We start from the raw sequence: 70,100 nt of genomic DNA on the forward strand, positions 1-70,100 counted from the left end.
GAAGTGGGGATTGAACTCAGGGCCTTGCGTGTGCTAGGCGGGTGCCCTGCCACTGAACTACATCCCCAGTCGATTTTATCTTTTCTTTTGAGACAGGGTCTAACTAAATTGCCCAGACTGGCCTTGAATTTGGATTACAGACGTGGTCCACCACATGGGGCTTCTTAACAGTTTTTATTCCCCCATGAAAAATCTTGGTCACCCCTACCCTGTCTCATATCTGCTTCCTAGAAAGCATAACTGGCACAGCTAGACACCCTCTCATTTGAAACTGCTAAGGTTTAATACTAGTGAGATGTTTTCTCCCCGTTTGGTAATGGGGATTGGACCCAGGGTCCTGTACCTGCTAGGCAAGAGCTCTACCACTGACCTAGATTCGGAGCACTTTTAATTTTATTTTTGAAATAGAGTCTTCCTAAATTGCCTAGATTGACCTTGAAGTTGTGATCCTCCTACCTCAGCCTCCCGAGCAGCTGGGATTGCTGGGGTATGTCATCAAACATAGGGTATTTAGCATTTGTGAGGTCCTGAGTTCAATCCCCAGTATCCAAAAAGAAGAGAAACAGAGAAACCATTTTGCAGGAAAGAGGTCCTGGGAATTGAGCCCACAGCCTCTATCTCTGGGTTACAACCTCAGTCTCATTCTGTTTGTTAAGTAGGGGAATATTGGTCAATGCCCTTTATTGTTAAACTCTTTTTTTCTCTGCCCTCTTTTCCGATCTCTGCTGAAATTACATCTCCACTTGGCCCTTTCTCCTTTATAAAAAGGAGAAGCTCAACTTCCTACCAGGTTGCTTAACCTTCATTAATCCACTTTCGGTCCCAGCTGACCCAGAGAAGATGAGGTTATGAGAGTTCTCACCCTCTCAGGAAGACCGTGACCCTAAACTTCTTCTCTCTGTTGCTGCTTCAAGGATCTCTGCAGCATCATTTACCCTCTCTATACTGTGACCCACTGACCCAGTAACTCTCAGGGCAAGATGGCTAATGGCCTATGTTCAACCGTATCTGTTTTTATCAACACCATGGATCAGCCAGTTCATCTACACAAAAGGGTGGTTTCAGCTACAAATTATGCACAGATGGTTGAACCTCTTTTGTGCAGCTAAAATTGAGACAGGGTGCTTCCAAATGAAAGGCAATCATTTGGTGAATGATATTTACTGATGTGTGGATGTGGATATGTATTGTGTGTTGACTAGCAGTGCTGGTGTCTGTTCACAAGTATGAACTTCAGGATATTTCCACATCTATAAATAAAGATGAGTAAATGTTAGCATAGCATATCATAAGTGGAAAATTCTTTTCCAGTTTAAATTTCAAATAGTTTAAATGGGCATTAATCAATAACATTAATTATTCTTTTAGTACTATCGCAGGATAGTTTCTTTGTGAGGACCAGTGATCTAAACAAGACATAGCAAGCTGGCACATAGGAAAATTAGCTAAAGAAAATGTAGGCCTCAGCATTTGAGGGAGAAACTTGCCTTAGAATCTTCCTTTTGTTGCCCTTCTCCAAGATAGGATTATTCAGTTTTTCTTGATACAGTTAAAATGGATAAGATTTGTTGCTGATTATCTTCGATTCTTTATTATTGAATAATAACATGCTTCTCCCAATGTTAACTGATTATTCTCAGCTTATGGCAAGAGAAAGGGGAACAAGAGAGCACAGAGCCAAAAGGTCTTCTGGTCTAGACCCCACATTTAAAAAGGACTATGAATTTAGGCTCTTGGTGTTGCCTCCAAAGAAGGTTTCACAAAGAAACTTGGACAGGATTGAAAGAAAACACCCTCCCTGACCAAATTTAAAATTGAGATCCATGACTAAAATGAATTACCCTAGTATACCTAGAATTTTAAAACTTGTCTTTTAGCTAATCTCCTCATTGGCACAACTATTCTGTATAGTAATTTTTTCTGTTAGTGGCATTAATTTGTTAAAATATAAACATTTAAAACATTACAATTGAACTGAGGATGTAGCCTAGTGATAGAATGCTTGCCTAGGAAGTGCAAGGCCCTAGGTTTGCTCCTCAGCACTAAAGAAAGAAAGAAAGAAAGAAAGAAAGAAAGAAAGAAAGAAAGAAAGAAAGACAACGAATGGACGAAAGAAATAAATAAATCACAATTTTAAACTTATTTTAACATTTAAAAAAAAAAACATTAAGACTTCAGCAGCTTAGGAGACCCTGTCTTAAAATAGAAAATAAAAAGGAAAGAGAATGTATAGTTCAGTGGTAAAATGTCCCTGAGTTCAATCTCTAGTTTCATAAAAGAAAATTAAAAAAAGAAATTAATATATGTTAATATATGAGGAACCTTAGCTTTTGAAAATCCCTAAATCCTCAACTTTTAGTGCAAATATTTCCACGAGCATATTTGTATAAGACTAAGGAGCTACAGTATTTAAAAAAAATCTAGAAAGAAAAAAATAGTAGACAAGTCGTACATTCCAAATGAAAGCTCAGTGCACACTGCCCCCTCCCTCCTTTATACTGAATTTGAAGGACTCCAAAGCTAATGTGGTAGCACATACCTATAATCCCAGTTACTTGGGAAGCTGAGGAAAGAGGACTACAAATTCAAGGCCAGCCTAGGCAACTTAGCAAGACCCTGTCTCGATATAAAATTCAAAAATTTTTAAAGGGCTGGGGAAATAGTTCAAGGGTAAAGCATCACACATACAAAAAAAAATGTGTCGGGGTAATCTTTCGACCTTACTATTCCAACATGTTAATACATATGTAAAATATGCAAAATTTGCACCTTTAAAGCATATTTTATGCTTTCTTAGTTTGAAGTCACTAGCTTGCTTTGGTAGATTTTTAGAAATTGCATGTGTGTAAAGTTCTGAATGTTCAGCTGGAGTAAACTGTATGATGATGATGACCAGGTTTTCTTGGATACCAAGGCCGAGGGTCCTGAAATAAAACCCAGTGTATACAGATTCTTTGAGAGTTGTGTGTTACAGATGTCTTAAAAGAGAAAGAATTGACAGACCAATAGAAAAATCCATTATCATGAGGTAGAAAGGAAGGTTACTTCTGGGTGACAGGCCAACAGAGGTCATTATTTGAATAATAAATAGCCTGCAAATGTCCCAAGCAGGAAGTTCTTCCTCCTGTCTGCCCCATTCCTGAAAGTGCATCGTAGTTACTAAGACAAATTCAGTAGTGTCAGAGATAATCATTTCGGTACCTGTTAATGACTGAAATGTGAAGCCTGCTGCCCGGTTGGGCTGGGGAAGTCCTATTTTTGAGACCAGTAAGAACTAGTCTGACCAAGGGCATTTAGAGAAGAGGAGAGACTAAGATACAAAGGACACCAAAGGTAAAAGGAGGTTTTGGGTCTGAATTCCATCCCGACTCCAGGATTGGTGTATCACTAATGGACATGAGAGCTTAAACAAAAGCACAGTGACAGGAGAAAGGCTCAGATCATCAGCCTGCCCTGGGCAGCACAGAGTAAAGCTAAAATACAGTCTATTGAGTAATGATAGCACAGGTTTTAACCATCTCGGATTCGACAACATACAAGTGAAAGGAAAATTTTTTTAAAAATCTGTGATTCTGCCAGGCCTGGTGGCAGAGGCCTAAAATCCAGCATCTCGGGAAGCTGAGGCAGGAGGATGGCCAGTTGAAGGACAGTCTCAGCAACAGGCTTCTTAGCAAGAACCTTCAGCAACTTAGCCAGACTCTGCCTCAATATTAAAAAAAAAAAAAAAAAAAAAAAAACCAGACTGGGGATGTAGCTCAGTGGTAAAGCATCCCTGGGTTCAATTCCCAGTACCAAAATAAATAAATAGAAAAAATAACAATAAAAGTGTAACGCTATTCCCAGGAACAGATGTAACAATGTTCACTAACAAAGACTTCCTCTTTAATCTTGGATCATTTGGATACACAGGTAACTAATGATTTATTTCATGGTGATTAGAAATATATTTAAAAGGAAACTCCTGTGAACAGTTCCTGATGTCTTTCTATCTCTGTATCACATTTGAAGATGTCCCGCTTGGTAGGAGTCTCTCAGACTGGATATATGTGGTACATACGTAGTCTCAAGTATCCCTCTCAGAAACAGCACGGGTTGGAGATATTAGTCCCATTTTACAGAGAGGGAAACTCGCCTCAAAGAGGGATATCAAGTCATTTGACCAACTTTGGGAACATTGGGATTTAGATCCACCTGACCCTAAAAATTCTATTTCTACACTATCATTCTGTGTCATTATTACTGTGACTTTAATCACTGCTTGACAATTAACCTGACTCTCCTTTTCTTTAAGAGGAACCACCCAGCTTTGAACTTTGGGATTACCTTTGACTCTTCGGATCAATCTTTCTACCAATACTTATTGAGTACCTACTAAGAGCTAAGCTTTGGAGTTAAAGAATGAATTAAATAGCTTTTGCCCTCAGAGAGAACATAGTTTATACATAGAATCGGTTGCCAAATATTGTAGGGTTTATTGTATACCGTCCTTATCTTTCTTTTCTCTCTTTCCCTGGTGTAGGTGCTTGCTACCTGTTCTTTTCCTTATAACCAGTCTCTGTTATTTATCAGGATCACAAAGAAACTACTTGTAAGGTTAAGAATTCAAAACAGTGATGGTGAGACACTCAGAAAATAGCAACAGTGGGTTGCCATGGCTACACCTAGGGCCAAAGAGTCCCCACGTCTGTAGGAAGCCATTATCATGCAGAGCTCTCATGGCGGTAGGAGTCAGCTCAGAAACCCATGTCTTTCTCTCCCTACCCTCAGATCTGCTGGCCTCTCCCTCTGCTTGAAATTAGTCAGATGCCAGCTGGCCAAGGGGCCTCAGGAGTCAGCCTTCTTGTGCAGATAAGTGGAAAATGGATCAGATAGGGGTAGATGGAGAATAACCAGCTCTCTGTTTACTCATGTACTCAGCAAACACATAGTGAGTAGGCACACAGTCTGGTACAGACATGGCGGCTACCCCCAGGAGCAGAGCTGATCTCCTCCTTCCCTTCACGGAACTCAGTTTCATGGAAGCCACTGAAGGAAGCTAAGTAAAATTAATGAACCCGACTCACACATGAATGTAATTAATGCCACTGAATTTGTACGCTTAAAATAATTTAACTCACAAATTTTATGACGTGTATTTTATCATAAAAAATATTAATGACTACAGAGTTTGTAAGAAAGCAAGAGAGTGTGGCATTGTGGTAATCAAAGGAAAAGAAAGTTTGCAGGAGAACAATAAGAATGTTAAGAAAATCTGGGTGCAGTGGTGCACATCTGTAATCCTACTGACTCAGGAGGCCGAGGTAGGAGGATCACATGTTCCAGCCCAGCCTTGGCAACTTAGTGAGACCCTGTTGCAAAACATAAAATTAAAAGAATATCTAAAATGTCTGGGGATGCAACTCAGTGGACTGGGTTTAGTCCCCAGTACTTGCGGGGGAGGTTTAAGAAAGGTGAACAATGACCTTAGAACTGGCCAGTGGAAAGAAGGTAGTAGAAGCCAGGCACAGTAGGTTGAAGAGTGAGTGAAAGAGGAGACAACCTGACTGAGTATGGCTAAGTTTGTGAAGTCGAGGAAGGAGAGAAGGTGGTGAGTGGCTAGAGGAGGCTAACAAGTGGGATCTTTCTTTTGCAGGAGGGGACAGTGAATATGTTCCATTGTGACAGATTAGAGTAGCTGTCCTGGGAGGCCCAGGGTTCTCAGGGTGGGGCAGTGACAGACCCAGTCAGGGACTAGGAAGTGTGAAGCACTGCTGCGCGTTCACACTCTTGTCTCTAGGAATTACGATTCCAATACTGTCCCTCCCTTCGAACCCTCCAGTTGAAGCATAGACTCAATTTTGATTTAAAAACCTTCCCCAATAAGTCCCTAAGGTACATATAGGCTAAGCCTGTATTAAAAGACTTATCTACTAGGGCCCTAAAATAGCACTTTAGACTCATCTCACATCCTTCTCCATCTCCTTCTGCTCCACAGTATACATACACAGAATTGAGCCAAATTGGACCACAGATGTCTTTGTTGCTTTCCTACCTCTGTGTCACTGCTTACATAATTTGCTCCTGAGGAATATCCTGAGACATAAATCACTCCTTTACCTTATATACACAATGGAATATTACTCAGCCATAAAGAAGAATGGAATTATGGCATTTGCAGGTAAATGGATGGAACTGAAGACTATCGTGCTAAGTGAAATAAGCCAATTCCCCAAAACCAAAGGCCAAATGTTTTCTCTGATATGTGGATGTTAACACACAATGGGGTATGAATAGAAGTTCATTGAATTAGACAAAGGGGAATGAAAGAAAGGGAAGGGGAATGGGAACAGGAAAGAGTGGAATGAATGGGACATAACTTTCCTGTCTGTATGTGAACGCACAACCAGTGTAGCTCCATACCATGCACAAACACAAGAACAGGAAGTTATACTCCATGTATGTATAATATGTCAAAATACACTTCAGTGTCATGTATAAGTAAAAAGAACAAATAAAAATGCAAAAGAAAAATTTAATCACTCCTTTATTAGTGTTCCAATGGTACTTAATACACTTCTCTATTATAGCTTTTGTCACATTTTATCATAATTTTTTGTTTGCATTGAGAGGGTGTCTGTTGTGCTCATCTACCCAGCATCCCTTCCTTTGGCAGTATGTCCTCCTGCAGTTAGAGAATTGCCCCTCCTTCACTCATTTTAGTACTGCTGTGGGTCCAAATAGGGCTCTAGGACTCTGACTATAATTGTGGGCACATGATGTCAATTAACATCTTTACTCAGGGTCAGATACACAGAAAATGAAAAGATCTTTCTTTCTTTCTTTCTTTCTCTTTCTTTCTTTCTTTCTTTCTTTCTTTCTTTCTTTCTTTCTTTCTTTCTTTCTTTCTTTCTTTTTTTTTCGTACTGAGAATCCAACCCAAGAGTTCTCTACACTGAATTACACCTCCAGTTCTTTTTTTTTCAGAGGGAGGTGATTCCAGAGATCGAACTCAGGGGCATTTGACCACTGAGCCACATCCCCAGCCCTATTTTGTATTTTATTTAGAGACAGGGTCTCACTGAGTCGCATGGTGCCTTGCTTTTGCTGAATCTGGCTTTGAACTCACGATCCTCCTTCCTCAGCCGACTGAGCCACTGGGATTACAGGCATGTGCCACCATACCCAGAGCGTGTTCTCTCTCTCTCTCTCTTTCTCTCTTTCTCTCTCTCTCTCTCTCTCTCTCTCTCTCTCTCTCTTTGTTTTATGTTTTATTTTGAGATAGGATCTTAATAAGTTGTCCAGGCTGGCCTTGAACTTGCAATCCTCTTGCTTCAGCTTCCAGAGTTGCTGGGATTACACAGGCATGTACCACCACATCCGGCTAAAGATCTCTTTCTTTGAGTCTATTAACTGAAATGAGGAAAGTCAAGAGTTGTCTGTGGCCAGTTTCAACACCATGATGACTACTTCTCCTTCTTCTCCTTCTCCTTCTTCTTCTTCTTCTTCTTTTTTCCCTTCAGTTCTGGGATTTGAACCCAGAGATCCTCTCCTCAGAGCTACATCCTCAATCCTTTTCATTTTGTATTTTGAAACTGAGTCTAGCTAAATTGAGGCTACCCTCATACTTGGAATCTTCCTGCTTCAGCCTCCTGGGTTGCTGGGATTTCCTCCACCGTCATGTGGAGGGAGCCTAGGAAAACAGAGGGAGACCCAAGTGGGACCACATCATTTGACTTCCCAGATCCACTTATGCCTGACAGTGCATCCCCTCCTGGACTTTTCAACTGCATGAGCCAATCAGGTGTCTCTGTTGCTTAAAGCCAGCAGGAGATGGTTTTGCTTACCTGTCCCCAAAAGGGTCTGGATGAATACATGTGGTGTCTCCCTACTGGTCTCCAAGTCTGCTACTAGAGGTGGAGACAGGTCCATCACCTGGTATGATGAGGGCTCAATAATGTTAAATAACTTGAAATCCTAACACTCATTCCAGATACGATTTAAATTTAACGTATTTTATGGAACTCATTTAGGAATTAGAATTATTCCCAGGACCTGAAGCAAATACTATGACTTATGACTTCTGGTGGCACTTTATAGGCTCTGCATGTTCCTTCTCTCTCTCTCTCTCTCTCTCTCTCTCTCTCTCTCTCTCTCTCTCTCTCTCTCTCTCTCTCTCTCCCTCCATATATATATAGATAGATATAGATATAGATATATCTATAATGATTGAACCCAGGCCCCACACATACTAAGCATGCACTCTACTGCCAAGTTCCATTCCCAGCCCCTACTTCTTTTTTTTTTGCGGTACTGGGGATCGAACTCAGGGCCTTGTGCTTGCGAGGCAAGCACTCTACCAGCTGAGCTATATCCCCAGCCCCCTACTTCTTATTTTAAGTGTTCTTGGCCCTTTCTCCCTGTCAGATGATAAGTTGGATGCAGGGCTTAAGTCTGCATAGTAGTTGTCCAATAAGTTAACTGTTCTAAATCGGTCTCCTCTTTGCCAGTTGTTGTGCAGAAGACAAAAAGAAGGGGAGGCGAGACGCAGTTTCTGCTCCTGAAGTGCTTGCAGCACATGATTAACAAGTGATGTTGTGACTTGCCATGGCCTGAACAGGAAATGAAAAATAGAGAAGAAAAATGTAACACGTATACTTTATGGATATAAAGCTCTAGACTGAAAGCAACAGATATTTTTAATCAGAAGTATCAAAAGAATGCAGAACAAGATCAGAAACATTTATAAATAGATCAGGAACCAAAGAGACAGGAAACATAAAACCACTCGTAAAGTCAGACACATTTCACTGAACATAACTTAGTAACCGTAGGACTCACTAAATCCTCTTTTCAATGTCTTCAAACTTCTTTCCAACTGAATCAGGGCAGGTTAATCTGACCTGGATGTGTGTCTAACCCTGGGCAAACACAATGGCTGTAAAATGCTCTGCTTCCCCAGAGAACACTCAGTGAGGCTTCCGGTGTCCCATGTTAGACATGGTAGGAGGACTCTTTTTAACTCTGAGGCCCCCAAGACTTTCCCACACAGAAATGTACACTCTGCAGATGCTCTGGGAATATCTGTTGAATAAATGGCAAATAAAATCTTCCTCCCCGGTGTGTGATTATATCCAACTTCCTCACATCCTTTCCTCTTCAGCACACTTCAGGGGTTTAGAGTCCAGCCCTTGACAGCCAAATCGAAGCAGAAGTTTGCCCAAGATTCAAAAATCTTAATCTAGCCTTTGGACTGCTTGGGGGAATCAGGCTAAAAGCATCTGGGAAAAACACGCCAGAAGTCATTATGTCATCTCAGCAGTAAAACGCTGGGTGTCTCCAGTCACCTGAAAGCTTTCCTATGGCAGCGGAGATAGAGTCAGACCGGTTGGTTGACTTTTGGGAAGGATGTCGCTGAAACACAGCCTTATCAAGGTGAGGTACCAAACGTTCAGATCACAAACTTGTTGAGATCACAAATTTGGTGACAAACTTGACAAACTTGTCAAGATCACACACTTCCTGAGACTAGTTTTCTCTGGGGGTGATCAAGCACTGCAAAACTGAGTCACACCCCCCCAAAACTCTTCCCAAAGGGCCAGAAATTCAACAAGTTCCATCCTTCTATCCTAGTGAAATAAATAAATACAGAAACTTTATGTACAAAAAGGTGAGGGCATTTTTTATTTAATTTTGCTTATTATGCTCTTTTACATAGTCTGAAGTTTTTTACAATAAGCGTGTTCTACTTTGAGACTAAAACATGCTTTTTTTTTTTTAGTGCTAGGAATTGAACCCAGGAGTGTTCTACCACTGAGCTACATCCCCAGTCCTTTTATTTTATTTTGAGACAGGGACTCACTAAATTGCCAAGCCTGGCCTTGAACTTGTGATCCTCCTGCCACAGCCTCTCCAGTAGCTGGGATTATAGTGTTGCATCACCATGCCCATCTTAAAATATGCTTTTTAAAAATTATTGCAGTAAATAATGCATCTGGGATACCAGTTTTTGGTTCTGTGAGGATACAGGTCAAGGGAAGTTTCCCTTATCACTGTCTCTCCAGTATGTAGCATAGTGTCTGAGACATTGCAGGTGCTGAATAAATATTTCTAAATGAATGTCCAAACAAAGCTTCTTGATGCTTTGCAGTATATTATAAATTAAAAAGTAGTCCTGGTCATGTAAATCAAGTAAAGGCTGACTGGGTGATTGCATCAGAGTCTACAATGTAGTCCAGAGTTTTCCAACTTGCAGATAGTGCCTATTAGTGGTTTGCAAAAAACAATTTAGTGAGTCACAACTAGCACTTAGAAAAATAAGCAGAACGGAATTTAGTAGAAAAATACCAGATTACATTTAGTAGGGGTATTTTTCATGAAATTTTGTTTCTGTCTTACTTACATACATGTGTGTGCACGCACACGCACTTGCATGCATTCAGTGTGATGATGTAAAATGTGTTACTTAACTATGGGTTGTGGTCAGAAACTTTGAGAATCACTGATCTAATCTAATTCACACACACAAACCCTTATCCTACTCTCCAGCCATAACAAACCACTTTCAGTTCCCCAAAATGCTCTGCTATCTTATAACTATAGGACTTGGCCATTTATTGTTCCCTCTACTTGAAATGAACTTGCCTTCCCTGTCTACCTGGAGACCCCTGGCTTATTCTTCAAAATGCTATCCCAGTATCTTGCCATTGAGCCCTTTGGTGACCAGATTCCCTCCAGTGTGCCTCCACCTCTCGGTCCATCTACTTATCTCACTCAGCACTGCGCACTGGAGAGCAGGCACTTCCAGAGTTACCTGCTCATGTGGCTCTGGAGATCAGGGATTTCGTGGTCTTTGCTGCCATGTTGCCACAGGATACCTGTAGCACCCAGTCCATGACTGCTAAATAATTACAGGGAAGAGCTTTATACAGAACAAAGCAGTTCTTTATGTAATGAGATAAAATAGCAACCAACACGGAAAGTGTGTGTGTGTGTGTGTGTGTGTGTGTGTGTGTGTGTGTCTCTGTGTGTGTGGCCAGGGATAGAAGGAACACTAATATTTCACTGGGTGCCTCTTGACTTTTGTTCTATAAGCAAAGTTATCTATCATTAAAATTAATTAAATTAATAAATAGTCCTCAAAATATTTTATAGGCAATGAATATAAGAAAAACAAGATTTATGGCTTCCAGATATTTCATAATATATAAAAGCATTTTTTTTTATTAAATCGGTAAAAAAAGAGAGAGAGAGAACACCTTTATTGTCTATGAAACCTAATGATTAACCTAGTCTTTCCTGATTGACAGAACAAAGGAGAAGTTGCATCTCCCTCCAACTAGAGAGCAGCCCAGGTGTTCAGAGAGACTGTGGTGGACAAAACTTCAGTTTCTGAGAAATAAGCAAACCTCCAATCTTTATGGAAAACCACAGATCCTTAGGGAGGTCTGACTAATGAATGCTCAGCAGATGTCAAAGGAGACAATTGTAACAAAAGACAGTCTAAGCTAATTTTGAAACTGTTTGGAGAACAAAGTTCCTCTTCTGCCAGACCTCTGGCTGGGCTCTGAAAATTCTTCACCTCATTAAAATATTCTTTTATATCAGCCTAATTGTCAGAATTAAAAGAGCTGCTTATTACAGACCTGGGTTCCCATGGCAACAGTAAAATACATGCCTAAGTGTCTGAAGCATTGAGAAAAATAATATACACTAATAATAGGTAGCCCTGTGAATCCTTTTAATAAGACAACTAATTGAGAGCCAGTTATTTCTACATGTCGGAACAAGAATGGCTGTGGAGATCTTCAAACTTCTTAAAACCCAGCAAAACATTCTCTGTTAAAATCACTGAAATGATTCTGTGTCAAAAATACGTCCATGGCTCCTTTAGGAATATCACCATAATGTTGTTGAACATATCTGTTAGCAGAAGCAGCCACCTTTTTACCTCTTATGTTATATACCCAAAATCTGCCTCTTGTGTGTTCTTTTTCCCTCTCTTCTTTTTGTCTTGAGTGCCTGATGAAATCCTGGCACAGTGAGTTTGGCCCTGGGCCAGCGCCTGTCCTGTGACTCACGAGCCAGCCATGTGTGTGGGCAAGAGCACTTCTTCACACGCCACGTTCCTCTCCTCAGAAGGGAGGACCGACTCCAAACAGGAGGGTCTTGCCATGGCCCTTTCTGATTTGTGTCTCTGAACACAGATTCTTTTCTGAAATTATTTTCTTGAGTAACTGTAAAGCAAATGGCATGACTTTGTATTGGTTTGCTAGGGCTGCCGTCACCGAGCACCACAGACTGGTGGTTTAAACAGAAATTAATTTTCTCATGGTAGTAGAAGCTGGAAAGTCCAGGATCCCAGTATCAACAGGATGGGTTTCCTCAAAACTCTGTCCTGGGCTTGCAGACAGCTGTGCTCTCTGGTGCCTTTGCGTGTTCTTCCCTCGGTGCCTGTTGTATAAGGCTACCCGTCATATTGAGGGACTGGGCCACCCCAGGACTTCATTTTCACATAATCACCTCTTTTAAAAAAAAAAAATACTTTTTAGTTGTAGGTGGACACAATACCTTTACCTTTATTTTATTTTTATGTGATGCTGAGGATCGAACCCAGGGCCTCACGCATGCTAGGTGCATGCACTACCACTGAGTCACAACCCCAATCCACATAATTAAGAGCTTGTCTCCTGAGGTTCTGGGGGTTAGGACTTCAACATAAGAATTTGGAAGGGGCACATTTTATCCCAAAACACAACTTTTAGTTTGGTTTTTTTTTTGTTTTTCTTTTACAGTGCTGGGGATTGAACCCAGGGCCTCATGCTTGCAAAGCAAGCACTCTACCAACTAAGCTATCTCTCTTGCCTCTGAAACACCATTTTTACTTCCTTTGCAATGTGAGCAACACCATACATTATACTTAGCACCACAGGGGCTGCTGGAACACAGGTTTCGTCACCCTAACTTTCTTGGGAAAGTTAAATTAGATCAAGCATCCAATTCTAGTTAGTTAAGAGTTAATAATTAGGGGGGTGGGAGGGGTTAGTGTTAGGGTTAGAGTTAGGGTTAGGGAGGGGGGCAAGAATGGAGGAAGGAAGGACTGTATAGAGGGAAAAGAGGGGTGGAAGGGGTGGGGGGAAAGGGAAAAAATAACAGAATGAATCAAACAGCATTACCCTATGTAAATTTATGATTACACAAATGGTATGCCTTTACGCCATGTACAGAGAAACAACATGTATCCCATTTGTTTACAATAAAATTTAAAAAAGAGTTAATAATTATTATCCCTAGTATACAAAGAAAAAGGAAGAATTCCCATTCAAATATCTCATTTTCATACTTATAAATTAGTTAAAGTCATAAAAATATTGTTACAAACAACCCAACAGCAATAATGGACTCAAGTATAAATTGTGGAGGGCATGACTAAATCTAATCTAAGAAGAGATCTTAGAGAAGGTGTGTGATTTTTGAGCTGGTTCCTAGGCAAAGGCGGGGTTGAAAGATAGAGGACATTTCCAGGAAAAAAATGAGCAGCATTTGTCTCATTGTACTCTGGCTAGTTGTTGTGTGTATCTGTCAGGAGACACTTGAGACTTGGGACTATCATACTGACTCCACAGTGCATGGCCCAGGATCCATGAAATTCAATGTGATGTATTAATGTGATGTGTTGTTTTGACCACCTAGCATAAAGGGAATTTGTGATCTAGCATGGAACATTGGAGAGAAGTCAGGACCAGATTCAAATTTGACAAGTAGAGGCAACAACTGAAACCAGACTAGTGGATGATGAGTTCTTGACAGCAGGGGTATACTGAGCAGGTCACTGCTCTGTTTAAAACTCTGAAATGGTTTCCCAGTGCTTTTAGAATGAATTCTGACATTCTTCCATTTTCTCAAGTTTTATTTTATTTTTAGTTATGGTTACATACACATAACATTAAATATACCATCTTAACCATTTTAATCACACTGTTCAATAGTGTAAAGTATTTCACATTATTGTGCAACATATATCTAGAACTTTTTTATTTTTACAAAGTTGAAATTGTATGCCATTAACACTATATCTCCTCCTCCTCCCCCCTTGCCTTGACAACCACCTTTCTACTTTTTATTTCTATGATTTGGGCTTCTTTAGATACCTCATATAAGTGGGATTACAGCATTTGTCTCTTAGTGAATCATTTATTTCACTTAGCATAATATCCTCAGGGCTTATCATACTGTAACATGTGATGAGAACTCTTTTTAAGGGCTGTATAATATTCCACTGCATGTATATACCAGATTTTCTTTATACATTCATCAGTTGATGAACATTTGTATTATTTCTACTTCTTGGCTATTTTGAATTAGGCTGCAATGAACATAGGTATATAAATATCTTTTTGAGGTCCTGCTTTGAATTCTTTTGGATACACACATAAAAGGGAGATTATTGATCACATGGTAATACCATTTTAAAATTTATTTTTCCTGAATGGAAAATAAATTTTGATATCAAATTAAGTTTCTGTGAATTTTCAAAATGTAAAATACCAAGACTTTCCACACCAAATAAAAATCAGGAATATTCACCTTCACATCCAAAAAAAAAAAGTTTAAGTAGAAGTTCAACAAGAATGATATAAAATCCGAGAGGAGCAGTCAAAATTTTAAATTATCAAGATTATCAATAGCTTGATTTAATGAATCGACTCACAAAACTTCAATTTGAAACAGTAACAAAAAAAGAAAAAAGAACTGTTTACCAAAATATGATAATTTCCAGGAAATTATCACCCAATTTGAAAAATGAAAAATGTAAACCATAGCAAATTTTAAAAATACAAACTATACACTGAACACAGAGGTAACAAAAAAGGCAATCAATCTTTATAAATATCAAGAGAAGACTATGGAATTACAAAACCTTCCTAAGTAAACAGCATATCCTGTATTATCATGTAAACTGTGATTTAAGTAAGACAGTTTTTATTTGTTGTATACTTTTTAAACAGGACATTTTGGACTCTATCTCTAAAAAGATCACAAGGTTGTTGTTGAAATAAACATTTCTTGAGACAATAAACAAAGTTCCCATTCATGGGAAATTTTTTTTTTCACGCAGAGAAACCAAGAAAAATTTATCAACCTGGGTGTGGTGTTACACACCTTTAATACCAGCTACTCAGGAAATGAGGCAGGAGGATCACAAGTTTGAGGCCAGCTTGCACAATTTAGTGACAAAATAAAACTAAAAAGGGCTGTGGGTGTAGCTCAGTGGTAGAGCATTTGCTTAGCTTGTGCAAGGCCCTAAATTCAATCCCCAGTACTGCCAAAAAAGAAAAAAATTCAAATAAAAAATCATTTTCTCTAGAGTAATCTTTTTAAATACCCAAATAAAACAATACTTAGGAAACGTAATTTTTCAACAAAGTATTGAAACAGGTTATTATTAAAAAACAAATATTTTTGTTGCATACCAGATTTTTCCAAAATTAAAGAATTATTTAAACCACCATGCTGTTCTCCCCCCTCCCCTGAATTGAACCAAGGGGTGCTTAACCATTGAACCACATCCCCAGTTCTTTTTTGTATTTTATTTTGAGACAGGGTCTCACTGAGTTGCTTAGTACCCTAACCCTAACCCTAAGTTGCTGAGGCTGGCTTTGAACTCGTAATCCTCCTGCCTCAGCCTCCTGAGCCACTGAGATTACAGGTGTGTGCCACCGTGCCTACCACCATGCTGTTCTTAGATCATATTTCAAGCTTTTATACCTAGCACTTCAGTTTTTGAACAATGACTTTTCAGTCTAATGACAATCTAGACAGAACCCTACAATATACAAGCAAGTCACAGTTAACTTTAAACCAAAAGAAATGATCAAAATTCTGCTTTTATCAAAATCATAATATTAAAATATCTATAAAAAAGTATTAGGATTTACCTCTTGGCTTCCTCTTCTAAATAGTCTTTGTCAGCTTCTTGTTCCTTTTCCACTTTTTTCAAAGGTTGATAAAATTCCTGCAATAATGTTTTTGAAGAGTATGGCCGTGATCTGTGCCTGTTTAAAGGACAAAGGCATTTTGCCACAAATTGTATACAGAGTCCCGATCACAGTCCTGAGAGCAGAGTGAAAGCAAAACTACGAGTGATCCCCAAACCACTAATCCAAGGTCCTAAATAAAACAGTGAGGACAAGTCCTGACCACACAGAGAGCTGAAGGAGTCCTGCCGTGCTGCTCCTCAGAACAGCACCTGCACCAAACCACCATGAGAAGTGTCCAATACTCTTCCACCCTTTTTTAAAAAACATTTTTTAGTTGTAGATGGACACAATGACTTTATGTATTTATTTTATGTCGTGCTGAGGATCGAACCCAGGGCCTCACACCTGCTCTGCCACTGAGCCACAACCCCAGCCCGCTCTTCTGCGCTTTCAGACTTAAGAAGGACTTCGTAATTTCATCCTTGGACTCTGATAGGCACCTCCATTCACCATCTTTACAGAGATAAAGAGTAGGGAGAACAGTTATGTGAAACTGTCCCCTCAGTCCGCTCTGCTCTGCGATATCCACTTTTGCAACGTTGACCTCAAGAATCATCTCCCCATTCCGCAAAACTTTCCCATTCTGGTTGAAGATTTTGACAAGCAGGACATCATGGAGCACAGAGTCTTGTCGTCCACTCTCTCTCCAGTTCTCAGCCGTGGTGACGTGCACGTTGCTCCACCCGCTGCGGATCCGGGGAGCGCCCCCAGCCCACCCAAAGCAACAGCACCGAGGGAACTGCAGCACTCCTGGAGGATACGTGTTGGTGGCTCCCAATTTTTAACTTTTCGGGGAACCTCCATACTGTTTTCCTTAGTAGCTGCACTATTTTACATAGAAAAAAGTTCATAATTTTTTTTTTTTTTTTTCTTTAATTGGACCCGGGGTCCCTTAGCCACTGAGCCACATCCCAAGTCCTTTTTATTTTTTATTTTGAGACAGGTTTTTGCTAAGTTGCTTAGGGCCTCTCTAAATTGCTGAGGCTGGCTTTGAACTCTTGATCCTCCTACCTCACCCTCCTAAGCTGCCAGGATTAGAGGCATGCGCTACCACGCCCAGCTAAGGTTCACAATTCTTAAAGTGGCCCGTAAGACCCTGAATGATGTGCCTTTGCTGACTTTTTCCAGTCTCCCCACTACTCATTAGGCTCCTGCTGTAGTGGTCAGCTTTGGTTCCTCAACTAGACCACGCTCTTCGGTTTGGGGCTTCTGCATGCAGCATTTTTTCTTTGTCTAGAATGCCAGTCATCCTATTAGTCAGCTATTTTATATACCAAACAACATAAAACCCTCAGTGGCAGACAGCCTCAAGTATCGGCCTGTTGCCCATGCTTGCTGATCCAGCCTGGCTCAGCTCCACCCTGTGGGTTTTGTTCGGCTCGCTTCCACGTACCTTCCACTCTGCTGGGATAGCAGGCTCCCTGGGAGTGTTCTCATGGCCAACGCTGGAAGTTCCCCGAGAGGCGAGCAGAACCACACGCTGCCTCGCAAGGCCTAGGATCACAAGTACACAGTGCCACTTCTACCCACGTGCCATTGATGGGGACGTGAACTCCCCCCGGGGAGGGTGGAGCGTTTGCGCAGGTTTTGGCCCACACATCCTCCTTCCATGCTCTACTCCCCAGTTTTACCCTACCACTGCTGCTCACCACAGGTACCTCACCTCAACCATCACTTCCCCAGGAAGCTTGGGGCTTTGTTGTTTTTGTTTTGTTTTTGTTTGTTTGTTGACATTGGGGATTGAACCCACAGGCACTTAACCACTGAGCCACATCTCCACCCTTTTTATTTTTTATTCTGAGACAGGGTCTCACTAAGTTGCTAAGGCTGGCTTTGAACTTGCGATCCTCCTGCCTCAGCTTCCAAGGCCAGGAAGCCTCTTTGAAGTTCCTCTTCCCACACTAGTTTGACCCCTACTCTTTGCCTCAACCTGTATTTTTTCCTTTTATAAAACTCATCACATTTGTAGATATTTAATTTCTTTATCTTCTCCAGTATCAATGAACTGTTGCTATGTGAAAATAGTGGGTTCTAACAATAATCATGTTTTAGTGGATTAAAACAAACCATGTGATATATTCATTATTCTGTGGGCTGGATGGGCACTTCCTCGGCTGGCCTTGCTGGGTACTCTGTAAATTGCAGTCAGATGATGGCAGGAAAAGCTTGCTGGGCCACTGTGACCTCACTCGAGTGACTGGCAGTCCTGACTGAGGGCCGGCATTCATCCTGTCTCTTCCATGGATCCTCGTTCCCCCAGGAGGCTAGACCAGCATCCTTAGGTGGTGGTCTCAGGGCAGCGTTCCAAGAGAGTGCAAGCAGAAATGGACAGCCTAGTTCTGGAAGTCGTGCCATATTCTCTATTGGTCAAATCAAATCACAAGGCCAGGCTAGAATTAGGAGGTGAAGAAAATATTATACCCTTTGACAGGAAGGAGCGCAAAGTAAAGATCAAGTTTACCATTGTGGACCAAGTGGTGTCCCCCCAGATTGAAATGTCGAGGTCCTAACCTGAGTACCTCAGGATGTCACTGTATTTGGAGAAAGGGTCTTTAAAGAGGTAATGATGTTATAAATGAGCTCATTCCAGGGGGTCCTAATCCAATATGCTGGGATTCTTATAAGAAGGGGAGATGAGGATGCTGGCAGTACAGAAGGAACAGCATGTGAAGACACAGGGCGGAGAAGGCAGCCATCCGTGGGCCAAGGAGAGGTTAGAGAAGAAACCAACCCTGCCAACATCTTGACTCTGGATTTCTGTCCTAGAGGACTGGAAGACAGTAAATCTCTGCTGTTTCGGTCACCCACTTAGTGGTATTTTAGTTATGGCAGCCTAAGCAGACTAAATGTGCTTACAGAGAGAGGAGCAAACAATCTGCCACGCTCCCAAGACCTGACTCTTGTGGCTTGGGGTTCTGTTGTTCTTGTGTGCATCATCAGTCTTCAGTAAACATTTCCTACCATTAGGCCTATTTTTCAAGGCAAAAGAAGAAAGAGAAACCAGAGCAGATGGTGAAGGATCAGAAAAACATGAGAGAACCAGAATGTTTGTGCCAGGGAAGCGAAAGGAAGAGGGATCTTGGGAAGAGATCTTTGGAGATCTCAAGGAGGGCGGGAACTGAGAAAAGGCTGTTGGGTTTGACAATTGCTAATTGGCACACCACACAGTGTACAATAAGGGAGGAGCTGAAGCAGCTTGGAGGGAAGAAAAAGTGTTGGCCAAGGAGAACTTGAAATTCTTACCATTTAGTTACATGGCTTAAAATATTTTACCTCAAGACTATATCCACATGCAATAAAATTTAAAACTTACAGTATTTTTAAAGAAAGAAATTAAAAATTACTCTTCCAACCCTACCTTCTGGAAGTACTCACTTTTTCTTTTTTCCAGTTCTGTAGATTGACCCAGGAATGCTTCACCACTGAACTACATCTCTAATCCTTTCTTATTTTTTAATTTTGAGGCAGGATCTGGATTGCTAAGTTGGACTCAAACTTGTGATTCTTCTGGCTCAGCTTCCCAAGTAGCTGGGATCACAGGTATGCTCTACCCAGCTAAAAGTATCACTTTTTAAGAATTGTAATGCATGCCCTCAAACACTGTTGGGGAGTACAAAATAGAGCAACTTTTTTGAAATATAATTGGACAAAAGCCATCAAAATTACCAATGTAGTAAGTTTTATGTCAGTGAAATTATTTTTTTAAAGTTTCAGAGCTGGGGAGGTAGCTCAGTTAGTAACGTGCTGGCCCACATGAGTGAGGCCCTGAGTTCATTTCCAGCAACACACACACACACACACACACACACACAGTTTCAAAGGTATCGACTCTTTAGATATACTCATATGCAAATGATACTGTGTATCAAAGGATGATTGTTACAGCTTTATATGTTATAAACCAAGTTGGGAGATAATCCAAATATCTTCCTATAAAGCAGGAAGTGTGGCTAAATAAATTGTGCTACATGGGACTGAGGATGTGCTCAGTGGTAGAGACCTTACCTAGCATGCATGAGGCCCTGGGTTCAATCCCCAACACGGTAAAATAAGCAAACTGTGGCACAGTCACACAATGCAATCTCATGCTGCTGTTTAAAAAAATGATATGACATATTTCCAAGATAGATAAAGTGGGAAAAAAAGTTGAAAAGCAGTGGTAGGCTCCTTTTCTATAAGCAAGGAGGCAAAAGGAGGATCTACTTATACCTACATACATATATACTTAATTTCCTTATGTTTGCTAACAAAAATCTGAAGGGATAAGAAGCAAATAGAATTGGTTATATAGAGAGAAGGGTGTAGATAGGGACAGAGAAAAGGTTATTCTAGATCATGTTCTCATTCATATACACAATTTCATTAGATCCTTGCAACAAATCTGAGGCAAGTGGTATCATCCCCATTTCACAGATAAAGATTAGAAAGTCCTTTGTTGTTATTGTCTGGATCTGGAATGTCCCCCAGAGACTCATAGTTGAAGGTTTGGTCCTAAGTTGGTGGTTACTATTGGTAGGTGGTGGAAATTTTGGGAGGAGAGTCCTACTTGGAGGAAGTAGGTCATTGGGGTGTGGCCTTGAAAGGGATATTGGGACCCCAGTCCCTTCTCTACCCCCTCTCTTATCTCTCCCTGCTTTCCAGCCACCCTGAGCTAAGTAATTTTGCTCTACCATGTGTTCCTCACCATAATGTTCTGCCTCACCACACCCTAAAAGCAATGGATCTAGCCAGCCATGTAACCTCTGAAGCCATGAATCAAAATAAATCTATCCCTTTAAGTTGTTTAGCTCAGCTATTTTGTCACAGCAACAGAAAGCTGACTAATACACTCACCCAATTTACCAACTTACACAACTGGCAAACAAGGAGCCCGACACTAACCTTGCTCTCTGTAAGTACTCTCCAAAGTCCACACTGCAGCATCCCTCCAACTGCTCCCTGAGCAAACAAAGTTCCTGGTCTTCAGATGTATAATCTATTATCAATAACACCAAATGTAGAATAATCAAAAGTCATACTCAAACATATTTTAAGGTGTTTATAAAATATAAAGAACAGATTTTTTTTTTATTATTATATAAGCTGGTTTTACCAGAAGTTTGTATTTGTTTATTTGTTCCTTTGTTGGCTTCCTGGCTTTTCAGATATGTGTTTTGGAAGAAATAAGTGGAGAAGGGGTTGGAAAGATAATCTACTTTATATGGTACATACAGTTGCCTTAGGCAAGTTTTTTGGGTTTTTTTTTTTTTTTAGACTTTTGAAATTTAGAGTTTATTGCTGTTTAGCTCCAGGACATGTTTTGCAAGTAAGTAACTAGTGCCAGGCATAGTGGTCCATGCCTATCATCCCATCAACTCTGCAGACTGAGGCAGGAGGTTTGAAAGTTCAACAGGAGACTCAGCAACTTAATGAGAAATGTCTCAAACAAACAAACAAAAAAAAGAAGCAGGGGTTGGATGAGGCTTGGGAAGTGGCTTAGAAGTAAATTAGCCCTAAGTTAAATCCCCAGTATCAAACAAAAAAGTAAGCAACTAGAGGTATAGATGTCACCAAATGGCTGAGGGTTCTTTTGCTCAACCCAGGTAGAAGTCACAAATAGGTAAAGTGCAACTCCCTTAGTGTTAGCAGCTCTGAGCTTTGAGGGCCACTGGTTTTTCCACTCTTAGTGTTCACAGCTCTCCCTGTTACTCTTCCAGCAGCCAAATCAACAGCTCCTTCTTCAGCCTGAGCTAGCAGCTCTCCCAGCAGCATTTCCTGCAGCCCCAGAGGCTTGCCACAGCTCTGACTGCTAGCTGTTCTCACTGCTAACAGCGCTCAGTGTTGTCAGCTCTGCCTTCTGGTAACTCTCATTATCAGCTGCCCTCAGTGTTACTGGCTCTTAGTGCAACCTGCTCAGCCTGCTCTTTTCAAGATAGAAATCACACATAGGCAAAAATAAGACCACCCAAAAGAGGCTTTATTAGGATTTATACTGCAGCATAAGAGTAAGAGTACAGGGAGGAGGACTTACCCCAACAGATCCAATGGGGTGAGAGGGATGCTGTTTATGTAGACAAAATGGGTGGTCTCCGCAGGTGCACGATGTTCTGTCTGCTAATTGTATGTTTAGCCATACTGACCTGCACAGGTGTATACAACACTGAATGCCATAATCCTGAATGTTGAAATCCAAAAAGATCAAAATTCCTGAAGTCTAAGAAAAATCAAAATTCTGAAAATATAACTCTTGAAAATAAAACCTTAACAAGTTTCTTTAAATTTTTTTTTTTTTTTTTTTTTTTTTTTTTTTTTTTTTTTTGGTAATACTGGGGCTTGAACCCAGGGGTATTCTACCACTGAACTATATATCTCCAGCTCTATTTATTTTCATTTTGTGATAATGTCTCACTAACTTGTCCAGGCTGGCCTTGAACTTGCCATCCTCCTGCCCTTAGCCTTCTGAGTCATTGAGATTACAGGCATCCACCACCACACTTGACTTTTTATTTACATTTTTAAAAGGGATTTATTTGAGACATACTAAAAATAGGATAGAATACTTCACAGGCCACTTTATACAAAAAAATGGACAATAATAACATACTTATTTTTGCAAGTATAAATGTTCAGATATATTAACACAGTCATAACAGTTATGAGAAGATGAACTATATTCATAAAAAATAGGTCAAATGCAAATGGTCAACAGATATATGAAAAATTGTTCAACATCCTTAGCAATCCGGGAAATACAAATCAAAACTACTCTGAAATTTCATCTCACCTAAGTTAGAATGGCAAGCTTCATGAATATAAGTAATAATAAATGCTGGCAAGGATGTAGGAAGAAAGGAACACTTACACATTGTTGGTGACAGATTAGTACAGTCACTTTGCAAAACAGTATGGAGGCTCTTCAAAAGATTAAGAATGGAGCCACCATATAACCCAGCTACTCTTTTCCTTGGTATTTATCCAAAAGAGCAGAAATCAGCACACTACAGTGATACCTACATTCCAATGTTTATAGCTACACAGTTTGCAATCACCAAGTTATGGAGCCAGCCTACGTGTCCATCAATAGATAAATGGATAAAGAAAATGTGATATATGTACACAAAGGAGTTTTACTCAGCCATAAAGAAAAATGAAATTATGGTATTTATAGGTAAATGGATAAAACAAGAACATCATGCTAAGTGAAATAAATCAGACTCAGTAAATCAATGGTCAAATGTATTCTTTCACATAGGGAAGTGAAAAAGAAATAAGGAATTAAAAAAAGGATGGAGATTTCATGAAAATAGAAGGGAGAACAGTAGAATAGAAGAAGGGGATTGAGGGGCAGGGAGGAAGGTGGGAAAGAGGAGGAAATGCAGGATGAAATTGACCAATCACATGCTCTGTACACGTATGAATACATCACAATGACTTCCACTTTTAGGTACTGCCACAGTTCTGTCATCTGTCAACCACCAGGGCTAATTAAGGAAAACCAGACCAGGGGCAATGGGGGATGAAGAAAAGACAGACATAGAAAGAGCAAAAAAGGTGGGGCTAGTTGGGACATAGCTCTCGGATGGAGAAACAGCGACCCAGAGTTAGATCAGCACCTTTATTATATAGATTTCATCAAAAAGTTATTTGTGGGAAATTTTTAGCAAAGCAGACAATCTGAAGGACACAGGACAGGTGAGACATTAGGGTCATCTCGTCATGCTCAGAATTCTCTATCTCTGGGAGCTGGTACCTGAATTCAAGGTCCTGACTGGTAACTCTGAGCCTTTGCACAGTTTCCTCAGGCTGGTATCACCATAGCAACCGGGCCATCTCAACCTGCACTTCTGCACAGGCAGCTCCCAGTGCAAAGGCAGCCATGGAAGAGTCAGACTGTGATTCAAATCACCGCTCTTCACAAGGTATAATTAGAATTAAATAAGTAAATAGAAGGAAGACCAGTAGAAGAAGGGATCAGGGGGAGAGAAGAAGGAAGGGGAATTTCTGGGGATTGAAATGGAGCAAATTATGTTACATACATTTATGAATATGTCAAAATGAACCCCACTATTGTGTATAACTATATTGCAGTAATAAAAATATTTAAAAATAGGTAAAAAATCAAAATATATAAATGCATATCACTCTGGTTGTTAATTGTGTGTACCCAGCTTTATAACTGTAGTTATCTGAAACCATTAGGCACAACCTAAGTCTTGCAATGGAAGAATAGGGGTATGGTTTAATGGGATAGCACTGCCTAACCTGTGTGAGGCCCTGCATTTGATCCTCAGTACTGCAAAAAAAAAAAAAAAAAAAAAAAAAAAAAATCCCCACAGTGGGTCACTGCCACATATCCATTTGCCTAAGGAGGCAAGTCCAAAGCCCTCATTACCAGGGAAGCCAGTGCACAGCTGAAAACCTGAGGAGAAAACTGCCCCAACCCTCAGAGCGAGACCAGTTCACCTTCTGGGCTTGCTCCCTCTAGGGTCTGAGTCCATTGGAGGGTGCCCACCCACATCAGTGGTGGATCTTCCCTACCCAATCCATTCAGACTAATCTTTATAACAGGCTTCAAATGTATTCGTTCTGCCAAACATGAAAAACTATTCTGTGTATAACCAAAGGTGCACTCATACCTTTTCCAGAATTTGGCTTTCTACCCCTGTTATATATCCTTTTTTTTTTTTTTTTTTCCCAAATGGGAATTGTAGTTTGGGGGATTTGGGATTTCAAGATTTCAACATTCAGGATATTAATCTTTTTGGATTATGATTCAAGGGGATTTTAGATCTTAGAGCTTTTGATTTTTCAGGATTTCAACATTTGGGATTATGGTGTTTAGGTTTGTGTCTTTCAGGATTATGATTAACAGCACTTGGGTCCAAACCCACAAGTCTTTTCCCAGTTGGTAAAAATGGAAAAATAGAGAGTAGTTGCTTTTCCCAAAAACTGGTGACTCCTGTTTCTATCACAGTGACTTAAAATGCCAGGACCACACAAAATTGTTGTCCTGATTCCAAACCACCTAATGAATGTTTTGCCCTTGTTTTGTAGCAAAACAGATCTCTCAACTGACCCCATGGTCCCTTAGTTCCTCTGTGGTCCCAGTATGTCTAGACTAGACCTTATGATGCTTTTGTCCTGGAGGTCAACCCTGTCCTCATCACAACTACAGAAGATGAAGTGAATCTTAGCCATGACCATGGCTGGAGTCTTACAGAACTTCCCCTCTGCAGTTGTTTTTTTGTTTGTTTTGTTTTGTTGTTGGTTTGGTCTTTAACACTGAGGATTTAACCCAAGGTTGCTCTGCCACTGAGCTACATACCCAGTCCTTTTTAATTTTCATTTTGAGACAGGTTCTAGTTAAATTTCCCAGGCTGTCTTTGAAGTTGCAATCCTCCTGACTCAGCCTCCAGGGTTGCTAGGATAATAGGTGTGCCCCACCATCCCAGTTCTTTGCAGTCTTAAGGAGAAATAAGAACCATTGTGATCTGCAACACTCAAAAGAGAATTAGCAATAGAATGTGGCCCCCAAATTGCCCAGTTGTTGTCAGGGTCAAAGCAAGAATCTGTGTTGACTGGTAAAATGGTTCATTGACCAGGCGAAGGTGTCTCACTATTTCATTTGGCGATGCTTAGTTCACTAGGTTGACCACTCATTCATTCATTATTCACTCATTCATTCACATTTATTTAGCCAGACATGGTACTAGGCACTGGAATTACATAAGAGAACAAAACAGAAGCAACCCCTGTCCTCAAGCAGTTCACAATCCAGTCTTGGTTCTCTCCCCTGCCAAGGTCATGAACTGGAAACTGCTTCCTCTCCCCTGACTTAGCTCACAGAAGCCAGAGCTGTAAGTAGCAACTGCAATTCCTGACCCATAGAAATGCTAACTGTTACGGGGTAGTTTGACATTTTTTATTAAATGTTTTTATTTTTACCGGTGCATTATAGTTGACATAAGGGTGGAATTTGTTGTTACATATTCATAGATGCACACAATATAACAATATAATTTGGCCAACATCTTTCCCCATCACTTCCCCTCTCTCTCCCCTTGAATTTTTTTCCTTATTTGTGAAAGCAACTAATTTGAGTCTCACAATTTTTCTGGGTAGAAATTACTACTCCTTTTTTTTTCTTTTTTATATCAGCTTTATTGAGATACAACTCACAGGTCATGCATTTTGTCTATTTAAAGTATACGGGGAAGGGGTGCTGACAATATAGCCCACCTTGTAGAGCACTTGACTAGCATGCACAAGAGTCAGGGTTCAAATCCCCAGCACCTCGTGGGGGGAAGAAAAATTTTAAAATAAAGTATACGGGGACAGGGGAGTGTAACTGGCATGTAGCTCAGTAGTAGAGCACTTGCCTAACTTACACAAGATTCAATCCCCAGCACAAAGAAGGGAAGAAGAAATGAAGGAAGGAAGGAGAGAAAGAAAGAGAAGTGTATTTTGGGCTAAGGATATAACTCTGGGCAGAGTGCTTGCCTAGCATGCACAAGGCCTCGGGTTTGATCCCCAGCACCACGAAACAATAATGAAAAAACAACAACAATAAATAAAGTATACCAGGCAATGATTTTTAGTAGACTGAGTTTTTAATTCAACCATCATCACAACTTTAGAACATTTTCATTATCCCAGAAAGAAATCCTGTACCCATTAGCTATTATCTGTCCTTACAGATTTAACTATTCTGAACATTTTGTATAAATGGAATCATACAAGATGTGGCTTCTTCATTTAGCACAGTGTCCTCAAGGCCCACCCATGTTGTAGCAGGTGTCAGCACCCATTCCTTCTGTGGCATTGCGTGGGTACACTGTACCTGCTTTATTCACTCATCAGTAGACAGTACATTTCATTACATAAGTGAAGAAACTAAACCAAACGTGCTGGGTTGGAACCATTCAAAACCAGTTCTCCAGATCTCCTGGCTCCTGATTCAGTGCTCATTCTGTCACTAGAGAGGAAATGTCATTGGAAGAGGGTCCCAACGAGTTCCTGCCAGGAGACAGGGGAAATCAACTCAGGAAAGTGAGCCCCTTGACTTATATGATGGAAAAGAATTTCAGCACATGTCAGCAGAGGCACAGAAATCTATTTAGGAGTGCAAGAAGAATTCAAGGGAGAATGCAGGCCATCTAAGAGTGAAAGACACTTTGGGGTTCTCAAGTTTTTCTTTTAAAGGAAATTTTGTAAGGGGTAGGCATAGGAAGGTACATGAAGAGGACATCAGTGACCACAAACACTTCATGGTGGTCTGGTTGTTCTCAGGTAACAGGTCTGGTTGTTCTCAGGTTGTTGTAAGCTAACGTGGTCTCCATCATTTAATCAATAGATAATGCTAGAAAGTCCCCTAAATTACATTATTTCTTAAAATATTGTATCTCTCTTTGCTTTGTCTATTTACTGGTAGACAAATTAACAGTGCACAAGGTAGTTTTTATAAGTGAGTGAATTTATGATAACTCTTTAAGACTTACTAATTTCCCAGAAATTGGAAAGTGACAGGCTTGGGAGAAGGATTGGCCTAGGGAATGACAGGCCTGAAAAGTATGCAAAACTTTAAAATTTTATTTCTTTGTCCTTCCTTTATGTCTCCTTTCTACCTATTTCTTTTATTTTGTCTCAATTCCATTAAATATACTAATTTTAAAGTACATATTCATTTCTACTTTCCAAACACACCTAATAATATATGCAAGAGGGAATGAAACTAAGAGATGCTAATTCAATGAAGACTAGACTTCCTTCTCATTATTTGCTATTACTGTGTGAGTTTTTCCTACTTTAAGGAGGGAAAACATTTCAAGGGTGAAAAATAATTTGATAAAAAATAATTCTTTGTAGAACAAGCCCTCACTATTGCCCCTGCCCCCTTCTCTGGTTCTGTGTCTTTCTTCTTTATTGTGTTCTCTGTACCAGTTATGAGTCATTAGAATGGGCCTGTGGGAGCTGAGAGCACCCAAGAAAAAAGTTCCTGATTATGAAAGTAGTACATTGGAAGCCAATAACCATCCCAGCTCAGATTCAATTGGAAAGCATAGGCTCTAGAATCCATGTGAAAATGTTCATAAATTCATCCTGATTACTCTTGTCTCCCTGGTAGTTTTATACACTTTGATGAGGCTCTTGAGTGGGGGGGATCCTAGAGGAGGCTTATCTATAAAGATAATAAAATTGAATAAATTAACTCAGAAACATTGACATTAGATGCCAACCTAGTTAGCCAGGCTAAAAGGAGTTTGGAATAAACAAAACATTATCAGAACTTACTATGCACAATGCTACACTGAGGTTGCAGCCTCAGAGAGTTCTTGACAGTTCATCTCTGACTTCCTCTTTTTGTTTCTGGTTTGCCTTTCTTTATAGGAGGGGGTGGGGTTTCTTATTCCAGGACCCCAGTTACCTAACTAGCCTAAAACTGGGCACACCTACCAGCCAGTACTGTCCCTGTCAATAGTGTCTCCTCCTCTTATGCATGTTTCAGTGTGCTAAGATGTAATTCTAAACACATTTTGACGCCAGTGGTGAATGTTAGCTCCTATTGTACTGTAATGCTCTGTTATGTCTGGAACATACTGAGTCACACAAAGGACTACTTGTGGACAATGTACCTTCTGTAGGAAAGGGAACCCCAAGGGAGAGGAGAGAGGGGTATATGTGTGTGTCAAACGATTTTTGAAAGGACTAGAAGTAAGACATCAAGGCATACTAAAAAAGTTGGGGAGATCTGTACCCCTGATTTGGGAGGACTAGGTGACCAAGGGCACTTTTAAGGATGGACAACCTAAAAGTTGAAGAGCAATACAGATAGATAGTATGACTACTATCTTGTTAAATTATATGTCTCCAGGGATATATTCACACTTAGAAAAATCATAGAGAAGCTGAGTGTGGCGGCACATTCCTGTAATCCCAGTGACAGGGGAGGCTGAAGCAGGAGGTTCACAAGTTCAAGACCAGACTCAGCAACTTAGAGAGACCCATAGTAATTTATCAAGACCCTGTCTCAAAATAAAAAATAAAATTAAAAGGACTGGGAGTGTAGCTCAGTAATAAAGTGCTCCTGAGTTCAATCCCTAGTAACAAAAAAAAAAAAAAAAAAGATAGAAAGAAAGAAAGAAAAACACATGGTAATGATAAGCACCAAGTCCTGGAGAGTTGTTACCTGTGGGTGACAAAGCAAAGCATTCAGGAAGAGACACATGAGGGAACCCAATGACATCAGTAAAGTTTTATTTCTGAAGCTGAGTGATAGATACTCAAGTCAGCAATCCTACATGCATAACGGTGTTTTGTTTTTGCAGTTTTAATTTCAAAGTTTTAATGACCAGTGAAATAAACATTGATAGATCAAACCCTCTTACACAAAAGCTCTTGCAGGCCTTCAATATTTATTGTAGAGGAGGTGCCGCTATCCCAGGTCCTCACACATGCTGAACTGGAGCTCTACCCTTGAGCTATGTCCCCCAATTCCCCCCCACCTCTCTCTACACACACACACACACACACACACACACACACACACACATATTGTGGTCAAAAATACACAATACAAAATTAACCACACATGACAGGTGAGTCAGGGAATGATACCAACTACCCTAGATACCAAGTTGGTTCAGTGCAATTTTCCTGTTCTGTCAGTGGTTTGAAGGGATCAGAAGGAGCTTTCTCACAAAGAGAAAGCCTTCCTCATCTTGGAGGACCCCAGAGAAAAAGCTGAAGACCCAGCCAAGGTGCCTTCTGTTAGTGGACACTGTGGCTGATTTAGTGGGTTTAAGACTGTCTACATCATCATTATTTTAACTCTCTGGGAAAGTTGAGAGCTCAAATAAGAAATTATAAAGACATTTCTTCTTATGTTTAAATTAAGAAAGCTACCTTTAGTTTTTTAATTTTGGTGAACACAGTTTCTATTGGAAACAAATGTGCTCAGGGGCTTCCAGCTCTGAGGACATCCACCAGGATGTAAGGCTGGGAAGGAAGGTGTGGCCATGTGGCCAAAGGAGTAGACTGTGCTACGATTTTGGTTAGGACAATTGTTTTTAAAATCAGGGCCCTTCTTCAAAAATATATTTTTATTGTTGTTGTTTTACTGGAGATTACTCCCAAGGGTGCTTGACCACCGAGCTACATCCCAGGTTCTTTTTAATTTTTTATTTTGATACGGGGTCTCATTAATTTGCTGAGGCTGGCCTTGAACTTGTGATCCTTCTGCCTCAGCTGCCTAAGTTAGGATTTCAGGGATGTGCCACCATACCAGGCTGCTTCGAATTTCTTAAGGTCTTACATGGTCTGGCCCTGATCCTATTTTCCCCATAAGTCCTGTTATGCATGATTTTGTTGAAGATGAGTTTTTTGAATTTGGACAAAATCATATAAAATACATTATTTATATACATTTTTGTATGTTCTAAATATTAGAAGGCTGCAAAGGAGAAATACTCTAGGTAGGAGAATTATTTGTTTTCCACTTTCTGAGCTTACTGAGGAAGGTTTTCTCTTTGTGAGAAAGCTCCTTCTGATCCCTTCAAAACACTGACAGAACAGGAAAATTGCACATGAACCAACTTGGTATCTAGGGAAGTTGGTATCTAGGGTAGTTGGTATCATTCCCTGACTCACATGTCATGTGTGAGCCAGTTAGCAGTTAGTTAACTAGGAGTTAGGTCAACTGAAATGACTTAAACAATAAGGAAAATGTGTCATTTAACACAACATGAAGTTCCAAACATAGGGTGGCATAAGTAGTGTGGCACACTGATGTCATCAAGGACTAGAGCACTCTCTATCTTCTCCTCTGCCCTCCCTATGGTTGCCAGAGTTCAGAGATCACACTGTCACAAAACTGTATTCAAGGGCAAAAAGAAGTTTTTGCTTTTTAAGGGATTTTTTTTTCCATTAGGGACAACACTAAGAAATTCCCCTACAGATTTCCCATCAAGTCCCTTTGCCACATTTGGATCACATGGTCATGCCCTAGTTTTAAGAGAGGCCAGTAAATAAGTACCTAGCATTTCCAATCTTTAGAGGAAAAGACAGCTGTCCAGTAAGGTAAACTCACTGGGCATGGCTCTTGGGCTGGCCCCTAGCACTGTCACCTGAGGCAGTAGGTAACCAGACAGGTCTGTCTGTCAACAGAGCTTACGCTTTAACCTCTGCTCCATGATGTCACCTTTAAGATTCATCCAGCTCTTAAATTACCTTTCCATCATAAACACCATTAACAACCACACCCCCAAACTCACCCTGTTCCTTCCTACCTCCTATCTTTGTACACAATTCCCACAGCCTGGAATTCTGACCCTTTCTACATTGTTTTTATATGCAAAATCCATTCTCAATGGTGCCATTCAAACCACTTTTCCCAATATCACAACTCTTCTCTCTGATCTCCCAGCATAGAGGAGCTCCCCACCTCCAACAGGTCCAGTGAACTGAGTTGAATTGTTCTGCCCTCAGTATAGTGGTACACGCCTGTGATTCCAGATACTGGGGAGACTGAGGCAGAAAGATCACAAGTTCAAGCCCAGCCTGGGTTGGACAACATACTGAGACCCTGTCTCAAAATTTTAAAAGGAGTGGAGATGTAGGTTAGTGATAAAACACCCCTGGGTTCAACCCCAAAACTGAAAAACAAAAAATTAAAATTACCTGTTATCTATGTATACAGTGTATACACTCTACACTGTATTATTTTTCAATATAAAAAAGGGTTCTCCCCCAAATCATGCAGGTAATTTTTCTTAAAAGCAGTTCTTTTTTCTCTCAAATTATTTGGGTGACTGTTTTGACTCTCTAATACTAAATACTTTAACTGTTAAGCATTGGTCTCTGTAGAGTTTCAAATTGCTTCTCAAAATTAGAAAAATGTTAATAATTGCTGAACCTAGGTGATGGGCACTTAGGGATTCATTATACTACTCTACTTTTGCATATATTTAATAAAATTAAAAATGAGTTGGGGGCTGTGGCTGTGGCTCAGTGGTGGAACACTTGCCTGGCATGTGTAAGGCACTGGGTTCGATTCTCAGTACCACATAAAAATAAATAAATAAAATGAAGGTATTGTGTCCATCTACAAAAAAATATTTTTAAAACATGAGTTGGGATAGGACTTCTGGTTTCCAGTTCTACACGAAAGGAGTTTGAAAGTTACCACTCTGTCCTGATAGCAAGTAAAAAATTGAACAGACTGAAAAATCAAGTCTTCTTTGAACTATATGAGAGATGAAGACTGAGGGCAAAACTCAGGGCAAACAGCTGCTCCCAAGACCGGAGAGACAGACAGGTGGGTAGAGTCGCAGTTCCAGGGCAGAGTCAGGAGTGGAAATGGAGGATCCACCATGGGGCAGGAAAACCTGAACTGTCCTTGATGAATTACTGGAGGCTCAGTGTGGACCTCAGAAAACTAAGAACTCTAGAGGGACTCAGTCACACAGAGGGGACCCTGAAATTTGTGGTGAGTTTTCCTTCCCGGGGTTCAACCAAGTTCTCACAGTGAATATTGGAGAATTCCCATGTGTTTCTCAAAAGAGGGGAAATGGAACCATTTCAGAATATACCCTCTCGCTCTGTTCTCCTAACAAGGCCCAACTCGGGGAAAACCAGTCGACCAGAGCCTCACTTGCTGGGATATTCTAAGAGCCTAACTGACCCGGGGGGAAAGGAAAGAGCCAACTCCAGGCCACTCCAGCCATCCTGTCGCTCCTGGGGACAGGGACACGTTTGTGAAGTTCACAGCACATAGGTACAGGCCTACTAAACACTCAGACCTGACTGTGGGGCTCTGGGGCGTTTCCCCTCCTCCACCCTTACCACCAGGTCACTAAAGGCCACTCTGAGCTGCAGCAGGACAGCAGTTCCTTTTACTTCGTACATTCTGTCCAGTTTTCAAGAAAACTCATAAGACACACTAAAAAGCAAAATGCACAGTTTGAAGACATACAGCATCAGAACCACACAGCACTCACTCTGGATTATCAAACTGGGAATTCAAAACAACGGTTAACATGCCAAGGGCTCTGGAATGACCTGGAGTTGGGTATTTCCCTAATGAATAAAGTAAATGGCATGCTAAAACAGATGGGTAAGGTAAGCAAAGAGGTGGGATTCTAAGAAAGGACCAAAAAGCAATACTGAAGATAAAAGATACTGTATCAGAAATGAAGACTGCTCTAATGCACAAGATTTCATTTTGAGGTTTGGTTTACCAATAAAAGAAGCAGTGTTGATAAAAAAAAAAAAAAAAGAAATGAAGACTGCCTTTCCAGAAAAGAATCTCTGAGCTAGAGAAGGGATCAATACAAAAACCCGCAAACTGAAAAACAAAAAGTAAAGACTGATAAAAACAGACCAGAATATCCAAGAAATCTGGGGCAACTACAAAAGGTATAACATATGGGTAAATCAGAATACCAAAAGGAGAAGAAAGAAATATTTGAAACAATATTGATGAAGAATTTTCCCAAATTAATGTCAGACACCAAGCCACCAACCCATAGGACATCAAGTAGGATGAAATGCTCCCCTAAAACCCTGCAAACCTACTGAACCATATCCTTTTTGAACTATAAAAAATATAAAAATTAAAAATCCTGAAAGAAGCCTATAAATGGATAGATAGATATACAGATACAGATATATATATATATCTATATAAACATATATTCACCCTATATGGAAGATATGAATTATATCCAACTTCTCAGAAATCATTCAAGCAAGAAGAGTGGTGTGATTTAAAAAAATTCATCAACCTAGAATTCTGTACCCTGAAAAATTATCCTTCAAAGATGAAGTAGAAATACTTTCTCAGATAAACAAAAACTGAGGGAATTTGTTGCTAATAATTCTGCCCTGCATGAAATGTTAAAAAAAGATCTTTAAAGGGAAGGAAAATAATCCTAGAAGGAAACTCAGATCTGCATTTTAAAAGGAAAAACATTAAAGAAAGAATAAATAAAGATAAAGACTTACAGCCTTGTGCAGCGGTGCACACCTGTAATCTTAGCAACCTGGGAGGCTGAGGCTGGAGAACTGCAAGTTAAAAGCCAGTCTTAGCCATTTAGGGAGACCCTGTTAATAATAAATAAATAAATAAATAAATAAATAAATAAATAAATAAATAAATAAAAAGGCTGGAGATGTAGCTCATTGGTAGAGAATTTCTCTCACATGTGAGAGGGCTTGTGTTCAATTCCCAGTACTGCCAAAAAATAGAAAAAGTAATAGCAACACTGTATTTGATTGTATACATTTAGTGTATACAAGATTATACTTAAGTGAAATGAATGACCACAATGATATAAGGGACAGGAGGAGGGAAGTATGATAATTTTCTTATTATATGGTCCTCACAAAACCCATGAAGAGGTACAGTGTTATTTTTGTCCCTGTCCCCTCACCTTTGCCCAGCCCCACGCTGCCACCAATGAATCTGGGTGCTCTACCACTCAGCTACATGCCAGCCCATTTGATTTAGCTGTTTCTTTAATTTTGAGACAGGGTCTCACTGTGTTGCCCAGGTGGGCCTGAAACTTGTGATCCTCCTGCCTCTGCCTCCTGACTTGTTGGGATTACAAATGTGTGCCACTGTGCCTAACTGGTACAGCCTTATTTGAAAGTGAACTTGAAGTTGTGTGTCATGGGGCACATCTGCAATCCCAGTGACTCAGGAGGTGGAGGCAGGAGGACAGTAAATTCGAGGCCAACCTTGGCAACTTGGTGAGATCCTGTCTCAAAATAAAAACTAAAAAGGACTATGGGGGAGAGCACCCCTGGGTTCAATCCTCATTCAGGTGTGGGGTGGGGGAGAACAAAGAGAAGAGAAAAAAGAAAAAAAAGTAACCTTGAATTGTTGTAAATGTCCATTACAAACTCTAGAGCAACCATTGAAAAAAAAGCTTTAAAAGTACAATTAGTGAGAAAAAAAGAATCATAAAATGTTCAAGTAAGACCACAAGAAGGCAGGAAAAGAGTAGAATACAAAAATAATTCTAAGGGTTAGGGATGTAGCTCAGTGGTAAAGCAATAGTGTGCAGAGAGCCTGTATTCCGTCCCCAGCACTGCAAAAAAAGAAAAAGAAAAAAAAAATAAATAAAAAGAACAAGGACAGCAAGTAGAACCCTAAAAGAAGTAAGGAGTGGGGGTCAGTAATCAGAACATTGACTCTCAAGAAAACACTGGATAACAAGTATGGCGGACGTTCATTCAACTAAACCAACAATTGCTTTGAATATCAATGCTGCTAACACAATAAATAATTAAAAATCAGAGATGACTCAAGTGGTTCAAAAAAAAGATATATCTACATGTTGTCTACAAAAAAGAAATTGGTTCTTCATGCTGCAGAAAATTTGAAGCCTGTGATTGTGTACTTAGGAAAAAGTGTAGTGGAATTCATATGTCACACATGGGAAATTAGCCTTCAGGGTGTCAATTTAGACACAAAAGCAGCAGGTATTTTGGTAGGGTTTTCTTCTTTGCTTCCCTCAGAAGTACGGATTCACAGGGAAAATATACTTTTGGCAAAGGGTACCAGCGTATGCATGAACACCATCCAGCTCATCAGGATGGGAAAGTTCTAGTTGTTGATATTCATTTGTTTTCTTTAGACTGGAAACTTCTGTAGTCACATTTGGTCTTTTTCATGTAGGTTCCACCTGTGACAGTTTCACATTTACTAAAATAAGCTGGAGAACTTTCATTTTAAAATACAATAGCCAGGGGTGGTGGCACACACCTGTAATCTAGCTACTCAGGAGGTTGAGGCGGGAGGACCACAAGTTTCAGGCCAGCCTGGGGAACATGACAAGACCCTGTTTCCAAAAAAAAAAAAAAAAAAAAAAAAATGTAAAAGAAAAAGGGCTGTGGATAGAGTGGTAGAGCACTTACCTAGCACGGCCCTGGGCTAGAACCCCAGTAACCACCAAAAACCTAACCTAGTAGGTAGCTTTGGCAGAGCTGACAATAAATTTTAGTAATGAGAGTTAAGCAGTAGCAAAATTACCCAAAATTATTTTAGGTCAGATAACTTTACTATTTTAAGTGATCTCAGGAGTTTCCTCCTTTCTTTCCTCTTTTCAAAGTTCTGTCTGTTCTCAGTTTAAATTCTCCCTCCTCTGTGAAAACTTCAAGATTGAGGTTTCTGTTGTAAAAACAATTTTATCACAGTCTTAGCCAGTTCATATTGAACTCTTGCTATATGGAGGCAACAGAATAAAAATCAATTAGCTGTCTGCTCATCATATTCATCTAGGAAAAGTATTAAAAATAGAATCCTAGGCCTCCCCTATAGATCCTAATTTGGTAGCGATGACATGGGCCTTGAAATCTGTACATTAAGATGTGCTCCCCCAAGATTCTTCAGTACAAGCCAATTTGGGAAACTGGATGAGTAGTTAAAACATAGTCCCTTGACAACCCCTGGATACTACTGCCTGGGTTTCACCAGTGGCTTTACCACTTCCGGTATTATCTTAGAAAAGTTGTAACTATTCATAAGCCTCATTTTCTCATTTGTAAAATGATAACAATCATATCTATCTCCTAATATTGTTGTGAGGCCTAAGTGAGATAATACTGGCACAAAATTTGAGGGATCTGATTTAAGAAAAATAATAGCAACAGTATCTTAAATTTGCAAATTCTACAAAAATATAGGTCCACGTTAACACTTCCCAGGGCTTCATGGAAAAGCACCTCCCAGAGCTTCACCACCCATTAGCTTCATGGAAAATGCACCTCTGTGTAGCTATTATTTTTCTTGAGCTTATACTTCAGGTATATCGTTCCATTTAATTTTTTCAACCACTTTATAGTAGAAGAATCAAATAGAGGCTCAGGGAGATGCTGCTCTGCCCATGACTATACCGAAACAGTGGTGATACTAAACCCAGGCCTAACCACACTCTAGAGTCTATTGGTGTTGTCAGGACCACACACAGAACATGCACATTGCCTTAATCATCCACTTTTAGACAAACAACCTTATTGAAGTTAAAGAGAGATATGAAGAGTCTTAAGTTGGCTGACTCCTCCATATTCTGATGGGTCACCATGGAGGTAGGACTGTTCTCAGTTTTGCATCCAGAATCTCAAGTTTTCTTCTTCAAGCATACTCCAGCAACCAATGACTTAATCAAATTCACAAAAGGTTGACTTAGCAAATGCACTGCCACCTCGAACATGGATAATGGGAAAGTGCCTGCCCAATCCCAACGCAGTCAAGGGGCCAAACCACAGGCTAGAAGATAGCTTGGTGATACATTTGGAATCAAAAATAGGAGTGGGGTGGTCCGAGGAGGTATTTTCACTGAGCTATGTGGCTAACCAAACAAATGGCTATTTCCTCAGGGGAGAGATACATCTGCCCATTTAATAGTGTGGGGGTGGGGACGAGCAGTGGGGGGTTGGCAATCAGAACATTGACTCTCTCAAGAATACACTGGATAAAAAGTAAGACATTTCTTTTTCCAATCTTTATTCTAAAGCCAATCTCCATAAGCAGTGTTTGTAGAACTCTTTGGGTTCTAAGTATCTAAAAACCCAACTTGACCCGGCTTAGGAAATGCATTGGTTCACAGAACTGAACAGTCCAAGGGCTGACCTGACCTCCATACAGCTAAATTGAGGCTTAATTTATTTTCTCCCTTCCATGCATTGCTTAATTCTCAGGCTCCATGTGGGAGGAAGATGACCGCAGCTGCTGCAGCCATCAGGTTTCAAGTTCAAGTACAATATGCAAAAACAAGCAAACGAAAACAAAACAAAACCCTGTTTTGTTTTGTTTTTCTTTCTGTGGTGCTAGGGATCAAACCTAGGGTCTCACGCTTGTTAAGAAAGTACTCTGCCACGGAGATACATCCCCAGGCAAAAGAAGATGCTCTTTGTGGTGACTTCACTTCAACTGGATTCAATTACTTGCTATCTTGGAACCAATCACAAGGCAAGAGGCATGTGGTCTGCTGATGGTCCGGCCTGGGTCCTGTTGGGCTCCTAGGAGCCAGGGGTGGGGCCCCAGGCATTTCAAGGGTTGTTGAGAGATGACTCAACAAAAGAAGGTGTTGCTGGAAAGAAGGGGGATGGAGCTCAACACATGTCCACGAAACTTCATGCCAGATTCATTAACTGCAGTTTACAGTGTTGTTTTTCTTCTAAGAATATATACACTGCAGTGACATCTCCCTCACAATGTGTCACCCCAGGCAGTTCCTTTGAGCATGGGTGTCTCCTACACACCAATTTTTACAATGGGCAACTTCTGCCATAGACCAACCCCATGGATAAGGTTCCCCACCCATCATAAAAGGAGAATGTGCTATTTAAAAAATATATGTAAAATACAAAAATACATGAAGAACAAAAGCCTCACCCACAGTCTCGACACATAAGCCTAAACCACTATTTCTTAGATACTTCTATGGACATGGTTTCTATTTTGTCAAGTTTTTTATTTACATTGTTGTGATTCTCCTGCACATATTTCTACCTTTTTCCTTAGTATTAGCTCATAAACATTATTCCAGATTATTACACAGACTTTATGAATATAATTTCTTTTCACAAGCAGATTTTTAAAGACCATTACAAAAGTCACACATTTGTGGCAAATAACACAGAGGTGTATAAAGTTAAAAAAGTAAAATCCTCAGGTTTCAAAAATATGGACTAAACTCATACTGAAATCTCCATCTCCTTCATAAGACCTTTGGAAGAAATTTTTTAAACGATATGAGAGCCAGACATGGTGGAACTGAACAAACACTTCACAGAAGAAGAAATATGAATGGTCAAAAAATATATGAAAAGTGTTCAACATCTCTAGCAATTAGAGAAATGCAAATTAAAACTACACTGAGACTCCATCTCATTCCAGTCAGAATAGCAGTATAAAGAATGCAAGTAACAATAAGTGTTGCCGAGGATGTGGGGAGAAAGGTACTCTCATACATTGTTGGTGGGACTGCAAATCAGTGCAACCACTATGGAAAGCAGTGTGGAGATTCCTTAGAAACCTTGGAAATCAACCACTATTTGACCCACTTCTCCCACTCCTCTGTCTACACCCAAAGGACTTAAAAACAGCATACTACAGTAATGCAGCCACAACCATGTTTATAGTAGTTCAACTCACAATAGCCAAGCTATGGCAACAACCTAGGTGTCCTTCAACAGATGAATGGATAAAGAAAATGTGATACATATACATAATGGAATTACTGAGCCATAAAAAAGAATGAAATTATGGCATTTGCTGGTAAATGGATGAAACTAGAGACTATCATGCTAAGTAAAATAAGCTAATCCCAAAAACCAAAGGTTGAATGTTCTCTGTGATTTATGGATGCTAACCCAAAACAAAGGAGGTCAGGGAGGGGAATAATAGAAATTCATTGGATTAGACAAAGGGAAATGAAGAGGGGAAGGGGACTAAGAAAGACAGTAGAATTAATTGGTCATAACTTTCCTAGCCTTGTATTTGTATACATGACCAGGGTATTTCTACATCATGTATAACCACAAGAGTAGGAACCTAAGTAGAATAAGTTATACTTTCTGTATGAATATTCTGCCAAAATATATTCTACTACCATATATAACTAAAAATAAGAAAATAAAAGATAAAAAAAAAACCACCACACAATATTTCCATTTTCAAATGAGGAAAAAAACTGGTAAATTTAGTAACTAGCTCAAGGTCACACAGTTAGAATACTAGCAGAGCTAGAATTTGAACACAGTTAATTTTTAGATATCAGAGTCCTAATTTCATGGTAGTTATTGAGAATTCCTCTTAAGAAATGAATTTTCAGCCAGGCATGGTGGTGCACACCTGTTATCCTGGCCGCTTAGGTGGCTGAGGCAGGAGGATTGCAAGTTCAAGGCCACCTCAGCAACTTAGTGAGAACTTAAGCAATTTAGTGAGACCCTGTCTCAAAATAAACAATTTTAAAAATAGGCTGGGGATGTGGCTCAGTGGCTAAGCACCCCTTGATTCAATACCTGGTACCCCCAAAAAAATTGTATTTTCAGAAACTGAGGCAAGAGGCCAGTCCCAGCAACTTAGTGAGACTCTGTCTTAAAATTTAGGTTTTTTGTTTGTTTGTTTTTGTGGTGCTGGGGATTGAATCCAGGGCCTTGTGCACATGAGGCAAGCACTTTCTCAACTGAGCTATAACCCGAGCCCCTGTCTTAAAATTTAAAAATAAAAAAATAAAAAGACCTAGGAATGTGAGTCATTGGCAAAGTGTCCCTGGGTTCAATCCCCAGTACCAAAAAAAAAAAAAAAAAAAAAAATTTAAATTGCACTTATTTTATAATCAGAAACTAAATTTTCCTTTGGATCTATTTTAAAGATCACATCGTATCTATTCTTTGCACCCTGGCTCTGTCTGAATTTTAAAGAAAAACCTCTGAACTTTCCAGAAGGCAGCTTTCTAGAAGAGCTTTCTTCCTCAGCCTATTAGAACCATTATTTTGCTTACTTATCATTTGTGAAATGACTGCAATTTGATAGGTGAAGGAAGCGAGGTGGAGGTGGGGGACACTGCCAGAAAATGAATAATGCAGCTGGTTGATTTTATAAGCCACCACACCATTCATTAATTTGCAAATGAGTCAGAATTTTTTCAAAAATACAGTCATGCATTGCTAACCGTGGAATATGTTCTAGAATGCATTGTTAAGTGACTTAATTGTTGTGAAAACATCATAGAGTGTCCTTACACAAACTGAGGTATAGATCCATGAGTGGACATGGCTTGATGCAATTGAGAGACACAGTTAACACGATGGATGAGCCGCTGCCAGTGTAAAATGGTGTACTATTTTACAGTAAGCTTTTATTTTAATAAGTAAAAGGAGTACACTTGGAAATAACAATAAAATGTATAATATAATAAATACATAAACCAGTAGCATAGTTACTTATTACCATTATCAAGCTTCATGTCCCATACCTGATTATACGTGCCATGCTTTCATACCACTGAAAGCACAGCATGTTTGTTTACATGAGGATCACCACAAACGTGAGTAATGGGTTGCACTGCAGATGTGCCTCTAGGCAAGAGGAGTTTTTCAGCTCCATTATAATCTTATGGGACCACAATCACATAGGCCATCAGTTGTTGACCAAAACATTATTATGGGGCATGTGACTGTCTATATGAAATATACATAAAAGACTCTGGAAATAGGAGGTGTCGTCCCACGTCGTCTTCACCCATGAGAAGTCTGAAAACAAAGGCTTTCTGACCAGGCTGACCCTGATACCACAGCAGGCAAAGAGGTGGGCAGCAGGCGTGGCCCAAGACGGAAGGAGCATCTGCAATCCATATTGAGGCTGGTAGTTCTAAGCAAAGGCTGTGCAGAGGCACAGATGCACCAAATCTCTTCTCACAGCAAGTTAGAGAACAAATATTGTTTGGATAAATCACCTTCATCTTTTGATTCCATTAGCCATGCCTTGGCTAGGGCCATCTTAACTCCGGCACTGGGGTCTCCAGGAACTCTACCGACAGTTCAGTCTACCTCACAGCCTCCAGCAGGTTTTTGACCCTGGGACTGCAGATCAGGTTATCTTTATATCTTTTGAGACTCTATATACTCCCACAGAACAGTTTTTCAAATTTTAGTTGGATGTAAACTTCTCAAGAGCAGAACTATCTGAGTTATCTTTGTACTTCCAGCACTTAGCACAGAGGCCATTACAGAACTCAAAAATGTGTGCTGTGTGATCCCGAGGGACCATTAGGTGAGTTTCCCTTTTTTTCTACAAACATTTTTCCCATAAGTGAGAACATAGGCATGGTATGCATTCATAGTCCTGCTTTTTTTTTTTTCAGTTAAGATGATATAAGCATTTTCCTGTTGCCATAAATTCTTCCCAAACAATTTTGTAGGTGGGTGTAGTTTAATATTCTTTTGTATGAACATGCCACAAATTTCTAAACTAGTCTCTTGGTGTAACCTATTTGAATTATCTACTACTATTAACTATTATAAATAAAATTGTGGCAGGCTCTTTCACCTGCATTTTGTTTTAGTTTCTTGAGATTCCATGAACTGGAATTACTGGGTTAAATGATATGAATAGCTTTTGGCTAATTTGATAGTTGAAAACATATCATCTGTGGTTTTAATCTGTATTTCTTTCCTTGCTAATGAGCCAAGCATTTGTCTTTATCTTTGTTTACTAGTTGTATTTCCTTCTTTGTGAACTGTCTCTTCTTGTCCTTTGTCCTTTTCCTAACAGGGTCTTTTGCATTTTTCTTATCAATTTTCATACATTTTTTTCAATTGTAAAGATCCTAACCCTTGTTATAGTTAATGAAAATAATTTTCCTCTTTCTAGGGTCTGGGTTTTAAAATTAGTGTTTTTTTAATTAAAATATTTTCTATTTTTACACACATTTTGATTCATTGTGTACAAATGGGGTATAACTTTTCATTTCTATGGTTGTACACAATGTAGATTCACACCATTCATGTAATCATACATATATATAGGATAATACTCTCTGTTTCATCCTACTGTTTTTCCATCCCCACTCTTTCCCACCCCTTTTTCCTCTACACCATCCAAAGTTCCTTCATTCTTCTCTTCCCCCATCACCCTTCCCCATTATATATTGTCATGCACTTATCAGAGAAAACATTCTGCCTTTGGTTTTTTGGGCTTGGCCTATTTCACTTAGCATGATATTTTCCAACTTCATCCATTTACCAGCAAATGCCATAATTTTATTCTTCTTTATGGCTGAGTAATATTCCATTGTGTATATATACCACAGTTTCTTTATCCATTCATCAATTGCAGGGCATCTTGGTTGGTTCCACAATCTAGCTATTGTGAATTGAGCTGCTATGAACATTGATGTGACTGTATCTCTGTAGTATGCTGATTTTAAGTCCTTTGGGTATAAACTGAGGAGTGGAATACCTGGATCAAATGGTAGGTCCATTCCAAGCTTTCTGAGGAATCTCCATACTGCTTTCCAGAGTGGCTGTACCAATTTGAAGCTCTACCAGCAATGTATGAGTGTGCATTTTTCCCCACATATATGCCAACACTTATTATTACTTGAGTTCTTGATAATAGCCATTCTAATTAGAGTAAGATGAAATCTTATGGTGGTTTTAATTTACATTTCTCTAATTACTAGGGATGATGAGCACTTTTTCATATATTTGTTGATCACCTGTATATCTTCTTCTGTGAAGTGTCTGCCCATTTCCTTAGCCCATTTATTGATTCGGTTCTTTGTATTTTGGGTGTAAAGTTTTTTAAGTTCTTTATAAACTTTGGTGATGAGTGTTCTGTCTGAAGTGTGTGTGGAAAAGATTTTCTTCCACTCTGTAGGCTCTCTTTACACATTATTAATTATTTCCTGTGCTGAGAAAAAACCTATTAGTTTGAATCTATCCCATTTATTGATTCTTGCCTTTATTTCTTCTGCTATGGGGGTCTTGTTAAGGAAGTCTAGTACTAAGCCAACTTGATAGAGATTCGGGCCTACTTTTTCTTCTATTTGGTGAAGGGTCTCAGGTCTAATTCTTAGATCCTTGATCCATTTTGAGTTGAGTTTTGTACAGGGTGAGAGGGGTTTAATTTCATTTTACTGCATATGGATTTCCAGTTTTCCCAGCACCATTTATTGAACAGGCTATCTTTTCTCCATTGTAAGCTTTTGGCACCCTTGTCTATTATGAGGTTACTGTACTTATGTGGGTATATCTCCGTGTCTTCTATCCTGTACCATTCATTTACCTGTCTATTTTGATGCCGTTTTGTTACTATTGCTCTATAGTAGAGTTTAAGGTCTGGTATTGTGATACCTCCTGCATCACTCTTCCTGCCCAGGATTGCTTTGACTATTCTGGGTCTTTTGTTCTTCCAGATGAATTTCATGATTGCTTTTTCTGTTTCTATGAGAAATGTCATAGGGATTTTAATTGGAGTTGTGTTAAATCTGTATAGCGCCTTTGGAAGTATGACCATTTTGATAATATTAATTCTGCCTATCCAAGAACATGGGAGATCTTTCCATCTTCTAAGGTCTTCCTCAATTTCTTTCTTTAATGTTCAGTAGTTTTCATTGTAGAGATCTTTTACCTCTTTGGTTAGATCGATTCCCAAGGTTTTTTTTTTTTTTTTTTTTTTTTTTGAGACTATCGCGAATGGAGTTGTTTTCCTCATTTTCCTTTCCAATGCTTCATCCCTTAGGTGTAAAAATGCTTTAGATTTATGTGTGTTGATTTTATATCCAACTCTTTTGCTAAATTCATTTATGAGGTCTAGAAGTTTTCTGGAGGAGATTTTTGGATCCTCTAAATAGAGAATCATGTCATCAGCAAATAGTGACAGCTTGAGTCATTATTTGCTATTTGTATCCCTTTAATTTCTTTAGTCTGTCTAATTGCTCTGGCTAGTAGTTCCAGGATGATGTTGAATAGAAGTGGTGAAAGAGGGCATCCCTGTCTTGTTCCCACTTTTAAAGGGATTGGTTTCAGTTTTTCTCCATTCAGAATGATGTTGGCCATGGGCTTAGCATAAAAAGCCTTTACAATGTTCAGGTATGTTCCTACTATCCCTATTTTTTCTAGTGTTTTGAGCATGAAGGGGTATTGTATTTTGTTGAATGCTTTTTCTGTGTCAATTGAAATAACCATATATATGATTCTTATTCTTAAGTCTACTGACATGATGGATTACATTTATTGATTTACGGATGTTGAACCAAACTTCATTCCCAGAATGAACCCCACTTGATCATGGTGCACTATCTTCTTAATATGTTTTTGGATATAGTTTGCCAGTATTTTGTTAAGGATCTTTGCATCTATAGTTGTAGGGAATATTCCTCAAGCTTATCTGACAGCAGTTGCTGACACCATGGTCTAAGTAAGCCAAACAGTCTGGACAGAGAAACTGAGGCAATGGTAAAGACTCACCATGGAATAAAGGTCTTTGCAGCTACCGAGGCTGAGTTAGGAGCTGAGGGGAGGCCTCACTTTATCAAGCATCCCAGCAAGCTGTGATGTGAGCTGGCCTGGGCTGCCTTGTCTCACGCTGTGTGCAGGAGCTTACCATCCCCCCAGTCCTTTGTCTCAGACCTGTTGCTGGGCAGAATTACTTAGGCATACTTGGTTTGTTTACATTACCTTGACATATAGTTCACCTATAGGCCAATTCTGTTATGCTTTAACAAGCATGTTAACCTGATTGGATAATGTGCCTATATATGTCCTGTATAATCCTAAGTAAAATTACATCTGTGCCTTCAGAGCCTGATCTCTGATGTCTGAGTGCACTGGGGTAGACATCGTATATCCTAGCCCTCAGCGAACCCCCATCTCCAAACATCTACATGTATTCATCAAGGATATTGGTCTAAAATTTTCTTTCCTTGATGTGTCTTTGCCTGGTTTGAGTATGAGGGTGATATTAGCTTCATAGAATGAGTTTGGCAGGGTTCCCTTCTCTTCTATTTTCTGGAATACTTTGAGAAGTATTAGAATGAGTTCTTCTTTGAAGGTCTTGTAGAACTCGGCTGAGAATCCATCCGGTCCCAGACATTTTTGGTGGTAGGCTTCTTTTGATGACTTCTTCCATTTCATTGCTTGATATTGATCTGTTTAGTTGTTTATGTCCTCCTGATTCAGTTTGGGAGGATCATATGTCTCTAGAAATTTGTCCATGTCTTCGGTAGTTTCTATTTTATTGGAATACAAATTTTCAAAGTAGCTTCTCATTATGTTCTGTATCTCAATGGTGTCTGTTGTGATATTTCCTGTTTCATCACAAATTTTAGTAATTTGAGTTTTCTCTCTCCTTCTCTTTGTTAGTGTGGTTAAGGGTTTGTGTATTTTGTTTACTTTTTCAAAGAACCAACTTTTTGTTTTGTCAATTTTTTTAATTGTTTCTTTTGCTTCAATTTCATTGATTTCAGTTCTGATTTTAATTATTTCCTGTCTTCTACTACTTTTGGTGTTGTTCTGTTCTTCTTTTTCTAGGGCTTTGAGCTGTAATGTTAGGTCAATTTAGTTGTTGACTTTTTAATTCTTTTCTTGAATGGATTCCATGCAATGAATTTTCCTCTTAGTACCGCTTTCATAGTGTCCCAGAGATTTTGATATGTTGTATCATCATTCTCATTTACCTCTAAGAATTTTTTTATCTCCTCCCTGATGTTTTCTCTTATCCATGCTTTATTTGATAGCATATTATTTAGTCTCCAGGTGTTGGAGTAATTTCTGTTTTTTATTTTGTCATTGATTTCTAATTTCATTCCATTATGATCTGATATAACACAAGGCAGTATCTCTGTTTTTTTTGCATTTCCTAAGGGCTGCTTTGTGGCATAACATATGGTCTATTTTCGAGAAGGTTCCATGTGCTGCTGAGAAGAAAGTGAATTCACTCATTGATGGATTGAACATTCTATATATGTCTGTTAAGTCTAAGTTATTGATTATGTTATTGAGTTCTATTGTGTCTTTGTTTAGTTTTTGTTTGGAAGATCTATCCAGTGGTGACAGTGGTGTGTTAAAGTCACCTAGTATTATTGTGTTGTGGTCTATTTGATTCCTGGCATTGAGAAGGATTTGTTTGAAGTACATGGATGCACCATTGTTTGGGGCATAAATACTTACCATCATTATGTCTTCCTGATTGTGTTTCTCTTAAGCAGTATGAAATGTCCTTCTTTATCCCTTCTGACTAACTTTGGCTTGAAGTCCACTTTATCTGAAATAAGGATGGAAACCCCTGCTTTTTTTTACTGAGTTTAGTGTGCATGGTAGGTTTTTTCCCATCCTTTCACCTTTAGTCTGTGGATATCTTTTTCTATGAGATGAGTCTCTTGAAGGCAGCATATTGTTGGGTCTTTCTTTTTAATCCATTCTGCCAGTCTATGTCTTTTGATTGATGAGTTTAGGTCATTAACGTTCAGGGTTATTATTGAGACATGATTTGTATTCCCAGTCATTTGGGTTTATTTTATATTTGACTTGGTTTCTCCTTTGAATGGTTTTTCCTTTAAGGTAGTTCCTGCCTTTGCTGACCTACATTGTTGTTTTTCATTTCCTCCTCATGAAATATTTTGTTGAGAATATTCTGTAGCGCAGGCTTTCTATTTGTAAATTCTTTTAACTTTTGTTTATCATGGGAGGATTTTATTTCATCTTTAAATCAGAAGGTTAGTTTTGCTGGATATAAGATCTCGGTTGGTAATCATGTTCTTTCAGAACTTGAAATATGTTGTTCCAGGCCCTTCTAGCTTTTAGAGTCTGGGCAGAGAAATCTGCTGATATCTGTATGGGTTTCCCCCTGTATGTAATGTGATGCTTTTCTCTTGCAGCCTTCAAAATCCTATCTTTACTTTGTATGTTAGGCATTTTCATTATAATGCGCCTTGGTGTGGATCTGTTGTGATTTTGTGCATTTGGTGTTCTGTAAGCCTCTTGTATTTGATTTTCCATTTCATTTTTGAGGTTTGGGAAATTTTCTGACATTATTTCATTGAATAGGTTGTTCATTCCTTTGGTTTGTATCTCTATGCCTTCCTCAATCCCAATAATTCTTAAATTTGGTCTTTTCATGATGTCCCATAGTTCTTGGAGATTCTGTTCATGATTTCTTACCATCTTTTCTGTTTGGGCAACTTTATTTTCAAGATTAAATAGTTTGTCTTCATTTTCTAAGGTTCTGTCTTCCAAGTGGTCTAGTCTGTTGGTGATGCTTTTCATTGAGTTTTTATTTGGTTTATTGTTTCCTTCATTTCAAGAATTTCCGGTTTTTTTGTTTTTTGTTTTTTGTTTTTTGTTTTTGTTTTTGTTTTTGTTTTGAGAATCTCTATCTCTTTGTTGAAATGATCTTTTGCTTCTGCAGTTTCTCTTTCAACTTCTTATTGGTATGATCATTCATTGTTTGCATTTGCTCTCTTATCTCATCCTTTGCTTCATGAATCATTTTAATTGTGTATAATCTGAAGTCCTTTTCTGACATTTCTTCTACTAGCAAGCACTCTACCAACTGAGCTATATCCCCAGCCCTAGAATCTAGGTTTGTTTGGATCATCTTCTTCCCTTGTTTTTTCATTTTGTTCATGTATCTTCCCCTCTAGCAGTGCAGATCTGGGGTATTGCAGTTTCCCCCCTATAGGCTTATAGGGACCCTATACATTTCCAAAACCTTTTCTTTAAGGGGCCCTTAAAGAATATTAGCAGTGCCCAGTTCAGACAGTATGCAACTCGAAACCAAATAGCCCCTGTGAGGACGTTAACGATATTGTCATAATAAACAGAATGAGTTCAATTATTATCTTTAGTATAACAAATAGATTTGCCATAAGGTCTACAGTTTCTAATGGAGGACAAAGAGGATGTGAAGGGGTGTAGTATGTAATTATTAATGGGATAAGAAAAGAATATATAGAAGTTCTAGATCATAGAAAGAGTGAGAGTGTAATCAAAAGAAGTCAGTTGTTACATGGGAAAAGGGAGAAAGAGTCTCTGAGGGAACAGGTAAACAAAAGGAAAACAGAGCAAGAAAAGGAAAAAATAAAAACTTAAAATTTTTCAATAAGGAGAAAAAAGAAAATCTACATTATAACAGTCATATAGTATTTGGATCTCCCAGTCTTCCGTAGCCTGATATATGAGAGGTACCTGACAATGAGTTTCCAGTCTCCAGCAGGTGTCTCATGATGGGATTTGCCCCACCAAAAGATGGGAGACACAGCTTCCAGGATTATCCAAGATGGCCACTCTGGCTTCCAAATGTGTTGGCAAATGGGGAGCTGCAGCTCAGGGTGTGGGCGGGGTCAGCTGGAGGTCCTGGAGGCAGGGTGTGGTTGGTTGGGCAGGGATCCTGGAGGTGGGGTGTTGTTGGTCTGATTGTAGGATCCTGGAGGTGGGGTGTAATCAGTCAGTCTGGGGGTCCTGGTGGCAGGGAGCAGTCAGTTGATGTGAGGGCCCCGGAAGCAGGGAGTGATAGGTCAGGCTGAGGGGTCCTGGAGACAGGGCTTGGTCAGTCCAGCCAGGGCCCCTACAAGTCCTGCTGTTGTCCCAAAATGGCAGCAGACACATGTAACCAAACCTGCAGGTACTGTGACAGTGAACTTCCTGGCAACAGTGAAGCCAGAATTGGGGACAGGCAGTTAGTGTAGAAATAGAAAATTGGGTCAGATCAAGAAAATGGAGGCCATAAAGCCATCTGCCTCTGGAAGTTGGAGACTACCATGGGAAAATGGAATGTCAAGGACCTGCAGAACCCCTTGATAACCAAATTTACCTGCCCTTGTCAGAGACTACAGGCAGGAAGGTGCTGATTAATGCCCCCTGGGTCCTTGCCTGTCTGAATCACTTTGACCCTCCCCCTGCCCCATCCGCTTTTCACTTTTTACATCTCTCCTGCAAAACCAGGCCTAATCCCGTAGGCAGGAAGGGAAGAAATAAGGGAGAAAGAATGGGAGAGTAAAACCCATAAAAAGGACAAGATTTGCTCATCCCATGGATTCCGCCTTTGGGTCCCCTTCTTCCACCCAGGAGAAGTCTGCTTTTACTTTTCTTTACTAAAGCTGCATTTCCACTCTACATTTGCCTCGGCGTGCTTCTCCGGCATTATACTTCAACACCTGAGGAAGCAGGAGTCGTCACCGGTAAAGAGCAGTATCAAGAGCAGGCAGCTGGTGCTCCACTGGCGGTCTGTGGTCAGTCTGCTGACTGCTGCTGGAGGATCGGGAGGTGAACCTCAGGCAGTGGGTGATGGGTAGGTGAAAGGCACGCGATGGACAGGCAAGCGACAGGCAAATGGCAGATGGTAGGCACCAGACCTAAGTCTTTGCTCTCTTACCTGCCATTGCAGTGGAATCTCAGCTGGTCTTCCTGCTTTCACTCTCCACCCTTATACCATCTATTCCCTGTACTACAGACTTTTAAAAGTAAGGCAGATCATGTCACAGTATGGTTCAGAATCTTCCAGTAAGGTGTTTGCTTTTCCCGTCTCCATGTGATCAATCTGCACTCAAAAAGTAGTCGATATGCTGGCTGACTACAGGTGATCGCAGTAGACAAATGGGGTAAACAGCAGGGGATCGATAAACTGCAAAAACTGCCTCACCAAGAGAGAGATATCCTCTGCTTGAAATCCAAGTTATGGAGTGACAAGGAACGCAGCCTCCCTCTAGTCCACTATCTTGGATCTCAAAGTTAGTGTTTCTTTTTTTTTTTAATTGATGTACACATTTTCTAATTTTACAATAATTAGTATTTTGCTTCTTGCTTTTATTATTTCTAACTTTGAAATTCTTGAGATCCCCATATCTCCCAGGTCCCTTTTTTCACTCCTCTCCCTCCATAACCCACCATTGTCCAGCCACTGACTATATAACTCTGTGCAAGCAGCTATCTCTAAAGCAGTCAATGCCCTTTCATCACCTACCAAATCCAGCAGCCCACCTGTGTTGCGGTGGCATCTGAAAGGTTGAGAGCACCTCTTCCCTGCTCTACGTGGTGGACCCCATCGGTGGTCTTCCCAGAGTCATTTGTCCTTTCTCATCTGCTGCTCTTCTCGATCCCTCAGATTCTCCCCATCCTCTCATTTCTAAAAGTTACAGGTGCTCCAGGACTCAGTCCAGAGATGTCTTCTCTGCTCCACTGTCTCTATGTGATCTTCATAATCCCACCCTACTTCTCTGACGTGTTCTCTTCCCTTGCTCACTTAGGCCTAGTCATATTGGTTTGTGTGATTCATTAAAGACACTAAGCATGTTCCTGTCTCAGGGAGTTTGCACCTGCTCTTCCCTCTAGTTGGAATCTTCTCCCACAGACCCCCCACATAGCTTGCGACTTCAACTGCTTCAGATTTTACTCCAATGTCATTGAATGAGAAAGGGCTTCCCTTAATTTGCTTCTTTTCTCCTTTAAAGTGTTTATCACCACCTGACATATGTGTCTGTTTATTCTTTTCACTGACTCGAATATAACTCTGTGGAAGCAGCCTCCAAGTGGTTCCCCATGAGCCCCAGCTCCTGATACACATGCCTTTGTGAAGCATCCCCTTCTCCTAAGTGGGGGCTAGACTTAGTGATGTACTTCAAGACAAATGGAATATGACCAAAGTAACAGGTGTCACTTCTGAGATTTTGTTAGAAGACTGACTTGTATCCATCTTCCCATTCCCTAACCCCATCAGAGTGGAGAGGCTCACACTGCAGTGGATTGACGTCTTCTACCAACAGCCACGAGTGAGCCAGGGGACAGATCCTCCCCCAGTTGACCTTGAGATGACTGTAGCCCCAGCTGATACCCGGATTGCAGCCTTATGAGTCTTCATGTCAGAGACACTCATCTAAACCACACCTAGATTCCTGACCCACAGAAATGATGAAATGATAAGTATTGTTCTAAACCTCTCACTTCGGGGATAATTTGTTGGACTGCAAAGGAGGGTGAGAACAAGGCCCAGTAGGGCAGGATCCCTATTTGTTTTATTCACATTATCTCCAACACACAAAATGTGTCTGGCACACAGCAGTACTCAGAGATATTTCTGAATGAACAAATGCATTTCAGGAATTTTGTTAGAAAGATGACCTGTCTTGCTCTGCATAGTGTGGAAGGCATACGAATCTTGAAACTGCTTATACTGCCTTATTACCATTTGTAAAGCCAGTCTGAATACAAGGCCAACACAGGGGAAGATCCAAGAAAAGCAAAGGTATGACATCAAAGCCCCAGTGGACACACCTGCACTATCTGCAATTTTTGTTTTTGTTACTTGAGCAAAGTGTAAGCTAATTTGGGCTGGATTTTCAATAATGAAACTAAAATCATCCTAACCAGTATAATTTTCATGGGATCCTTTTCTCCTTTCTGTCTCTCTCTTCAAATGTTCTTTGTCTATTTCTTTCCTCCACCTCCCCACTTTGATAGAGTTTCAGGGTCTACCCAGTTTCCATTCTTTCATTCCCTACCAAGAGGACCTGGTTTAGTTGGCACAGTAAGGGGCCTAGCTAAAGAACCACACCTCCAGTTTTCCCTGAAGATGGTTCCAAATTCCGCCAATATAAGTGGAAATTACATGATGGGTCTTCTGGAAAGACTTCCCAAAAAACAGACTCACTTGGCTGGCAGACACCTTCTTCTTTTGGTCCTTCCTCTTCCCTGCTGTCTGAAATAGAATGTGGGACTTAAAGAGGTCATTATGTGAGATGAAACACACAAAGTGTGGAAGAAGAAAGAAAGAGTTTGCACTCTAATGAAGTCAACCGTGACCCGGGGAACCTCACCTCTGAACTCCATGATGGGAGAAACAATCCTAGCCTTGCTCCTTGCCTTTCCTGTGATTTGTCGCATAACACAGACCCGACAGGTGTAACCCTCACATGTGAAGTTCACAGGGTCCACCCTCGTCTTCTCTTTCCACCGTTTTCCCCAGGTGATCTCATCTGCTTCCATGATGCAGGAACCATTTGCATAATAAGGATTCTCAATTTGATGCCTGCACCTCCTGCCTGTCTCTCAAGCTCCAGACTCAGGGTGCTGAGTGACTTCCCCAATATTCCAAATAGTATGGCACTGAAGAAGCATGCGGGGGAGAAGCATGAATTACGGGCCAGGGTGATAGCTCCAATCCTGACACCATTATTCTCTGAGTAATGGTGGGTGAATAACACCTCTGAGCTTTAGTTTTCTTAGCTGTGAAATGGGAATAGTACTACTACTTCATATGGTTTTTGTATGTAAAACAGTGCCTGGCATATGACCAGTGCTAAGTTTGCCGAGTTCTACCCTCCCCATCACCTGTCCCCATTCCCCATTATGCCCACTGTCTTCTAAATCTTGGATAACTGGCTACTCACTGCCTAGTCTTCCAAGATAAAATCTTGGAATCTTCTTTAACTTCTTTCTCTGTCATCACCATCATTCTCTCATAGCCAATCAATGACCAAGTTCGGCTGATTTTCTCCCAGAACTGTGACTATGTTTTTCGGTCTCTCTTGCTACTCTCTGGGTTACCCTCTTATTAGCCCACATCTGGCTTATCTCTGGAGCCAGCCAGAGGCTCCTCACAACTTAATCTCCTACCCTTCTACCAGAGTGGAGCCTTTAAAAAGAAAAAAAAAACAGTCATGTCTCAACATAGATTATTGAATTTTCCTGGCTTCTGTTACCTTCAGAATAAAATCCAAATTCCGCAAATGGACATCCAAGTCTTATCTCTTTGTATTCCCTCAGTTTCTTCCTTCTTGTTCCCCAGAGACTCACCATTCTCCAAACCCACCAGACCCTCTCCTGACTCTGTCTTCGTGCCTGTTGGAATGTGTATGTTCTGTACTAAGTCCTTTGATGCAGAATTGCCATCCATGTGTTGCCCAGTAATTGAAAGTTTGTCCCCCCCACCCGCTTTTTTTTAACCCTTTTCCTCTACTTCTTCTAAAAAGGATCTGTTCTTAGTCTTGGGGAAAGTTGGGCAGGTGGACAGCAGAGGTAACCCCCTAGAATAAGAAGAGATGCCTGGGCCTGGAGAGAGGAAAGAAGTCTCTGGGGCCCACCAGAAGCAATATCCTGTGCCCTGCTTTCCAGAAGCACCAAAGGATTCATCAGGTGCTTTATGGAAATGTCAGGGATACACCACGGAGATGACATCCTTCAACTAGATTCCTGTGTCACAGAAAAAAGCAGCTCAGGGGCCTGACGGGCCCTGCAGATTGATAAGACACCAGAATCTTAGCCTAGCCTTGGGTGCAGGGGAAGCCCCAGGAAGGACTAAGGTTGAATTTCCCACAACTCTAACAGGATGGGGGCTGAGAGTGAAAATGAAATTGAATGGTAAGTGCTATGGTTTCAATGCTCCCCCAAAGTTCCTGTGTGGGAAACTTAATCTCCAGTGCAACAGAGTTGGGAGGTGGGGGCTTCAAGAGGTGAGAAGATCAATGAGGGCTCAGGTCTCATGAATGGATTCATATGGTATCACAAAGAGGGTTAGTTACCTTGGAAGTAAGTTCCTGATAAAAGGATGGGCTCAGTGCTCTTCCTCCTTCATTCACATGAGCTCTCTTGCCTTCTTCCTTCCACCATGGGATGATGCAGCAGGAAGTTCCTTATAGATATGATCCCCTCAACCCTGGGCTTTTCAGCCTCCAGAACCACATGCCAAGAAAATTTCTGTTCATTATAAATTATCCAGTCCCAGGTATTCTGTTATAGCAATCCTAAGAAGACTAACACAATGAGAGCAAAGTGGGGTATTTATTGAACCGTTCAGCTTATGTGCTCAGTTTCTATCCTGATTGAGAAGTGAGCTTCCATTGATCTTCTGGGACTACTGTCCTGTCTGCCCCAAGTGCCTTCTGTTCTCTTGCTCTTGTCTTTGAGCCCGATTTCTGACTTCCCAGACCAGCTGTCAGGGTGTTTTATTGCTAACCGGCACAACTTCCCTCTTTGTTCTTTATAATTTTGAGTTTTTTGCAGCTGGTCCTGCTAGAAGCTTGGGTTTTGGAATCCTACATTGTCTAACTATAAATTCCATGACAACCCTAACCCTAATACACCCCAGCTGGGTCAAGCCCTGAACCCCAAGGGTAGGGGAGAGGAGACACAGTGGAGAAAGTTGTTTTTTTTTACCCCCCTTTTCTTTATCTGACGGAATTTTATGCATCCTTCAGGACCTTGCTCAGAGGTCACCTCTTGGGAGCATTCACTGACCTCCCTGGGATGGAGATGTTATTCACCCACCATTACTCAGAGGAGAAGAGCTCCTCCTGAGCATTTCTGTAGCATTCTCTTTATACCTCTCAGTGTCAAAATGTATTATTTTTGTGTTTACTTGGTGCCCTTTTCACCTTGAGTAGGAACACCCCAAGGGGCAGGAATTCCCTCTCATTTAGCACAATGTCAGCTATAGAAAAGGGCCTAAAAAATGCTTGTGTAAGACCATGTCCTCAGACCATCACACAACTTTTTATTCTTCTTTTTCTCTTTATCACTTTGAGATGTTTTTGGCTGTAAGGAACACAGATTCACTACAGTGGCTTAAATAATAGGAGATTTATTTTTCTCTTATATTAAGAAGACTGGAGGAAAGGAGTCCACAGTCATCAGGGTCCCAGCCTCTTCCTATCATGCTGATTTTAAAATACTGGTCATAAATAATGTGGCTTCTAGGCCTCTCAGTGTTGCATACATGTTCTAGGCAGGAAGAACCAGGAGGTGTGAAAAGGAAATAGTTTTCCCAGCACAGGTTTTCCCAGAAGACTCCTGACATCTCAATAGCTAGAACTAGGTCAGAGGGCCACCTCTAGCTGCAAGGGAGAAAGCAGAGGACCATGAGTGTGAATGATGACTTTCTTGGGTTTCACCCCAGACCTACTGAACCAGAAATGCTGTTGTAACACACCCTCCAGGGGAACTGAATGCAACTAAAGCTGGAGAATCAGAGCCATAATGATGACCAGTATTATGGCAGGAAAAAATCCTGAACCAGAATTCCTATCACCCATTTGTTTAGATTAGAGCATTACACCTAGGACTATATTAGACTTATACATAGTAGCTGGGTTCATCTGAGAAAATCACATTCATGGAATCTGACCCACCCCCTTTCAGTCCCTGTTTCTCCCCCACTGCCCCTCTCCTACCCACCTGCCCCTCTACTGATCTTCCCCTTGCTCATCCTTTTATCTATCCTTGATTGGCACTTTCCACATGCACATACAGGTGAAATTCCCTGTGGTATATTTATAAATGCACATAACATGATTTTGTTAAATTCATTCCATATTTCCTCTCCCATTCCCTCCATGTTCCCTTTCCATCTCCTTTTTCTACTCCACTGATTCCCTTTTCCCCTTATTTTGCTCTAGCTTCCACATGAGAGAAAACATTTGAACACTGATTTACTAAGTCTGGCTTATTTCACTTAGCATGATGTTCTCCAGTTCCATCCATTTACTTGCAAATGCCATCATTTCATTCTTCTTTATGGCTGGGTACAACTCCACTGTGCATATATACCACATGTTCTTAATCCACTCATATATTGATGGGCATCTGGGCTGATTCCATAATTTGGCTATTGTGAATTGCATCACACCCATTTTTTAGGAAAAGTTTGATTACTTGCTAGCCAGGAGACCTTAGTTTTCTGATCTGTAAAATGGGAATAATGGTTGCCCTGATTTTGTTCTCTGAATTGTCATGTGGACCAATTTAAATAATGTAATTAAAAACTGTAAATCATTAAACAAATTTCTGATTTAAAATACTAAGAGTGTTTGTTGAATGAATGAAAGTAAAGGAGAAGTTTGAAATGATGTAGGCCTAGAGTTCAGAACAAAATAAAACTTGAGTAGAGTAGTGAATCTTATTTGTCAGTGGAGGACCCTGACTAATACACAGAGGAAATTTCTATTTGGGAATGAGTGGTATATATCATTGTGCTGCTCTGTACTGCAAGTCAAAATTTTAGAAAAAGGCTATTCTCTTGGCATAGTTTCTGGTGTTTGGGAATAACCGCAGATAAGATACAAGGCTGAAAAGGTCCATGTGCTTGAACTCGTAGAGTTTTGGCCTATCACAAGACATTTTCTGGGGGTAATAATGATGGAAGAATTTTGCAATAGTCTTGTCACAGTTTATGTAGCCGACGTGTTGGGCAGAGTACCAAAACCTGGGAAATGCAAAGCTACCCATAAAAGGTATGAAGAGATCGAAAAGTTACAACAGTCAGGTACAAAAATAGAAATTGAAACCACAGACGTTCAAAATGCACCCTTATCAAAAACAAATGTTTGCAGCAGCAGCTCCAGGGGTGGCTGCCACAGGTGGTTTCCATGAGAGGAAGGAGGACATAGGTGGTTTCAAAACAAACACTTTGGAGGAGAATGAAATGGAGCCTTTAGCAGAAAGCTGGGTAAGAAGATATGAAACAAATGCAAGGGATTTAGTGGTCTGCCATTTGGATTAAAAATACTGGGATGCCATTGTCTGAGCACTCGGTCAGGCAGCCATCCCTGGCTCTATCGAACCTCTCCCTCAGTTCCTTGTTCACTCGTTCCTCAACAGCTGCCCCTGTAACAGTCGGGGAGGGGTTTTGTTGGGTGAACTTAGACGAGTCATCAACGGTACCAAGGCACCAAATTATACCCACATTTGCCTTCAGATAAACTGCACAGGTCTGGAAACCGCCGTGACCAAAACAGCAAAGCCCTACCAAGGCTGGGAGTTTGACCTGGCTATTCAGGTGAAAACCACAGTGTTGAGGAGGAAATGCTGGGAATCTGGCTGTGTTGTCACCTGGTGACACAGCAGTTGTGCAGTAGCTAAGAGACTTTGTCTGTATCTGTTAAATTTGCACAAAATGTGAAGCCAAGGTTTATTGATTGACTGATTTGTTTAACATACAGGCTGCAACACAAAAGTGCTGCGATAAGAGAGTTTGTAGAAGCAAAATCACAAAGCCACGTGTCCCTTGGCACTGGTGACAGAGGATACAATTTGCATACGGAAAGCTAATGATGTAACACTTTGAAATGGCTGGTGGTGACTTGCCAAATTCAACACCAAGTTGACCAAGTTCAGTTCAAACCGGCCAAGACTGGGTGGTGGATTCAAAATATTCAACCACCTTTGAACTGGACTTCCTGAGGGAGTTTTAGTTCATCAGTCAGGCAAACAGTCCCACCTGCTCATCCTCATCTTCCCTCCTGTGAACCCACTGACCTACTTTGCCCTCTGTGAGCCCTGAATATCTAGTATGCAGGAAGCCAGGATGACTGTCATTTGATATGTTAATGTGTTTCCTTCTCTATGTTCTGGAGGAATGTTCTGGTTCTTGTTGCTCCCAAGGATAGGACTGAACTATAATTTGGTGGAACTCAAGAGTCTCAGAATGACTCTCCCTGGGGTCAAGTGCAGGCCCCATCACTCTCAGGTTATGTGACACGAGTAAGTTATCTAACACCTCTTGATTCCTTGCCTTCTCAGGTAGGTTTTGCTACTGCAATTACCCCCGTTTCTCCTGCAGTCAGTTACAGCTTCTCTACCATACCTTTGGTCGTGCCAAAACTAGCAGGCCTCATTTCTCCCATAGTAGAAATTTCAAGATTAGGACACAATTTCTCTGTCTCCCCACTTCCCTCTAGTTTCTGCGTTCTCCTTTAAAGCAAAATTCCTTTTAAAAGGATTGTTTAGTGGTATTGGCTCAATTGTTTTCTCCCCTCAAATTTACATGTGGCAGGCCTAATCCATGGCACCTCAGAATGTGACTGCATTTGGAGGCAGGGCCTTTAAGGAGGTCATTGAGTGAAGACCAGGCCATCAGGTGGGCCTAATCCAGTATGAATGGTGTCCGTATGAGAAGAGATTAGGACACAGGCAATATATGGGGCATGGGAGCACCTAGGCAGAAGGCTGCCAGGCCAAGGAGAGAGGCCTCCGGGGAAGCCAGTCCTGCCCACACCTTGGTCTCAGATGTCCAGTCTCCAAAACTGTGAGAAAACGACTTCCATTCTTAAACCACTGTCTGTGGTACTTGGCTACGACAGACCCAGCAAACAAATACGCTTGGACCATCCATTCCCCTCCTTGGCCCCAATCTGTTTCTGGTGATTTTCCTTTCTCTTTTTAACCCACTCCTGTCAGGATTCCACAGTCTCCAGAACCACTGTGTCAAGGTCATTACTGGCTGTGATTTCTCTGGATTCAGGGACCCCTCGGCTGTCCTCTTGGGCTTCTCTGCAGTTGGCGACACTTCCCTTTGGAAGACACTGTCAGCACTGGGATTCCAGGTCATTTTACACTTTCATTTTTCACTCAATCCATAGGCTGCTCCTTCAGACTTCTTGGCTGCATAGCCCTTAGCCTTCTTTCTTCCAAATGTCAGAGCCTCAGCCCTCTTCTCTGTCCATAATCTCTTCCTAGCTCATTTCTCACACTCTGTGGCTTTGAATACTATTAGAAAACTGGAAAGCTGCACATTTGTCTCAGTTGGGAGTACTCCCACTATTCCCTTGAGCCCCCAGACCCAACTACTCACTTGTCTCAGACATGCCCACCTGGATATCTAAAGAACCTTTCAAATTCAACACGGCCCCAGGATCCTCTCCTGTTTCTCCCCATGTCCTTTCCAGCAAGGTCAGAAACCCAAGCATCACCCTTGCTGATCAATCATACCTCCTTCCAATCCACTGAGCAGCCTCATTGTCTCCACTTTCAAAATAAACCTTCATTTCTTTTTTATTTGTTTTATTTATTTTTGTGGTACTGGGGCACTCTACCACTGAGCTATAGCCCCAGTCCTTTCTTTCTCTTTCCTTTTTTCTTTTTTAATAATTTTGAGACGGAGTTTTGCTACATTGCCTGGGCTGGCCTCAAATTTGTGATCTTCCTGCCTTAGCCTCGCAAGTAGCTGGGAATACAGGTGTGCGCCATCATGCCTGGCTCATACATGTCCATTTCAACCATTAGAGGGATTCACCTCTCTGAGCTGGTCTCCTTCCATGGTCCCCTTCCCTTGCTGTCCTCCAGCCACAATGCTTGCCCTCTACCCCTGGGTGGGTGCTGTCACTCAGTGTTCCTTCTGTCTCTACTATTAGTTACTGCTTAGGGCTTCACAGAGCTCTCTGGCTCCTTATGTCATTCAGGGTTTGGCTCAAAACTCACCTTCTGGAAAGAACTTCTTTGATACCCTCTCACCTAGCACTTGCCCAAAGGTCAAAGAACTCAGCACACTCAGGTTACACTTACAAATTTTATAAGCTCTTACAGTAGGGCCAAGCATTGTATCAGCTATTTTAATACACGTCATCTCAGTTAATCCTCAGAACTACCAAAAAAAGATTTTTATCATCCCCATTTATGAATCAGGAACTAAGGTTAAATGAGGTCAAGCACAAAGTCATACACTTGCACTAAGGCCTGATTCCGGAACTAGTGCTCTTAACCATTACATTCAGCTGCTTCTCACTTTGAGTTCTATTATGAGTTACAGATGGTATGAATACTAGCCGAGTTTATTTTCAGGGACTGATTGGTTTCGATTACATTTATGTATGGACAGATAAAGTAATTCAGGTGTATCAGTGTGTGCTAGGGAGTGGCTTATTTTCCCATTCAGACAATATATAATATGGGTCAGGGAGGCACAAATCCAAGCAGAGGTCTCGTCGCCTGCTTACAAACACAGGAAAGAAGTTGAGGCTATTTTGCCGTTTACTTTGTTGGTTTTTTTCAGTACCTCAAGTTCCCAAATGCTATTAAATATGTAAATTTCAGGGTTTTTAAAGTATTTTTTAAAACCCTATTTCCACACATAGATCAGACATAAAAATCCTTAAAATAAGAAGGATCTATGTGCTGGTGGGAACACACTTATTGATCACCTGCACCGGTCAGGCACTTTTCTGCCTTGATCGTCTGAATTGGTTTTATTTTCCCTCTTCTACCAGTGAGGATACAGAGGCTCTCAGAAGACAAGTTACTGTCCCCATTCCAGAAAAGGGACTCCATAGTTACCTGTTCTTCCTTCTTTCTTTGCCAGGGAGCATAAAAAGTGCTTCTGCTTTCGCCGCCTGCAGCAGGATTGATTCCCTGCAGCCCCTTCTGTGAAACCTGCTCTCAGCACTCTGAAATGCAGTTCCATGTTATAACTATAGACACAGTTACTTTTCAAGGATCTATATGCCTTTTGGGGAAGTGTTGCAAAAACCCAAAAGATTGCAAAGGAATTACAAGTTCTATGGCCAGTCCTCTTCAATCTGCAGACCAACGGATCTGGAGAGGTAACAGAAGATACCAGATCCTGCCGAACTCTCAGTTACAGTGTGAGTGCTAACACAGTGCTCTTCCTTGAGCACACCAAAGACCCTCCTGCCTCAGGCTGTTGCAATTGCTCTTCCTGCTGCCTGGACCACTGTTCCCCTCATGCCCTTCAGTTCTTGCTGTTCAGTCTGACCATCCTACCTGTGCCCCTCCATCAACTTCTCTAGATTTTTATCCAGCTTTGTTTTTCTTCACGGCACCCATTATATTATATATTTACTTGATTATTGTAGTTTTTCTGCTAGATGGAAGGTTCTTGAGGGCTGAGACAGTCTTTGGTTCACTGCTCCATCTCTGGTATGTGTGTGGCATAGACTAAGTGCTCATTAAGTAATTGTTAAATGAATGAGTGAATGAATGCTTGAACACAATAGGTACTTTGTGGCCTGAATGAATGAGTGGATGACATTCAGCTTTTATGGGACTACACTACTTATCTGAGCTGCAAAGGGAAAGAAATGATTACCCTACCAAAGAGGAGTAAGGCAGAAGAGGTCCCAAAGGACTAGAAATCAAAAACCCCACCTCAGCTTATCAAAATGTTTAAGCCTGGCAATGCCAAGACCATGACAAACCTGGATATTTAAGAACACAAATTAATCTTGCAGAATGTAATGGATACTTAAGGTAGGTAGTTTAAGCAAAAAAGGATAACCCGATAAACAACTTTTCTGAAACAGGTAGATTACTGAGGTAGGGTGGAGCTTATGTGCGCAGTGATCATATTGTCCGCATCTTCCTTTGTTGGGCAGAGAAACACTTCTGATCAAGCTGTCCCCATAACAGAGCAATTCATGGTTACATTCTCCCCCTGGGCTGCCTCTGGCCCACGCAGCCTGTTGGGCAGAGGTCCAGAAGAGTGGTGAGAGTGTAGAGGTAGGCTTGGCAGCAGGAGTTAAAAAGACCTTTGCTCACACTTTAGTGAATCCCCGACAACCGCCCCAGATCCCGAGGGGGCCTACCCCACACAGTGGGTCCCTTCCAGGCTCCTTGGGACTGGGAAGGTGTGTGGAAGGACACCATATAGCATATATCCATTCAGGGATGACCTTGCTTTCTGCTCTTCTGTAAAGATAAGTTTTAATATAATTCTAAATAATTCACTTAACTAGGTATTCATCCAGAAGCCAAGAAGTCTTTAAATTTAGGACTTTACAGAAACTGGAGAAAGCGCCACAGGCCTGGGGGACTGACACTGACCAGCCAACATCCAGCACATGCCCCCCCAGTTCTCAAGGGCTCTTCTCCCCAATACTGGTTGCTGAATGAAGTGGGGCCACCTACTCCTTTCTGGTGTCTCTGACAGCACACAGGTCCTTTGTACTTTAAAGGCTTTATTTCTAATCACCATGTGGAAATAGGGTTTAAAAAAAAAATGGGACTGGGGTTCCAGCTCAGTGATATTGTGCATGTCTAACATGTACAAGGCCCCAGCGCCAAAAAAACAAAGCAAAACAAAAACTGAAAAACTAACACACAGAAGTCACAAAGGTTGCAGGATCACAAACACTTATTATACTTATAACCCTAGAATAATTCCTGACTTCTATCTGAGTAAACTGGCAGTCCAGTTAGATTTCTGTTTTCTGTTTATATTCCAAAAAGTGAAACTCACTCAATTTCTTTCATGCTTTCTGGTCCAGAGAAATTTTTTTCCTTTCTCTTAGAACACTAGATTTCACTGGAATTCTAAGTGATTACAATTTTTTAAAATGTTTTTTTCTAGATGGGTGTGGCGGCACATGCCTGTAATCCCAATGGCTCAGGAGACTGAGGCAGGAGGATTACAAGTTCAAAGTCAGCCTCAGCAACTTAGCAAGGCCCTAAGCAACTCAGCAACACCCTGTTTCTAAATAAAATACAAAAAAGGCTGGGGAGGTGACTTAATGGGTAAGCACACTGGGTTCAACGCCAGGTACTAAAAATAAATAAATAAAAATGTTTTTACTGTCTTTTCCAGACACTTGGCAACATGCTGAGTACATAATTGAAGCCCAAAAGACATGATTTGTTGATGGATAGATTGAAAATGACCTAAGTGGACTTCACTTGGGGATTTTCCACAGCACAGACTGGATAACCTGTTGCTTTGAATCACAAGGTTATCTCCTATGGGGTTCTCCTGTGGTGTGGTGGGAAACAAGAATCTTTAGCAGCCTGGGTGCAATTGGCAGGATGATGGTCACAGCCTGCCTTCGTGAGCAGGAGGCAGGAGCATCAGTTGCATTGTGTCTGGATGTTGGCATAAATGTGGTCCTGCCGCGTGATCCTTCCAACAAAACTTGAGGTTGAATCCCTTTTGTTTGGGTAGATAAGGGAGTGTATTGAGCTCCATGGGAAACAGACGAGGGTACTCTGACAGATGGGGAAAGGGGCACCCCACAGCAGGGGGTCAGCCTGGAACTGGGTACTATAGCAACACTCTAAGTATTATCCTGTGAATTAAAGGATGGTTAGAGTGACTGGATCTGCCCAGGCAGGGAACTGGCTGGGTCTTTGTCAGCCAACAGATGAGAGACTGGTTTGCCGCCCTCTGATCTGACAGTTTGGTTGTGTCCATTGAGCTCTCTGCTGTGGAGATGACACTACTCCTGAGTCTCACTGCACGTATGTATGTAAACAAGTGGCCTACCATGGAGGGCAGCAGGGAGCGGGATTCACCCTAGGTGCAGGCAATGGGTAATGAAGTGTTTTGTTTTATTTTACTTTATGTCTGTAGAGAATTTAAGAACAATAATAAAACTGACTAAAAGTCAATCTGCTTTTCAATATCATCATGCCCCAATAGTTCCAAACAATGTCAGTGATAAAGTACAGGACAGTGATAAAGTCCTCCCTCACAGGACAGACTTCTCCTAAGCTTCCTCCCCACCCCCCATCCCTTGGTACATCACTGGGATAAACAAGTACCAGGTGGCAAGATTATAAATCAGCAAGAGAGTAAATAGAAAGCAAATGACTCCTGAGATAAGATTTTTTTTCTTTGCAGTGCTGGGGATCGAACCCAGGGCGTCTCACGTATACCAAGCAGGTGCTTCACCTCTGAGCTAAACCCCCCACCCAATACATTGTTTTTCAAATCACAAAAACTATACTGTGTGGAGTTTAGAGGTGGCAGATCTGTGATGGGCCTTTCTAATATTTTAGCTTTGTGTTTTGGTTATCTATTGCTGTTTTAAAAAAATAAGGGCTGGGGTTGTAGCTCAGGTGTAGAGCACTTGCCTAGCACATGTGAGGCACTGGGTTCAATTCTCAGCACCACATAAAAATAAATAAAATAAAGGTACTGATCCATCTACAATTGAAAATATTTTTAAAAAATATTCTAAAGGTTGGAGATGTAGTTCACTAGTACAGTTCTTGCCTAGCATGCTTGAGGCCCTGAGCAACACAAACAACAAACAAAATACAATAAAAAATCCTCCAACATTTAGTACTCTAAGACAATAATAATGTTTACTCCATATATGACATTTTGGCAGGACTCAGTGGGGATGCCTTACTTCCACTTGCTTCATGTGATGTCTGCTGAAGCTGAACTTCCTGGAGGGCTTTTACACTCATGCCTGGTACCTCAGCTGAGATAGACTGGACAGCTAGGGGCTGGTAAAACATCTCTCTCTCTCTCTCTCTCTCACCATGTGGCCTCTCCACATGTTAGCTTGGGCTTCTTCACAGCATGATGGTGTCTCCTTCCATGGTGACTGGCTTTCCCTAGAATACAAAGCAGAAGCTGTCAGTTTTCCTTAGTGTCCAGGCATGGAAGTATCAGAACATTATTTCTACCACATTCTATTAGTCAAAGCAGTAGCTAGGACAGCCCAGCTTCAAGGGGAGGGTAACTATTCTACTTTGTGGCAAAGGAGAGATTGTGGTGGCCATCTTTGGGAACATCATCTACCTCACATTGTTTTCTCTATCATAACATGGTATTAGTATGCTTTCACATGTTGCCTTTAAATGAAATAAAACTTATTGACATGAAAAAAGATAGAACTTTTTGACTTTTAAAAAATTAGACCCTTGCTGGGTGTATGGCACATGCCTATAAGCCCAGCAACTCAGGAGACTGAGGCAGAAGGATCACAAGTTCAAGGTCAGCCTCAGCAACTTAGCAAGACCCTGTCTCAAAATAAAAAATAAAAAGAACTGGGGGTGTAACTCAGTGGTAAAGTGTCCCTGGGTTCAATCCCCAGCACTGAAAAAAAAAAAAAAAAAAAGGCCCTTATAATTGTTATCATACTTTGGCTCTGAATAGAAAGATGGTTTCTTCATGGACTCCTAAGGAGACTCCTAACATAGCACTGAATTTGAGAGAAAATATTAGGATGAACCTGATTTGCCAAAATCTAAAACCCAGTCCACATTCAATTCTGTGAGACTATCCAGTCCACAAACGACAGTCTTGTAACTTACAAGGTCAGATGACCATCATATTTTAATCATTACTTCCTTCAGACAATTCCCTGAACTTTAATTTATATACTCTTTAAAACAAGTATTATTGGAAATGAACTGACTACAGGATCCTTGTGAGGGTCAGAGTGTGAAAATCTTTCTACTGTAATGTATGGTAGACAGACCTCTCATAGGTTGCTATACATTTCACTTGGGTCAGAGGTCTACATCTCTATTCAAGTAGGATCCAGAGAACTGCCAGGCATCAACGTTGACTCCTTTGCCAGACAATTAATCTACCTGTATGTGCAGGGAGTTTTGGTGTGTAAAGTATTTTTTAAGTCATTGTCTCACTTTCTCACTATAAATAGTCTGGTGAGTAGGTAGGCTGCACAGGCCCCGTGTGAATATCCACAGTTTGCAGGTATGTGAGCAGAAGAGAGGCCATAAACTCTTTGGGTCACATGAGAGCTTAGCTGCACAGCCTGGAAAAGAAGCAGCTCTCCTAACTCTGCTTCATCCAGGGTTGTTCTTTTCTGCTGGAACAGAGGGCCCTGTGGTTCCTGTTCTCTGCCTTCAGGCCTGGGCTGATGGCATGTTTGCCTGGCTTCTGCCCTGTCCATAGTCAGGATCCTAGGGGCAAGTTCAGTCAGCTCCCAGTGTGTTAACACAGCATATCTTAAAAAGGTTGTGTGGGCTGGCACCCTCTATCCGGCTCCGACTTCCTTAGCAGGACTGCCCAGAAGCGGGTTTGCCTTGGGCACGTTGTCTACAGGCTTACCCTACACGGGACAGAATGGGATCCTGGAGTCACTCTCGGCCACCTAAACTTTCTCTTAGAGGATAAAACTGTTCCACGTTCCCAGTGCCCCCAAGAACTCGTGACACCCGGTCTTGCCGCTCTTCCTCGCACTCCTTCCTGCTCTCCTTCCCGCAGCGCCAGTGCGGGGGCCCCGGGCCCGACGCCCCTACTCGCCCGGGGCAGCACGCTCGACTCCCGGCTTTGTTGCCCGGGCTTGTTCCTGAGTCGGGAGCGTTGCCGGCTCCGCGCCAGGTCACGTGCGTTGGTGACAACCTCTCGCAGGGCGGCCCCGGGGCTCCCGCGCCGCCGATTGGTGGGGCCCAGCCTGGCGCGGCCCTGGGGCGGGGCGGCCGGGCCCGACGGCGGGCGGAGCGGCCGATCAGCTGTTCCGAGCGCTGCACAACAACAAAGGACCTGGACGGGCCGGCGGCGTCCAGGGCAGCAACAGGAGGGCTGGAGCCGGCCCCGCGCCCGCCGCCCGGACCCGAGCGAGGCGCAGCCCGGCCCCGCCGCAGCTACCTCAGCAGCCCCGCCGCGCGCCCGCCCCGCCGAGCCGCGGAGCCTCGGCGCCGCACCCCTGCTGCAGCTCGGGCCCACGTAAGTGCGGGCGGGGCCGGGACCGCGGCGTCGCCGGCGGGGCCCGGGGCCCGGCGGGGCCCGCCGCGCGCCCTGTCCTCGGGGGGCGCCGGCTCTCGCTCCCTGGCTCGCCGCCGCCCGCTTCTGGCTGGCGCTGAGCCGGCCCCCGCGGCCCGGGGTGCGGACTCGGGCCGGACCGAGCCCCGGCGCTGGGCGGCGGTTGGGTGTTCGGTTTCTGCCTCCTCCCCCGAGCGTGGCCTGTTTTTCTGGCCGCGGCAGGACCTCCCCCTCTTTCTCCTCCTTTTCACCCTCTTCCACTCCTTCTCCGGCGCTCGGCCGTTGGATGGGCTCGCCCGCTCGGGGCTCGGCGTCGGGGCTCCACGCCGCCCGGGCGCGTCGCTCCGAGGCAGCGGCGTGTGCACTCGCGGCCCCGCGCTCCGCCGCCTCCCCGCGCTGCGCTCCTGCCCCTCTGCCTGCCTTCCCAGCAGAGGGTCGCGCACCGGAGCGCAGCACCAGGAAACCTGCTCCGTTAGCCGGGACCCGCCCCTGCCTGAATGTCCGCCTGTCGGTGACCTGTTCCTGACCCGACCTGATCTGACACACCACGGTTTGAAGTTGCACCTGTGGAAAGAGGACATTTCTTCCCCCGTCATTTAGAGCCTAATCATTTTGATCACTGGTACTTAGAATGTGCCACCTACTAAGCTCAGGGCTTAAATACATTATCCCAGATGGTCCTCACCATAACCCTATGAAGCAGGCCTGTCTTATTTATAGACAGGAGACCCAAGGCACAGAGAGATTCAGTAATTTAAGGGCCACACAGCCCATTAAAAGAAAATGATGTTCACTGTTTCAAAGTTGCAAATGAATTTGACGTGGAAATTCTAGGTTTGATCATATTCTGAGCACATCTGCTCAGTAGGTTAATTCCAGTTTAGAGTAGATTAAGGAGGAGCCCCTTTCCATATGTATCTCTGAAGGACTTGGGCATCCCTGGCTAAAAGAGTCTTTTCTCAATGCAAAGTAATATTGAGAAAAAGGGGAGAGGGTGTGATCCTAGGGTCATTAAACAGAGGTCATAAGACCGCCCCCAAGAACCTGAAATCACTTGCTTAGTAAATGAAATCCGTTTTTCATTTGTAGGTGGAAAAAGTACTGGGAAAGCTTTTGATTTTAGGGTTGCAACCACTCTTATTCTGAACTGGCAGCATAATTTCAAAGGTCCCTGCCTGAAACCAGGACATAATTTCTGTGACCAGGTCGCTTTTGTTTTCTTCATCCTACCTTTTGTTCGTTTCTGCCCCCTTGTATATTTTTCTTAGGCATGGCTCCGCTTTCAAATTCAAGGTTAAACATCCACTGTTGCCTTTTCCCACTGCTTCGACTTTGAGGCAAGATAGCAGTGGCTCCCTAGGGGCTTAACCTGCAGTGTAAACTAGGGGACCAGACTGAGGAGATGTAGAATGAACAAAGACAACTTTCTTGGCTTGTTTTTTCTGCAGTTCGTTTTTTTTTTTTTTTTTTTTTTTTTAATTACTTGAATCAACATCTTTATTTTTTGAAACTAGTGGTAGAAATACTTTGAGGCTGCTTTTCAAGGAAGGTGTGTGTAGCCACCTGATATTTCAAAACTGTTAAGGAGCCACAGCTGCACTCATCAAAGTTGTGGTTGTTTTTTGTTTTGTTTTTTTTAAGTTTGAAAATGTTGCTTTTTTGGTGCCGCCTACTGGCAGCCAAAATCAACTGAAAAGTGCTGTTCTCCAAAGTTCATAGAACAGAGCTGTGGCTAGGTGGAGCCTGAGAGATCATGTGCAGAGAAAGAGAAGTGAAATCAAAGGGACTCCTGCTCTAATGCTGGCTCCACCTGTGACTGGCTTTGTCGATTTTGAGCAAATTAATTTCTGAGCTTCAATTACCCCATCAGTAAAATGGGACAAGTACCTCAAGTCCCTATCACACATAAGTATTTTATAAGTTGTAGCTCTAATTATTGTGTAGACAGTTTATAGATAAAACAGGCCCAAAGCCAGCCCACATTCTCACTGCTGGCTTGGAGTGAACTCGTAGTTAATAGTTACAAATGCCCTGCTATGTGCCAGGCACTGTTCTAAGTGTTACACACCTAATCCTCACATTGGCACTGAGAAGTAAGTAATATAACTATCATCCTATGTTAAGGATGTTTTATCTGTGAACTGTCTATATAATAATTAGAGCTACAATTTGTAGAACACTTATCAGTGTGACAGGGACTTGAGGTACTTGTCCCATCAAGAGGTTACTAAATATCCTGAATTCACATGGGTTGCAGCACAGAGCCAAAATTTCTAAGGAAGCAGGCTACCTTGGAGTTGACCTTTACTTCTTGTGTATTACCTGCCTCAAAAATGAGAAGATAAGTTATACTCACAAGGTCTTCCAACCAAGCAAATGCATGCTCAGTTCTCAAACTGAATGCTCTTATCCATAAATATTGAACTCAGCTCCCAAAAGAACTTTCTACTAGTATGATAATATGAAGAACACCAATGATAAAATGCTAAGTAACAAAGCAAGATACAAAATTGTGCATTCACTAGGCTACAAACTATGATGAAAAGAAACTTTGTAGAAGAAAAAATTAGAATACACCAACATGCTAACAACAATTGCAACAAGACAATGGAATAATAACTAACTTGCTTTCTCAACATTCTAATGTGACTTTGCTATTTTATAATGAAAAATATAATTTATTTTTAAAAGGGAAGGGGTGGAGGTATTCTGAGCCAGGCAGGACAGGGACTGAAACAGCCTTTTCCTAATGCTTGTGCCTGGACACTTTGTTTCTTTTCTCCACTGAGGTCTTGTTGGGCTGAGGCTGTTTCCAGCTTAGACCTTGCAGGTGCCTCAAAGACATGTTGCCCCACCCAGCCTTCTTTACACCTACCTCTTTGCTAAATTCAGGAGTTGTAAATGTATCTTCTAGAATTTATGCTCTTCTGGAACTTTCCTTTTAGTTTTATCATTGTCCTAGAATATCAAATAGTCAGTGGCTATGTCGGGTGGAGAAAAGTCTAAAGCACTGCTTTGCTTTTGAGCTCCAAATAGAACCAGCCCCCTCTGAGAGCCTCCACCCCTGTATAAGAGCCAAGGTCAAGAAAAGGAGTGACTATGCAGGATCTCTGGTCATCAGTGGGAGGATAGGCCCTTAAGATTTTAAGATTTTCCTGAAACAGCACTTACAATAGAAATTACAACATGAGCCACATATATTTTAAACTTTCTAGTAGCCATGTTGAAAAAGGAAAAAGAAACATGAAATTAATTTTGTTAATAGTTTATTTAACCTGATATGTCCAATATTTATTATTTTGACAGGTAATCAAGGTAAAAATCATTAAGGAGCTGTTTTACTTTATTTGGTTCTAAGTCTTTCAAATGCACTGCAGTGTATACTTTATATACAACATATTAATTCAGATGCAAAATTC

At 41.2% G+C, this 70,100-nt stretch overlaps 2 protein-coding genes and 1 pseudogene across 3 annotated transcripts in view; 1 reads left to right on the top strand and 2 right to left on the bottom strand.

The window, feature by feature from the left end:
* Nucleotides 1-7,598: 7,598 nt before the first annotated feature.
* LOC124980314 (thioredoxin-related transmembrane protein 4-like) lies at nt 7,599-52,484 on the bottom strand (annotated as a pseudogene).
* An 11,801-nt stretch (nt 52,485-64,285) lies between these two features.
* LOC124980375 (translation initiation factor IF-2-like) lies at nt 64,286-67,953 on the bottom strand. The gene is made up of 3 exons (XM_047545908.1): nt 67,912-67,953; nt 66,028-67,245; nt 64,286-64,562 (listed from the first exon to the last, which is right to left on the bottom strand). Exons 1-3 carry the CDS (start codon nt 67,951-67,953, stop codon nt 64,521-64,523), a joined length of 1,302 nt encoding a protein of 433 aa, XP_047401864.1. The 3' UTR covers nt 64,286-64,520.
* Nucleotides 66,422-70,100, top strand: part of Tp53inp1 (tumor protein p53 inducible nuclear protein 1) — a 17,774-nt gene continuing 14,095 nt past the window's right edge. For both annotated transcript variants that reach the window (XM_047553552.1, XM_047553562.1), the window contains exon 1: nt 66,422-66,645. The gene's annotated coding sequence lies outside the window, so the exon portion shown is untranslated. The remainder of the gene's footprint in view (nt 66,646-70,100) is intronic.

The sequence above is a fragment of the Sciurus carolinensis genome, chromosome 1, assembly GCF_902686445.1.
Source record: "Sciurus carolinensis chromosome 1, mSciCar1.2, whole genome shotgun sequence".
Taxonomy (NCBI): Eukaryota; Metazoa; Chordata; class Mammalia; order Rodentia; family Sciuridae; genus Sciurus; species Sciurus carolinensis.

Coding starts and splice junctions, on each gene's coding strand:
- LOC124980375 (XM_047545908.1), bottom strand. CDS start 67,953: ATGCCTAAGAAAAATATACAAGGGGGCAGAAACGAACAAAAG. Junction 67,246..67,911: donor GGGGCAGAAACGAACAAAAG/GTAGGATGAAGA, acceptor CTCTTTCCACAG/GTGCAACTTCAAACCGTGGT. Junction 64,563..66,027: donor CCCATTCTGTCCCGTGTAGG/GTAAGCCTGTAG, acceptor TTTGTATTCTAG/GGAAAGCCAGTCACCATGGA.